At 48.4% G+C, this 69,580-nt stretch overlaps 3 protein-coding genes across 5 annotated transcripts; 1 reads left to right on the top strand and 2 right to left on the bottom strand.

Annotated features, from left to right (window-relative positions):
- Window positions 1-12,654: 12,654 nt before the first annotated feature.
- ETV7 (ETS variant transcription factor 7) lies at window positions 12,655-20,556 on the bottom strand. Its single transcript, XM_084220607.1, has 8 exons — window positions 20,451-20,556; window positions 17,215-17,332; window positions 16,801-16,965; window positions 16,002-16,109; window positions 14,998-15,168; window positions 13,650-13,792; window positions 13,208-13,308; window positions 12,655-12,779 (listed from the first exon to the last, which is right to left on the bottom strand). Exons 1-8 carry the CDS (start codon window positions 20,454-20,456, stop codon window positions 12,665-12,667), a joined length of 927 nt encoding a protein of 308 aa, XP_084076733.1. The 5' UTR covers window positions 20,457-20,556; the 3' UTR covers window positions 12,655-12,664.
- Window positions 20,557-22,581: 2,025 nt separating this feature from the next.
- KCTD20 (potassium channel tetramerization domain containing 20) lies at window positions 22,582-52,317 on the top strand. 3 transcript variants are annotated; one of them, XM_084220645.1, is made up of 8 exons: window positions 22,582-22,658; window positions 43,226-43,422; window positions 44,070-44,349; window positions 45,393-45,495; window positions 46,014-46,134; window positions 47,067-47,264; window positions 47,718-47,828; window positions 49,211-52,317. In XM_084220645.1, exons 2-8 carry the CDS (start codon window positions 43,275-43,277, stop codon window positions 49,501-49,503), a joined length of 1,254 nt encoding a protein of 417 aa, XP_084076771.1. In that variant the 5' UTR covers window positions 22,582-22,658; window positions 43,226-43,274; the 3' UTR covers window positions 49,504-52,317. The 3 variants fall into 3 exon arrangements, with proteins under 3 accessions (XP_084076771.1, XP_084076772.1, XP_084076770.1); XM_084220646.1 differs by lacking the exon at window positions 22,582-22,658 and adding an exon at window positions 26,995-27,152; XM_084220644.1 differs by lacking the exon at window positions 22,582-22,658 and adding an exon at window positions 33,855-33,900.
- An 863-nt stretch (window positions 52,318-53,180) lies between these two features.
- On the bottom strand, window positions 53,181-69,035 carry STK38 (serine/threonine kinase 38). Its single transcript, XM_084220643.1, has 14 exons — window positions 68,877-69,035; window positions 66,892-67,024; window positions 64,397-64,448; window positions 64,129-64,251; window positions 63,033-63,116; window positions 62,224-62,347; window positions 61,667-61,821; window positions 60,026-60,128; window positions 59,406-59,467; window positions 58,745-58,862; window positions 58,275-58,398; window positions 57,473-57,568; window positions 57,131-57,225; window positions 53,181-56,309 (listed from the first exon to the last, which is right to left on the bottom strand). Exons 2-14 carry the CDS (start codon window positions 67,020-67,022, stop codon window positions 56,179-56,181), a joined length of 1,398 nt encoding a protein of 465 aa, XP_084076769.1. The 5' UTR covers window positions 67,023-67,024; window positions 68,877-69,035; the 3' UTR covers window positions 53,181-56,178.
- Between the last annotated feature and the right edge of the window lie 545 nt (window positions 69,036-69,580).

Genomic DNA, 69,580 nt, shown 5'->3' with positions numbered 1-69,580 from the left:
TGTTCCTGGTGTTTGCCTCAGGCCCCCAGAGACTCCATCAGGCTCTGCATAAAGAGGTGTAGGATGCTCCTGCTTCACTCAGCCCTTGCATCTCCTCAGCTGTGCCCAGCCCTGACTACCAAGGTCTGGGAAAGGTATAAATGATCCCATGGGAGCTGTGAGAACACACTCCTCTGTCCACACTCAGCTCTGTCCTGCACTCAGTCACGGGGGCTTCTGCAGCAGGGCCAAGGTGCCAAATCTCCCCTGCACCCTCCCCAGCTGCCAGCACCCCAGCCCAGGACAGCATCCAGGAGGCATCATCCTGCCTGGCTCAGTTCCGTGCTCCCGTGAGATGAAACCTTGTCATCATCCTCTTAGTGACAGCAAATTTTGCATTAATTGGCTCATTAAGTGCCGGGCTGATTGTCTAAGCTGCCCTCCCCCCGCCCCAGCGCTCCAAAGCAGGATTAGTGGGCACTGACAGCTTTGGGGACACGGGATCTCCCAGCAGCCTGGGATGGGCTGGGGAGGAAGCTCCCAGCTCCCACGAGCCCAGGGCGGGCTGGGGGCTGTGCAGGGCTGCCTTTGGCCCGGGCAGGATCATCTGCTTGCCCAGATGGCCGCTGGCCCTGACGCGGGGATTTTCGTGCGAGGCGATTGTCTTCGCTGAGGGCAGCCACCACGGGGTGTTTAGGGCAGGATGAAGGTAATGCCAAGAGCTGGAAATGGCTCAAACCCCCAGGACTAACAACATGCCCTTCTTTAAAACCTTCTTAATATCTTCAGTGGTCACAGGCAACCAGGTCCCAATTTTATAACCAGGAGATTAATCCAAGGTGCTGGAATTGCTCACAGGGAGGGACCTGGGCTCCAAAAGCCACCAGCCCTGGGGTGCTGCACTAAGGTGGCTGCTCCCCACCTCATCCCACCATACCCAGCTGGAGCAGCATCCCTGCACACTGGGTTGGGTTTTTTGGGAGCAGGAGCCTCTTGTGCAAGGGGCTGGGCAGGTTTGGCTCCTTGTTCCCCCAGCACGGCTGCCTGGATGGGTGGGAAAAGGTGCAGTGAGCAGAGAAGGAGTGTTTGGTTCAGCTGTGGTTTTGGGAACAGCACAGGAGAGGGGAATGGGAGTTTCCCTCTCAGATGTTTCACCTGGCAGGTGCATCCCATATGCTGATGGAAGATGATAACCTCTGGGACAGAGGCTATTTGACTTTCCACTGGGAAGTCCATGAGGAGACAGAGCCCTTTTCTGCTCCATGCAAATCCCAACCCATCCCTGGCACAGCACGAGCTCAGATGCAAAACAAATTGGGGTATCCTGGGACCCTGTAACCACATCCCAGCAGCAGCTCACCCAGCCCTGCAGGGCCCCACGGGTCTGGCAGGGAATGGGAATGTGGGGACTGTCACAAATAGATGAGGGCGGTTTCAGTCTCTCCCAGAGTAAAATCTCCTGGGTTGGTTCCCAGCCAAAAGGAATCGCGGGGCTGACGCTGCACTCGTTGTTGGCAGGAGCCAGGAGTGGGATTTAATGTTTTCCACACTCTAATTATCCCAGGCTGAATTAGAGGGAGCCCTGCAAGGTGTCCCCCCTCCCTCAGGAGCCGGTGACTCAATCCTGTGGCTGTCAAGCACAGCCCGAAGGCTTTGGGGATGTGGATGTGTGTGGGGAAGTGCTGCTTCTGTCCTGCGAGGGCTCTGCTTCCCCTTTTTCATTTACTTTGGGTTTCACAAGAACCAAGAAGGTCAGATCCTCCAGGAGAGGAGGTGCTGGGCAGACCTGGGCTGTCACCAGTGGCCCATGAGGGCTTGTCACCCCAAATGTGGCAGTGACACACACCCACACCTTTGTTTGCCACCACCATCACCTAAAACCCACGAGAGCATCTCTCCTGCAAATGCAAATGCCAAAACTTCATCTCCTTCACCCCAGGCCAGCCCCACCCTTGCAGAGGAGATGCTCCTGCTGCTGCCCCCACACTGAGCCCTGGCAAGCCCCCCCACCCAGCCCAGAGCTGCCTTAATCCATGGCCCAGCTTAGGGGTTCTGGGCAAAGATTAGCTGGAAACATTCCCAGTGATTAGGGCTTAAATCGCTTTGGCATTTCACATCTTCTTAGAGCTCATAGGTGAGACCCCAGCAGCTGTAAATCCCCTCAGTCCCTGAGGATGTTACACCCCTTGGGAATGAGCTTTACCCAGTTCTTGGTGTCAGATCAAGCTGCTCTGGGTAGTAAATCTCCTTCTGCTGGAAAGGGAAGGCCTATAAATTGTAAAAATGGCAGGACAACACTGTGTATCTGCTCTCAGGGTCCCTTGTGCCGCTTGGAATTTGGCTGGAAAGGAGCAGCCCACAGCAGCTGGAGCAAAGCAAACATTATTCCATCTATAACACAACTCCCAGCAGACAAGCCTGGCTGGCATTTAGGCACCAATTTATTTGAGTTTTAGAATTTTTTTTCAAGCTGGATTCTTGGCTGGTAGCAGAAACTACAAAAATTATGTTGTACATTTACAAAAACATTTAGAAAAAGGTAAATAAATACATGTGCAGAAACAGCAACAACCCCTGAGGTTCAACACAAGCACTTGGCAGGAGCTATAATACAAATACAGGGTGAAATGTGGGCTCTGTTTGATTTACTGACTTTTCACCCCCAGCCAGATGAGGTTCAAGCATTTCACACTGCTGGTTCTCCTGAAAAGATTTTAAATCCACAGCTCAGAAGGTCACCCCACATCCAGGTCACCATCAGGGATTGTCCTCCCACCACAACTGTTCATCCTTGGCTTCCCAGGCACCACAGGCCCCGCTGTCAGTCTGGGCTGTCACAGTGGTCTGTCCTGAGCTTTTCTCTCTGCTGCTGAGACAAAAGGAAACATTCTTAGAATCATGGAATACTTTGGATTGGAAGGGACTGTCAGTTGAGACAGCCACAATACACAGAGTATCACCACACAACATCAGAAGGCTTCAAACATCTGCTCTTCTTGTTCTTTAGCCCCACCTTTTACACCCTCATGGTTCATGCAGTGCCCCTGTGTGCCCTCTGCTCCCTGGGTGGCTGCTCAGCACACCTGGGCACTCCTTGGCTCATTGCTGTCAGTGCTGCTCACCTGCTTTTCACAGCTGCACCCACTGGGGATGAGGCTGGGCCAGCCCCACTCCCCATCACCACAAACTCTGTGCCCACAAGGGACCTTTAAAGCTCATCCAGTCCCACCCCTGCCATGGGCAAGGGCACCTCCCACTACCCCAGGCTGTCCTGGAACACTTCCACAGGTGGGCAGCCACAGCTTCCCAGGGCACTTGCCCAAACTTGCTGCTGGGAGCTCAGCCCCGGGCTCACCCTCCTCCTCACCTGGAGAATTTTGCCGTAGGGTGCGAAGGAATCCTCCAGGTAGCGGGTGCCGAAGCCCATGATCCTGTTCACTGCCTGGCTGCAGATCCCCGCCACCGTGGCCGTCAGATGGACCGTGTAGGCAAACTGCATCTCCTGGGGGCTGACGTTGGCCCTGCTGGCTGTCAGCTCCCTCTGCACATAGGCATCAGCCAGGTTCTTGAAGGAGCTGTAGGACATGTCCCTGAAGAACAGCTGCAGCCGCGCGTCCTCCCGCACCTGCGTGGGACACAAGCGAGGGCACCCGGTGAGGGAAGGGCTCTGTGTGCCACTGACACCTTCACAGCAGGACTGCAGCTGGCAGAGGACAGACAGCCAGGCACAATCACACCCAGGCAAGGAATTAAAAGTTGGTGTTTCCTGATTTTCCTGAGTGTTTTCCTGCCCCGGGGAAATCAATGGTGTTGCTGTATTTATTTTACAGCCGTGCAGAGCTTGGCCCAGGTTCCCTCAGCCCCATCCAGCTGTGCACAGCTCTCACCTCCCTGTCCAGCTCATCTCCTGCACTCCGGAGCAGAGCAACGATTCTCTTGATGGCTTCATCTGTAAAGAGAGACACCAGGTTATCTCCAGCCCTTTCTCCAAGCCTCACACATCCAGACGCTCTGTTGAGTCCCCAGAAAAAATTCCTTGGGCAATGTTTATCCACCTCCATCCTTCCAAAACCCATTTCAGCCTATTGCCACGTGCCTTGTTACCCTTGTTACCCTCAGCCAGCAAAAATACTGTCTTACCACTGAATTTTGTCTTTTTTGTGGTCTAGTGGAAAATGTCTCTGCCCATGGCAGGGGGCTGGAATGAAGCATTCTTTAAAGTCCATTCTGGGATTCTGTGACTCTCCCTCCCCTCCAATCAAACCCTGATGCAGAAAATCTCCCACAAAGTCTCCATCCAGCTCTCAGGCTCACAAAAGCCCTGGGGCCAGGCCTGCAGCAGGGGTGGATCCCATGCAGGCTCTGCAGGGAACAACCTTCCCCACGTTTGTTTCCAAGGCCAACACTCACCGACCCCATCAGTGCTGGGGGGCTCTGGGGGCTCCCCACCCCCTCCTGCTGCGTCCCCCCGGCTCTCGCCGCCCTGCACGATCTCCTGGGACACCTGGGTGTAGCATCCATCGGGCTGCTCTGCCTCTGCTGGGACACAAACACACACCCAGGAGTGAGGACTGGTTCTGTCAGCGTTGACTGGCGGGGCAAAGCCACCGTGGCAGCTTTGATCTGTGCCCACCCCAGCCCACCGTGCCCATCCTTGCCCACCCCACCCCACATCAGCACATTCCAAAGGTGAGGGAAGCAGCTGTGACCTGCCCCAGATCCACCAGAGCTCCTCAGGAATCCCCTGGGCAGGGTTTTGGCACGCTGGGCTGGGGATGGTGTCCCGCGGGCTTTGCCTGCGCCCAGCCCCAAGGCAAACCTCAGGCGGCTTAACACTGCCCCCAGAGTGGCTTGGGATCTAATCTCAGGTCTCAAATGCAGGTTTTAACCAAGCCACCATGACTCTTGGTTGCCAGAGGAGGAAAGCTCGTGCTTGGGTGATAACTGCCCACAGCTTGGGGTGACTGTGCTCAAAGCACGGGCAGAACGACCCTTCCTGGGGCAGCAGCTTGGGGTTGGAGTCTCAAAACCTATCCCAGGCCCCACAAAACCCTGGGAGGGGGTTAAAAACCGGCACTAAACACCATGGCTTTCCTCAGAGAAACCCAGCAGGGTCCTGCTGGCAGCAGGGGGGGGTCAGGTCGGGGTGGGGTCCCACCTGGCTGGGCTGGGGCCAGGACGTGCCGCAGGGGAAGGCAGCTGGGGCGCTTGCTCCTCGGCGCGGATCCCACCTCTCCCCGCTCCTCCTCCCCGTGCTTCTTCAGGGAGAAAACCTTCTTGAGGCTGGGCTTCTTCTTCAGGGCTCTCCCCAACGCTGGGGACGTGCTGGAGTCCACTCTGTGCTTTTTGGCTCCTTCTGGTTTGGAGCCCTGAGGAGCTTTGACATCTTTCTCCTTTGCTTTTTGCCCTGTGTTTTCCTTCTGGTCCTCAGGGCTCTTCTTCAAGAAGAGATTTAGGAAACCTTTCAGCCAGGCTGGTTTTGAACCTGAATGCTGTGGTTTGCTCTGGGAAGAGTTTTTTGTGCTTTTCCTCTTGGCTTTCAGCCCCTCTTTAGGCACTTCCAGGGGAGCTTTGCTCTCATCAACCCCCTCCAGGTCTGGTGCTTTGAGTCTCTCCTCCTGGTCCTTCCTGGAGCTGGGTTTGGCACATGAGTACGTGCAGAAATCACTTTCTGACCGTTGTAACCTATCTGTTTTCCTCCCTCGCCCTCTGTTTTTCTCCTGAAGGGTTTTTTTGGCCACCAGTGAGTTTTCATGGCAGCTCAGTGAGCGCTTGACATAAATCTCCAGCACTTTCTTGGCCTCTCTCCTGTCCAGTGAGAGGATCTTGCCCAATGGCTGCTCCCCCACATCCCACTGGGGCATCTCCTCAGCTGGAGCCTGAGTGTTGCTGTGGAGAAAAACAACATTTTCAGTCTGGATTTTGCCTTCCCCAGTCGGGTTGGGCTGGATGGAAACCTCCCCCATGCTGGCACGAGGGGTGCTGTGGGTGTCTGGGGTCGTTAACGCTCCTGGTTAATGATCAGTCAGCTTTATGGTCCTTATCTGAGTGCTCCTGATGCAGATGGCCCACATGGGGTTTTATAAACACAGACTCATTGGTAAAGGAACCGAAACTGAGGAGAAGGGGGAAATGGGCTGGGCATATCCTAGAGGAGGAGCCTGGTCATCACCCGGGGGGTTTTATCCAGCAAGGACATCACCCAGACACCTCCCATTATCCCATGGCAACATGTTCCCACACTAGCATGAAAAACCACACCCAGGAGCACCCAGTGAGCCACAGAAACCAGAATTTAGAGTATTTCCCCTTTAAGTATTGGCTGATAAAAACCATTCCAGCCCCTGGAGAGGACAAGGGATGTGGGCTCCTGCAAGTGGCCTTGGTCACCTTGTGATGACACAGCCCTTCTGTGAGATCCCACCAGCACAGGGCTGGGAACAGAGCTCAGAGCACCAACCCCTGCCTTTCCCACCACCCTTTTTCTCTACATTTATAAGCAAAATTCAACCAAAGATGCTGCTATTGGAAAACCAGGGAGCCAGGATGGTGCCTTGTGCTGGTTTTACCTCCAAAACCAATTTCACCTTTCAAAGAACCAGACCCAAACCAGACTTGTCCACCCCTGAACAGCACACGGGGAACCAGCACCGAAACCCGGCATGCTTGGCTGTACAAAGCACCCTGGAGTTGGGAATCAGCCTCTGCTCAGACCCAAAGATCATCATCACAACACACAGCACACCCACCCACCCCACCTCAGCCTGCTTTTGGCATCAGAAAATCAGTTCCCTTCATCCAAGCCAACACCAAAGCCCTCAATAAAAAACATCCCACTAAATTTAATCACAGCAAAGCCACAACCCCCATCCTGCTTTGGTTGATCCCAGTACATTGACCACAACATTGGTTATTTGCTGGTTTGGTTTTTACCTTTCCATCGTTATTTCTGCTCCTTTGGACACAGCTCAAGAGGAGCTCCTGGGCGCTGAGGGATCCCAGGCTCTCCTGGGAGGTGCCTTTTTATACCCAAGTTGGTGGCTGAGTTCACTCCTATTTTTAGCAGCCATTCAGGTAGGAGAGCAGCCAAGGCTTCCGCCTGGGATCCCCGCTATCACCGCCCTCGTGGTGCAGATCAATGGGCGTGAGTTTCACTGGAGGAGAAAGCAATTTCCTTATGGCAAGTAGCAGCAAAACAACATCAAATCACCTGTCACCTGGTGTGAGCACTGCCCTTTGAGACCAGCTATCTCAGGCAGCTGTTTGCCTTTGGGTTTGGTTTGGTTTGGTTCGTTGTTTGGCACTGGGTGTGATGCCCCAAATGGGCTCTCCTGGGTTGTGTGTGTGAGGGGAAGTCACAGCTTTCTCGGATGAGCAGGGTTTCAGTGCAGGAAGCAGAGTGCTCTGCTCACATCCCTGGAGCTCCCAGGTGGCTCCTGGGGGGTCACAGACACTGGGACGTGGCATTGTCAGGCTCTTGTGCAACCCTGGGCACAGCTGGGCTGAAACATCCCTGAAACCCACCCTGGGGTCCTTCAGACAGCCCATGCTTCCACCCTAAAACATGAACCAGCTCTTGCCCAAATCCTTCCCACTCCCGTGGCTCCCACTCAGCCTCAGCCGGGGATGGAAAATCTCCCCCCAGGCAGGTCTGCCCAACCCAACACCTACAAACTGCGCCCGGGCCGAGCAAATCTGACACCAAGGCTCCGTTTGGCCACCCCAGTGCCCCCTCCCGTGGTTGTGGCATCCTCCGGCAGGTGCTTCCCGCTATTCCCCATCGCTGCTTTGCCATCTGATGGCAAAATTCCGCACTGCAGCTCGCAGGGATGGGGCGGCAGCCGCAGACACGCAGACTTGGAAAACCCCTTTTTGGAAAACCCCTCGGGAATGCTTCCACTGTTTTCAGCTGGAATTGATGTTCAGCCAAGGTGTCTCCTGGATAAAAATTTTCTTTTCCTGATACAGAGTTCAGCTTGCAATCAGGACTGGTTTATTTCTCTTTCTATAAACTCTCTGTGCTGTAATTTCCTGTGACTGGGAGAGATCCAGACCACGTCCCTTCATTTTTCCTGAGCCCACACGGCTGAAGCAGACTCTGGTATTGATCTGGTATTGATCAGTTTTTCAGCACCCCCATCTACTGATAAATGGTGAAGAGCTTCCAGGCTGCTTCCAAGCTGTTATCCACATCCTTCCACAAGCAAGTCAATTCCAGGGGGTGAGGAGGAGTTTCACAAGCTATTTTTTCCATTAAACAAAAAGCCACATCCACTCTGGCCATGGGGGTCAGTTTGGTCATCTCCAGTTTGGAGATTTTTCTTCTGGAGATTCCCCAAGGCTAAGTTCAAACATCACCCCTGCTCATGATTGTGCTGGGAATCAGAATTGATGTATGGCCTCTTCCAGACACAGCCAGAAGATGGGAGAGCCAAACTCCAGGAAAAATCTTCACCTGAAATGTGATTCAGGATTGAGACCTTTATCCAAGCTCAGATGTCTCCTGGGATTTGGGATATGTTCAAACCTAATGGGACAGAGGCACAAGAAAAAGATGCAGGAGACTGAGACAAACCAAAATCCCATTACCAGAGTGGGGGCAAGAGATCTGCACCCAAACTTTTCATCCACTTTTCTTATCAGTGCTGGGAGAGAAGGAGGAAGCTGGCAGGAAATGCAGTTCTGAGGGGGGAGCATCCAGTGCTGGGCTTGGCATCTGACCTTGGGGGGAAAGCAGAACTAAAGCCATGGGAACACAGCAGGGGAGAAGCAGCTTCTGTGCCAGGAATTGCTTCAGAAGACAGAAAAAAAACCAAGGGAGAGGCATTCTCCACATGGAGCTGCAAGGTGCAGAGGGCAGCAACAGGTTCAGAAAGCTCAAAGCACCCAAATTCCTTGGGAAGACACAGGCTGAGATTGGAAAACTCTGCTGTGCAGGAGGCTGGGACAATCTCAAATGGGTGTGTGGAGGGGCTGGGAATCAGCTCCCTTGGAGATCCTTTAGGCTTGGCCAGCCAAAGGCACAGCCAACCCAAGCTGGTGTAGGAGGCCACTGAGTTTTATGTGAACCACAACATCCCTTCAAACCAACAGCCAACCATCAACCAGGCACGAGGCACCAACCAGAGCCCTGGGCACAAAAACACAGCAGCTGCAGATGTGATCCATGGTGGGGTGTGGAGGGAAACACCTGGACCATGGCAGGGGTGCTGAGGGGAACACCTGGACCATGGTGGGTGTGCTGAGGGGAACACCTGGAGCATGGTGGGGTGTGGAGGGGAACACCTGGAGCATGGTGGGGGTGTGGAGGGGAACAGGGGAACACCTGGACCATGGCTGGGGTGTAGAGGGGAACACCTGGACCATGGTGGGGGTGTGGAGGGAAACACCTGGACCATGGTGGGGGTGTGGAGGGGAACACCTGGAGCATGGTGGGGTGTGGAGGGGAACACCTGGAGCGTGGTGGGGTGAGGAGGGAAACACCTGGAGCATGGTGGGGTGAGGAGGGGAACACCTGGAGCGTGGTGGGGTGAGGAGGGGAACACCTGGACCATGGTGGGGGTGTGGAGGGGAACACCTGGAGCGTGGTGGGGTGAGGAGGGGAACACCTGGACCATGGTGGGGTGTGGAGGGAAACACCTGGACCATGGTGGGGTGTGGAGGGGAACACCTGGACCATGGTGGGGTGTGGAGGGGAACACCTGGAGCATGGTGGGGGTGTGGAGGGGAACACCTGGAGCATGGTGGGGTGTGGAGGGGAACACCTGGAGCATGATGGGGTGAGGAGGGGAACACCTGGAGCATGGTGGGGGTGTGGAGGGGAACACCTGGAGCATGGTGGGGTGTGGAGGGGAACACCTGGAGCATGGTGGGGTGTGGAGGGGAACACCTGGAGCATAGTGGGGGTGTGGAGGGAAACACCTGGAGCGTGGTGGGGTGTGGAGGGGAACACCTGGACCATGGTGGGGTGTGGAGGGGAACACCTGGAGCATGGTGGGGTGTGGAGGGAAACACCTGGAGAATGGTGGGGTGAGGAGGGGAACACCTGGAGCGTGGTGGGGTGAGGAGGGGAACACCTGGACCATGGTGGGGTGTGGAGGGGAACATCTGGAGCGTGGTGGGGGTGTGGAGGGGAACACCTGGAGCATGGTGGGGTGAGGAGGGAAACACCTGGACCATGGTGGGGTGTGGAGGGGAACACCTGGAGTGTGGTGGGGTGCTGAGGGCAGCCACTGCTCCCTGCCCTGGCCAACACATGGCTCAGTGGAAACCTCTCAGCCCGGTTCTGCAGTTCCTCTGATCCAAGAGGGTGGTGGGCACCAGCCCCCAAAGCAAATCCTGTTTCCCTCCAGCCCTGGTGGTGGTTTTAGCTGCTCCCCCCAGCAGATGAGCAATGTGCAACGCCCTGCCCCAAACACCAGCAGATGTGGGGCTGCTGAAGGGTGGCTGATGTTCTCCAGGAAATGAAGCCCCTGGAAACCTCTGGGAAAGCCCACATGAGGCACCTGTGTGTGTTTCACAGCCCCTGAACCCCAGCCATGCCAAAAGTCACCAACAACCGTGTGCTGTCCCTCCCCATACCCCCACACCAATCTCCCTGGCACAAGCAGTGGTTATTTCATTGTTTACTGACAGGGATGGGTTCCTGTTCCAGGAAAGCTGCAGGTTTACAGCCCTCCTGCCTCTGCTTGGCACAGGGAAAGACAGCTATTTCTCCAGGAGGTAGATGAAAGCTTCCTAGGAGTGTGGACAAAGCTCATCATTCCAGCCCATCCTTGCAAAGGTGTCTTTGGATTGTCACCCCCCAAGACCCCTCTGGAGCTGCTCAGGGAGGCACAAGGAGGGTTGAGGGCTTTTGGCAGCTTCCCAGGCAGGAAAGGAAATCCCCAGCCTAGCCCAGAGTGATCTTTAGTCATCATGGGACAGGCAGGTGAAGAGAGGTCACCTCACACACTCCCTGCTAGCACAGCACAAGAGCCAGGGCCACCAACTGTCACCAGCTCCAACAGACCAAACTCACAGGGGGAAGAAGCAGTGGGATCCTCAGGAGCCACCAGGGCTGGTTCTGTTGCAAGAAAGTGGAGTGGAAAGAGGAGATCAGGAAAAAGGTGCCTAGCCCAGGAGTGGCACAGGGCCTGGATGTTACAGCTCCCAGGGAAGGAGATCTGCTCTCCCACCAAAGCTGAAGGATCTCACCCCAAGAAAGATTTGGTTTGACTCTTTCCTGGGACAAAGAGCATTCTTTGTGGAGGGAAGGACGAGGTTTGGGTGTTCCACTGCACCTTCCTGCTGTGGAGCATCCTAAGCTGCAGCTGCCTGGGTGCTGGTAACCTTCAGCCCCTCTCTTAGCAGGGACTGTGGCCTCCCTTCCCAGCCAGGTTCTCCCCCAGGCTGTGACCTCACACTCATTTGCCCCACTAGAGCTCCTCATTTCCTTCTCCACCACCCAAATTTTCAAGCACCTCTGTTCTGCCACGGGGCAGGTGATTTTTCCTGGAAGTGAATCTCCTCAGGCAGTTTTCCAGAGGTGTTGCGCTGCTGAAGCTTTGCCATCCAGCCACCACCCATCCCACCACTGTCTCTTACTGGTCTCTACTGTGCATCACAGTCTCTACTGCCCACCTAGCATCTCCAGGCTGCAGGACCAAGGCCAGTTACAGCCAAAGGGACTGCAGTTTCAGGTTGGCAGTAACCAGTTTTGGTGGAAACCTCCTGGTGGAACCTCATGTTTTGTGCTGTGCTCACCCATCAGCTGCTGAGCAGCTCAGACTGGTGGCCTCTGGCTTAGCAGCTGCCAAAAGATGTTGGCAAGGAGATCTGGGTGCCCACAGGAGCTGGTTTTAAATGAGGAAAGCTTGGATTTCCCAGTTTCAGACCTTCAAACAGCAAGAAGTGAGATTTTCAACCTTACAGTCACAGCATTTTATTTCCTCTGTGAAAAGCAAAGTGAAAATAGTTGTGGGTATTTTGTGTTTTCACACACATACACAGACATTCTGTTCACTTCAGGTATTCCTGCTGTAAACTCATAATCAAAACAAACAATCACAAATCTGACCATGGGTGGGGTCATATTTGTTACTGCCTTTGTTTCTTTTCACATTATTTAATCACAAAATTAATTACAAAAGTCACTACCTGGAGTGAAAGGATTTAAAGTGAATACCAGCTTTGGGCAACCATGGCCTGATCCAGGCAGGTATTTCAGCACACTCCTAACCTTAATCCCAGGAACAACCTCACAGGAGACAGAGATTGCAGCCTGGATTTGCAAGGTGCCCTTGCTCACAGCTGGGGACAGCTCTCACTGCCCAAGCAGAGCAGGGGCTCAGCCCAGAACTTGTGCTCTGCTCATCTCCCTGGAAGAACAGAGGGATTTTTTCCACATGTTTAGACCTTAAAGCATCAAAATTTCAGAGCAAAAATATCACATTCCCTCCCAAAGGGCAGGAGAGGAACCAGCAGAAGACGAGGCCACACATCCCCCTGTGCTTTGGGGCTGGGGAACAGCTTCTGGGTGTGTTTTGCTAATGAAGCCTCAGAGATGGCCCAGCTTTGGCTCACAGCAGGCTTTGAAATCCAGGCCAGCTCTGTGGCCTTCTGTCCAGGAGAGGCAAGAGACACCAGCACTGCCCAGCAAAGCACAAGTGTCCCTGTGATGCACTGAAGTGAAGCCTCCAAACATTTACTGTGATGAAACCTCCAGTGGGTCTTCCTTCAAATCTTCATGGTCCTCATTCTCCAGCTGCTCCAGTTTGCTGGATTTCTCATGGACAGCCTCCCCAGGAGTCTTCAAAAACCTGAAATACATTTTGTGGTGACTTTAAGGGCATGTCCAAACCCAGTCCCAAACCAGGCTGTAAATGCTGGAGCCTTTGCCCTCAAGGCCAGGCTGGATGGGGCTTGGAGCAATTTGGGAGAGTGGAAAGTGTCTCTGCCCATGGCAGGGGGTGGAATGAGATGAGCTTTAAGGTCCCTTCAAACCAAACCTTTCCATGAGTCTGTGATCAGCTGAGCTGTGGAGCTCAGAGGGGATTTGCCATCCTTGGGTTTTGCTGAGGATCCCAGGAAGCACTGAGGTCCCAGCTGGCACAGGACAGAGCCTGGACACAAATTCACTGGGGTATGTGCGGGGAGGAGGTTGCTGGATGAAGCAGCTGCCAACATCTGGAGCTCATCACCTTTCCATGCCCCATCCATGCCATTTCTCTGTTCTGCTTCACCTCACCTGAACAACAGCTTCTGCCCTGGCTCCTTTTTGATGATGTTGAGTTTGTAGTAGTGTCTGAGAGCTCGTGACATCTTCTCATAGGTCATGTTCATCCGGTTCTGGAAGGAGAAAAGGATTGTGGGGTCCTGAGCAAAAGTGAGCAACAACTCTTGGTCTGGGTCTGTGTGCAGCAGGGCCACACGTGGGACATTTCAGGAGGTTTGGGGCACTGTGGGTCTGTGGTGTGAGTCCCTAACCCAGACTGGCTTCATGGTTTGCTTTCCAAGGGCTGAGAAAATCCCACTTGAACCACCAAGCTGGCATCTCCCCCTAACCCTGCAATCCCACGTCCCCCTCCCCAGCCCTGGGCCACCAGCTCTAGGGAACAGCTCACGAAAGGGACATGCAGGGATGCCAAATTCCTTCTCAGAGATGCCAAACTCCCTCTGATTGCACTCACCTTGTGGTTGCCCCAGAGCCGGGCCAGCCCGTTGGGGTTGACCACGCGGAACACCTTGGCCTCCCTGTCCTCCCACCTGATGTAGGGCTCGTAGCGGCGGTCGGCCAGCAGCTGGTACACGTACTCCCAGAGCAGCCTGCAGTCTGAGCAGGGGACAGGGCTGGGCACAGGGCTGCCACCAGCAGCAGCACTGCACATTCAGCAGCGACAAGGTCACAACCTAGGGAATTCCTCTGGCTGCCCTGGGGGGCTCCAGCCCCTGCCCGGGGGGCTCAGAGACCTTGGCACAGAGCCCCAGACCCCTCTGCCTTTGATTTAGCCCTTGGAAAAAACAATTACCAACCTTTATATGAAGAATTACAAGCCAAGAGTGTTTAAGGAGAATAATAGTTAGTTGGTCACGGGGTGAAAAATAGATTTTTTGGGGTTATTAGAATGGGGGTTCAGGAGGAAAGACGGAGGAATTTGGGCGTGCCCTGTCCTTCTTCTTCTTCTTCTTCCTAGCCTCCATCTTCTGCTGTGATGTTGACACTTCTAGATTGGTTTAGAGTAGAAACTCAGTGTCTATCATAGGTGATAGGTATTGGGAAGTCATGGTAAATAATGTACATGTAGTTTTTAGTATAAAAAGACAACATCACCCTGAGGGTGGTCAGTGTGCCTCAACCCAACCTGCCAGACAGACCTCGGCAGGTCGGAGAAGGAATTTTATAGATAAGAAACAATAAACAACCTTGAGAATGAGAACAGAAGAATTCTGACTCCTCCTTCGACTGCTGGGCTGGGAAAAGAGACTTTCTAACACATCTAGGGGTCACTGTGACCAGCAGAGATTCTGAGATGACAATTGTCACTATAGTCACTGTCACTGTGACAATTGTCACAAAATAACACAACATGGACACGCAGCTCTTTCAAGGTGAAAAGAGAGTTTTTCATTTCTGACTCCAACATTTATAGATTTGTAAAAGTGACAGTGGATTGGAGGGTGACAGTGCCACCTCTCCAATGACACTGGACAAACTAACAGTTTATTAAATTTTTCTTCCTCCGTAAAAGAATGCAAAACAATCAGTTATTTAGGTAAAATGCATGAGAAAGTTTGTTACAAGAATGTAAGCATCAGAAGGCTTAGAAAAACTTAAAAAATCAGGGTGACAATAAATATGAGAAGAGCACAGAGCTCAGGCACAGCACTTCTACTGCAAGATCTCAGAGCAATTACATTTTTTCAGGTGGGGAAACTGAGGTGGAAAAGCACAGAATGAAGGGAAGGGAGACAGATGGGCAGACAGGACAAAGCCCCATCTCATTTCCCCAAGGAACCAGGCTATAAATTCATAATTACCTGCAATTTTCCCATCCACTGGGGCTGACAGGCTAGCAGGAAAAGAGCAGATGGCACCTGGCCTGCAGCTACTCCCTGAGTGGTGGGAGAGGTTCAGTGGCTGTGTGTGGAACAGGGGCTGCTCTAGCCACGAGGAAACAACTGGAGCAGCCTCAGCACTGCAGTCTGCACCTGCAAAAAAACCCTAATAAGCACCCTGTGGTTCATTAGGGTCCCAGAGCTTGCACAGCCCTGAAGCAGGAGGGGAGGGACAGCCCGGGGTGGTTATCAGCCTGGGACCAGCCCAGCAGAGGAGGAGGGGGCTGAGGAAAGCCTGGGATTTTCCTAAGGCTGGAGCAGCACAAAGTCCAGGGGGGTTAGAGGAGATGTCAGGTAGGGTAAGGGTCAGATGCAGAAGAAAAACGGGCAGAGGAAAATGCCCCAGAGCAGAGGAACCCCCTGGTAAATTTTTGTGGGGAATTATGTTAATTACCTTGCACAGGAACCAGTAGAAGAGCCCAGGAAAGTGCTCCCAGATCCACCTCCACACAGATCCAGTCTCTGACACCAATCCAACCCCACCCTAACTCCTACCTGGGCACCCCAAGGGCATGAAGAAGCTTCACTGGCCCCCACCAACCTCACCTGGGCCCTCTCCCCACCCCATCCACTGACCCAGAAGCTCTGTGTCAGCTCAGCCCCAGCTCCTCAGCCCTTTCCCAGCTATGCTGTAGGACCAGTCTCCATCAGGGCTGTGCCTCTGCCTGGCTTTGACTCTCTCCCTGACCCAAATCTCAATCTGCAGGCAGGTTTCTTAGGGAAGTCACAGCTTTGCCAGTTTGCCACAGAGCCCCACAGCCCTGGTTCTGAGCTGCTGCATCACTACAAACTTCCCAGAGTTTGCTGGGTCTGGTTGCCTCTCTCAGGGGGTGTGGGATGGTTTCAGCAGGCTGAGCTCCAAGCCCCAGGTGAGTGCAACCAGGCAGGTTGTGCTGTTCTGCCAGGATATTTTTCTCCCATCATACCTTCCTCTGTGCTCCTGGCTTTCCTGAAGGGTGAGTTCAGCAAGGGGCCACACACCAGAGCTCGTCTCTGAGTTTTAATGAACTGGAGTATTTCATAAAGCACATCCCCTGCAGGGAAGGAAACTCTGCTCAGATGCCTTTGGATGATGGTTTGAATAATGTTGCTGAGATTCTGAACTACAAGTGTGGGGTTATTCCTCTTCCCAAAGTACTTGCAGTTCACATGGACCAGAGAAAGGAAGAGGTGTCCTCATCTCCAACACAAAACCTGCTCTCCTGGGACCCACTGAGCCCTCTCAGCAGAGCACTCCTTGTGCTGGGATGGTGCTCACAAACCCCTGGGTCCAACCTGAGCTGGGAGCTCGGTGTCTGAAGTCCTCCTTGGTGAGGATGCACAAGGCTTTCCTGTTCATTTCAAACTTAATAGTCCATGGATATCCTTATTTCAAGGTATCAAGTAACAAAGACCCTTACAGAGTAAACAAGAGGATCAACCACCTGTAGTGCTAGCAACACATTAGAGAAAATTAAATAGAAAAATAAACTTCTATCTGCTTTTTAAGTTACCCATTAACTCGACCACTTTAAGATTTTTAAAGTTTCTGTGCCTTCCTGGAATGTACACCACATGAACTTTGCATGATGGAAAGACAACTGAACAAGCAGAGACCTGTGCTCCTGCTGCCCAGTGCAGCACTCCCTGGCCTTCCCTGGCTTTGATGTAGGTGCAGTCCCTCCACAACAGTGGCTGGATCCCCACCTGGTGCTGGGATGGTGCTCACAGGCCCCTGGGTCTAACCTGAGCTGGGAGCTCGGTGTCTGAAGTCGTCCTTGGTGAGGATGCACAAGGCTTTGCCGTTCATTTCAAACCGTCTCTGCTCGGTGGGCCGCAGGGAATATTCCCTCTCAGCCCATCGCAGCCAGTGGATCACATCATCCTTGCTCCACAGGGAGGGCTGGATTCCTGAAACCAGGAAAACACCTCTGCTCTCAAAACTGCTGAGTGGCAGGTGGGGTTTCTTCTCCATCATCAAACTTTCCATCTATATTAAACGCTCACAGGTCAAAAGAGAGAAAATGAGCCCTGAGGAAGCCTCGTCCCCCTTGCCAGCAGGGAACGGTCCCTGGGTGGGACACCATGGCTGTCCCCACCCTGTCCCACCCCATGGCAACTCCTTTTTGGGCAGCACTAACTTGCTTAAGCTCTACTCACTCAGCCTCCCTGGAAGCCTGAAGATCTGCCCAGTGCTGATGGGTGAGGGTCTGGCCTGGGATGGGGGTGGCAACGACACGGCCGCCACGGGGCTGGAAGAGCCGATGGCCACTTTGCCCTGGGGAAGAGATCAAATACATCAGTGGGGAGAAATTCTGGTCCTGCCTTTGCTTTGGAGGTGCCTCCATGTCCTGGATTGCCAAGCAAATTGTATTCTATTTGCCATCTGTATGGTGGGTGTCTTCTGTTCAGTGGGCAGTTTTCCTTATCTCTACTACACCCACTCCTCCCTCTGGGCAGACACCTGCTGATAAGAGGCCATTGAATGTCCCTGCATGGCTGATAAGAGCCACAGCATCCCACTGGGAGATGTGAGCCCAGAGGGAGGAGCCAAGCATTCCTACCCAGATATAATCTGGAGATTCTGGAACACCAGCACGGCTTCTCCACTGGATTCCCAGAGGAGCAGCAGCTGCCTCTGCCCCTGGATCTTCAGAGGCAGACTGCACCTTTCTCCAGGATCCCTGCTCCAGCAGAGCCACCCCTGGCACTGCAGGAGGGCTGCAGCCACAATTCCAATGGCCCTGCTGCAGCACCCTGACCCACAGGGTGTCAGGCTGTGTTCTGGCTCTGGTAGTGTTGGTTTGGTTCACTGCACTGTTTATTTTATATCTTTATTTTCTTCCCTATTAAAGAACTGTTATTCCTGCTCCCGTATTTTTGCCTGAGAGGCCCTTAATCTAAAATTCATAGCAATTCAGAGGGAGGGGGTTACATTTTCTATTTCAGGGGAGGCTCCTGCCTTCCTTAGCAGGCACCTGTCTTTCCAAACCAAGACATTCTACTGCTCCAGTATTTCCTAACTGGTTTCTCATAGCATTGTGATGTGACATGTTTTTGTATTAAGGATGGATGAAGTGACAAAAATTCTTAGGTTTTTAGAAGGTAAATGTAAATTTTATTAGATACTATATATTCTTTTATAGATAGTTATGATAAAGTTGGACTTGATTGGTCTTTAATTAATACTCTTCATACTATTGGTTAACTAGGAATAGCACCCTTTTTGTAAAGTTTTTATAAGTAAATAATATGTTTTAAGCACTAGTTGTAAAGATTAAGGATTGTTTAAATTCTATCCCTGAGCTTTCTCAAACTTCCCAGAGTAATGCTTGGGAAAGTTCATCTGACTCTTTCTCTGACCAGACTTTTCAGCAACCACAGATGTGATGTGATGTCTACAGCTCTTCCTCACACTTTTCCAGTTCCTGGTTGCCAAGAGATCCCTTTCTCCAGTTCTTTAGCACAGGAACCTGCCCTCATTCCTGCTGTGGATGGGGGCTATCCACCCCCACTCCCCATGGCTGCAGGGAAGTAGGAGATGGAGCTAAGGCTGGCAGAGCCTGCAGTGCCTGTGCTCCTGCAGGACCCTCTGATGGATGCCCAAAGTTTTAGAAGAGCACTTCAGTTCTTTAGAGCTGGGGAAAATAAACCTGGCAACAGTGCTTTGATTTTGTCTTGAAAACACCATATGAAGAGAGGTCTCTCACTCTGTCCCCAGGGATCATTGGGGCATAAGTGGAAATGGCCATCCCATGGTTTAGGGAGGTGTGAGCTCCTCTTGCTCACTCTCCATGGAGTGCTGGCCCCCTCAAGAATTACTTTTCCCTCTCAGCCAGGGCATGTGAGTCAGAAGGGAGCTCAGATCCTGCTTCCAGCCATCTAGATCTTGAAATATTACTGGCAGCCAAGCAGATAATGTTTCCCCTTAAAAACCTATTAATGTGAATCCCAGCAATTTCTCAGCTTCACTCACTGGAAAATTAACAATTTCGCTGTCAAATGGTATTTTCTGAAGCAGTTACCAAATCTGAGCACTTCAGGCTCAGGCAGGCTTTTGCAGGTGATTTAGAGCAGCCACCCCTCGACTGTGTGTGCAGGCAGAGGAGTTGAGCCCTCTGAAAATGAGGGGTGAGGAGATGGGAGCTGGACACATCTTAAATGCAAAGCTGAAGCTCCCAAAATCAGGAGAAGAGGAATCAGGAGGAATACAGTGCATCAGTCCAGGGGGAAATGCTTCCCTGGCAGCAGGCTGGTGGGATGATTTCTGAATCCTGAAAATTTCAGAATTTTCCTTCTAAAAAAGAAGGACAATGTGGTGGTCAGTGGATTGGATTTAAAAAGCAGGCAGCTACATGACACTGCATGAGGAGAACAGTGAGACTCCAGGATAAACTCTGAGCAGGCTTGGCAGCAATGCAAAGTGTCTTTCAGATTCACTCTAAGTAATAAGCTATGGGGAAAATAAAAGTGAAAGAAATCAGGAGTGTATTTGGTCTAGAACTCTCTAAAAGTTATTTTAATTTTCTCCCATCAATGTGAGTCTTACAAATGAGATTTACAGTAAAACTAGAACAAATCTGGTATTTTTCTTGCTCATAAAGATTTCTAGGCCTTGAGATACATTCTGAATTTTTATTATGTTACACTAATTTTATGTTCTTGTTTTTATCCCAGCTTAGCTGCTTTCAGACTTTTCTGAGATGGTTTTTTTTGTGCTTCAGGAGGAAATACTGTCCTTGTTTGAGTGGGAAAGTGAGAAAAAGCAGGGTGAAAAGGAACTCCCAGATGTGTGAGAGCAGCTTTTTGCTGAGAACCCAATGTGGGAACAGAGGCTCCCGGCTGCTCTGGGCTTTGTGAGCCTGTTTGGAGGTGGGGTAGGGGGTCACCCCCCAGGGCATGAACTTCCAGCAAATTTTGTCCTGGTTTAGGGCAAATTTGTGAGAAATGAGCACCATGAGATACAGGAAGAGCCTCAGCCAACAGATACAGCAGCCTTACTGCCACTTCTACTTCCATAAATCGTGTAGAGTGCCAGTTCTGAAGCGTCACGTTAAAAACTCTGTGGACAGATGCCGACAGTAATTCTGGTGAAACCTGAACAAGTCTGTCCAGCAACAGTTTCAACTGTTTTCTGTACTCCACAAACATTGCTTCATCTTCACCCTCATTTTCAAAATTATATTCTTCATCATATGGCAACTTCTTCGTAACAGCCAACACGATTCCCTCTACATTAGCTTTTTGTTGGTCTGCCAGTCTTGAAGGCACAGAACATAATATCCAGCATAAACACACGCGTGGGGATACACGCATCACAACAAGCCCGAAGCGAGGAGGAGAAATCCCGAGAGGGGCCGGGGAGGAGAGGGCGAGGGCCGGGGCCGGGCTCCTACCTGCATGGCCGGCGAGCGGAGCCCGGCGCTGCCGCGGTGTCCGCAGCGCTCCGCTCCCGTCCCCGCGCCGCGATCCCGGCGAAAAACGAAATCGAAACGAGCGGGAGCCCCGGGAGGCCGGAGAGCGCCGGGGGCAGCGCCCGGGGCCGGGGCCTGCTCCCCCCGCCCCCGCCCCCGCCGGGGCCCCGCGGCTCGCCCCGCTCCGCCGGGTACCGGGAAACCTCCGGCTGCCGTGAGCCCGCGGCTCGCCCCGCTCCGCCCGGTACCGGGAAACCTCCGGCTGCCGTGAGCCCGCGGCTCAACCCGCTCCGCCCGGTACCGGGAAACCTTCTGCTCCCGGGGCCCCACGGCTCGCCCCGCTCCGCCCGGTACCGGGAAACCTCCGGCTGCCGTGAGCCCGCGGCTCAACCCGCTCCGCCCGGTACCGGGAAACCTCCGGCTGCCGTGAGCCCGCGGCTCAACCCGCTCCGCCCGGTACCGGGAAACCTTCTGCTCCCGGGGCCCCACGGCTCGCCCCGCTCCGCCCGGTACCGGCACAGCACGGGGGAACCTCCTGCTCCCGTGAGCCCGCGGCTCGCTCCGCTCCGCCCGGTACCGGTACCGGCACAGCACGGGAGAACTTCCTGCTCCCGTGAGCCCGCGGATCGCTCCGCTCCGCCCGGTACCGGTACCGGTACCGGCACAGCACGGGGGAACCTCCTGCTCCCGTGAGCCCGCGGCTCGCTCCGCTCCGCCAGGTACCGGTACCGGCACAGCACGGGGGAACCTCCTGCTCCCGGGGCCCTGCGGCTCGCCCCGCTCCGCCCGGTACCGGTACCGGCACAGCACGGGGGAACCTCCTGCTCCCGTGAGCCCGCGGCTCGCCCCGCTCCGCCCGGTACCGGCACAGCACGGGGGAACCTCCTGCTCCCGGGGCCCTGCGGCTCGCTCCGCTCCGCCCGGTACCGGCACCGGGAAACCTCCTGCTCCCAGAGCCTCGCGGCTCGCTCCGCTACGCCCGGTACCGGTACCGGGACAGCACCGGGAAACCTCCTGCTCCCGGGGCCCCGCGGATCGCTCCGCCCGGTGCCAGTACTGGGAAACCTCCTGCTCCCAGAGCCTCGCGGCTCGCTCCGCTACGCCCGGTACCGGCACAGCACGGGGAAACCTCCTGCTCCCGGGGTCCCACGGACCGGCACACTCCTCCTCCAACCTCCGGGAGGACGGAGCGAACCCGGACCACGCCGGGAGCAGCTCCCGGAGCGGGGTTCATCCTTTCTCTCCCTCAGGGGGAAAGCGGCGCGGCGGTCCCGGAGCAACGGGAGGCGGGAGCACACCGGGACGGTGCCCACCTGCCCCGAGCGCGCCCGGGGATGTGTGGGCACACACGATGTGGGTTCTGCGGGTGACTGGGATGGGCTTTGAAGGGACTGGGAGGGACAAAAAATACACTTTTAGGAACAATATGGGCACTGGGAGGCGACTGGGGGAGGTAATGGGACAGACTGGGATGAACTGGGAGTGACTGGAATAGATTTGGAGGGCACTGGAATAGAGTGGGATGAGCTAGGAGTGACTGGGATTGATTTGGAGGGGATTGAATGGGATTTGGGAGGGGTTGGACAGGACTGGGAAGGACTGTGAGGGACTTTTAGGGACAAAAAGGGCACTGGGAGTGGACTGTTAAGGCGCTGGGATAGACTGGGAGGCGCTAGGACAGGATTGGATGGGACAGGGAGGGACAAGAAGAATACTTTTGGGAACAAAAGGGGCACTAGAAGGGCACTGGAACCACGGGGGGCCACCGGCATAGACTGGGATATACGGGGATGGACTGGAAGAGGACCGGGATAGACTTGGAGGGGTTGGATAGGACTGGGAGGCGCTTTTAGGGACAGAAAGGGGCTGTGGGAGGGGACTGGGATAGACTTGGAGAGGAGTGGATGGGACTGGGAGGCGCTTTTAGGGACAGAAAGGGGCTGTGGGAGGGGACTGGGAGGGGACTGGGAGGGGACTGGGCTGGACTGGGCTGGACTGGGCGGGCTCCGCTCCCCGCGGGCACCGACCTCTCTCGCCACGCCCCCTCGCGCTTCCTTCGTTCCCATTGGCCAATTGGGGAAGCCAATCACGTAGCTGGTCCAATCAGCTGGCGGCGTGGGCGGCGGGCGGGGCTCAGAGGCGGGGCCCCGCCCACCGCCCGCCGGAGGGAGCGGCCGCGGCGGGGACGCGGTGAGTGAGGCCTCGAGGGGCGGGGGGGTGGCCGCGGACCCCGCGGGGTTCTGGGGGCCCCTTCCCGCTCTCTTCTGAGCTTCTGGGGGTCTTCTCCGTGCTCTCGGTGCTTTCAGGGCGGTTACGGGCCTGGGGGCGCCCGCAGCGCGCTCTGTGTCCGGAAAAGGGGGTTGGGGGAGGCACAGAGGAGAGAGTGGGGCCGAGAGGGGCCTGGGGGTCACAGGAAACATGGGCGAGAGGGCTGAGGGGCTCGCTGGGGGTCACAGGGGGCTCCGTTGTTGTGAATGGGCTTTGGAGGGGGTTCGGGGCCATCTGGGGATCACAGGGGACATGGAAGAGGGGGCTGGGGGGTGTCTGGCTGTCGCAGGGGATGTGGGGCTGAGGGGGTCACAGCGGACTCTGTTGTTGTGAATGGGCTTTGGGGGCTGCTCTGAGGGTGTTTGGGGACAGTGCCTTGTGTGCACTGACGGGGGCCATCTGTGAGGATGGGGGTGCTGCCACCTTGGTAGTGTTTACATAAAAGGGGGTCTTTGGAGTGTTTCCTACACTCTGTGTTTGGTGCGGGGCTGGGTCTGTTATCCCTAGGTTAGCGCTGCATCCTCGTGTTCCTGAGGTGTTCGTGTTTTCCTGGGCTGTGTGCGAGGCCGACGCTGTGCCCAGTGCCCCGTGCTGTGCCCACCACCCCCAGAATGGAACCAGCCTCCCCTTGGGGTGCTGGTTGGTCACACGCCACCCTCCTACGCGTGTTCTGGGGCTGTAGGCTGGTGCAGTGTTATTCTTAAATGTGCTTTTAGGGTTGAGTGAACCTTCCTTTTCGTCTCTCCTCTCTGGCCCCACTGTGATTTGAAAGGAGCAGGAATTTCTAAGAGGTTTTCCCCTGAATGGGTGAGTGGGTGAGATCTCAGCCCACCTCTGCTCATAGGCACATTTTTGTGTCAGCTGTGATCCTGCTGTCTCTGTTCTGCCATCTCAGTGACCCGAGGCCCTTCAGGGAAGGGATGATAATAATGCAGTCTTGGGTATGAGGTTTAATAAGATCAAGGTCCAGGTGCTCCTTCAGGGTCAGGTCAACCTCCAGTATCAATCCAGGCTGGGATGAAGGGCTGGAGAACAGCCCTGGGAGAAGGACTTGGGCATGAGTTGCTTGGACATGCCCTGGTCAGGTGTATTGGACCCAGAACCCCCAGAGCCCTGGGCTGCTCCCCCAGTGTGGGCAGCAGGGGTGAGGGGGTTCTCCCCCTCTGCCCTGCTCAGGTGAGATTCCACCTGCAGAGCTGCTTCCAGCCCTGGGGTCCAGCACAGGAAGGACGTGAAGCTGTTGGAGGAGACCACCAAGGTGATCAGAGGGATGGAGCAGCTCTGCTGTGAGGAAAGGCTGAGATTTGGAGTTGTTCAAGATGGAAAAGAGAAGGTTTGGGGTGGCTGTATTGTGGCCTTTCAGGAGCTGTAGGGAGCCTTTAGAAAGATGGAAAGAAACTGTTTACAAGGGCCTGGAGTGGCAGGGCAAGGGGAAAGGGCTTCTGCCTGACAACAGATTTAGATGGGATATTGGGAAAAAATTCTTCCCTGTGAGAGTCGTGGGGCCCTGGCACAGGTTGCCCAGAGCAGCTGTGGCTGCCCCATCCCTGGAAGGGTCCAAGGCCAGGCTGGATGGGGCTTGGAACAACCTGGGCTAGTGGAAGGTGTCCCTGTCCATGGCAGGGGGTGGAACAGGATGAGCTTTAAGGTCTTTTCCCACCCAAACCATTCTGAGATTCTGTAAACTTGGGAGATTGAGAACCTCTGTAGGGAGAGTGTTCTGAATTGTTTTGCCAGGGTTGCTGCACCCCACATCGTGTTGTAGCTGTAGATTATGACTTTAAGGCAGAAAGTTCACCTGTGGTCCCTCTGAGAGCCTTATCCTCACCTCAGTCCCAGTCCTTCCTGCTGGCATTAGCAGCAGCCACAAACAGCTCATTGGAAGGAAGTTGTGTCTGGGATCAACGGGAACCCTGAGCTTTCCCTGTTCAGGTGTGTCCTTGTTTACCCTGTGCAGGGGCTGGGAGGCTGCACTGCTCACAGTCACCTGGCTTTGAGGGTTATAAATACCTCAGTGCTCAGTTCTCAGAAGTGTTCTCAGTGATCTGAGCATCAAGACATTGAATTATTTGGGCCAGGAACTGTGGGTTAGTGTGTAGGCAAAGCTGCTTGTGAGAGTTATTATTCTCCAGACTGGATTTCCATGTGCCTTTATTATTATTCTGTTTAGGGAAGCAGCCACCTTTTGCTAAAATAAATACACTGTTTATAGCATAACTCTGTATTTACATCACTAACAAATGCTCTTCTGCAAAGCAGCCTGTACAACAGTTGTCTTTATTTTCCATAATAACATCCCTGTTCTGATCTTACGGCTGAAATGCAGCAGCTTATGTAAACCAGGGGAAGCCTGTGCAGAAGACTGAGTCTAGACTTACTTCACCTTAATTTAACTGGTCCTTAATTGCTTTAAGACAAGTTCTGCTGTCATGGAAATAGGCATGTGCTGATTTGTTGGTATTTGTTTCAAGACAGACTCATTTGCAGCATGTGAAGCTTTTTGATATCTTTTGATGCTGCCTTGTGCTGCCAGATTTAAAGAGAATGAGTTTTGTGTTTGATTTGGGCTTGAAAATAATGATCTTTCTGGTAGGAGTTCATGACATCATTTTATTTTGGGGGAGTGTCTGTTTTGTAGTTGCTCTCTATATATGAGTGGAGTTCAGTGAGCTCAGTCAAGCTGCAGGGGCAGCTGGAAGATGTTGTAGGTGAAAGAACCAAACTGGTTATTTCTATCCTTCTTAACAGTGGTGAGAACCTAGTAGCAAAGTCATTTGAGCTGTTGGATGTAAAGTGCATGTACCTGCAGACAGAGAAAGTGAATATGGGGTTTTCTTGGGGTTGTTTATTTTCTGGAAAGGTTTTGAGACAGTTCTTGGATAGTAATTCCAGAAACTTCATCACTGGTTGTGCTAACAGAAATGTATAATCTAAGATCCATCTAGAGTTGTTGGATGTGTCTGGTATAAAATCACTCAAAGTTACATTTGTTTTCCTGTGCTCCAGAGGTGTCCTTACCTGAGCTCTGCACACCAGTCATCAATATTTGCATCCCAAAAATATTTTTAACCATCAAGCTTGAGAAACTCTCTTACTTCAGCTGATTTGATCATGGATCTGATCTTACCTCAGTCTCTTTGAAGTACCTTCATGTTTTGGCATGCTCAGTCCTGCCTTCTCAGAATCCAAGAGGTTTCATAACCTCTTGCTTGGAGTTTTCCGTTCAGGATATTGTAACATTTTTTGTGTGGTGACTCAGTCTGTCTTTACAGGTCACGAGAAGTAAGAATCATCATCTCATTTTATCAGTTGATACTTTCAGCCCCGAGTTTGGGCCATGCCAGGATGTGTTTGTGTTTGTCACTCGACCTCATCTTGAACTCATTCCACGTGCCCACAACAGGCAGCCAAGTGTTCAGTTCGCTGTGTAGCAGTACATTCAGGAGAATCAAAGTATAATATTGCTTAAAAGTCTTGCTGTTCATTCTACTTAAACACCTGAAAACCCATAAGCAGAAAATTTGGGTGTAGAGATAAGTAAACAACATTTCTCTCTGTGTAATGAATTTCCTGTAAGGCTCCAGTGCTGTAGTTAACACCACCTTTGTCCCCCTTTGCCAAAAGCTGTGATCACCAAGAGACATTGGCCAGGCAGTGGGACTGGATTAATAATTGCATCACAGAGCTGCAGAGTCTGTTTGGAAAGTCACTGCACAATGAAAGGCTAACTCAGCAGCCAGATCTGGGGGAAGGAGCCTTGCAGCACTCCTGAAATAGCACCTGTGAGCTCTCTCTTTGGTGCCTGTGCTTGCCAAAGCCGCTGTCAAGAATTCTTCCTCCTCCTAGAAAGTCAAATCCTGCCTAATTAATGCAAGTGAGCCTCCTGAAAGCTTCAGCTTGGGATGGACTCGGGAACTTCTGAGTTCTGCTTGGGGATCCCAGAGGAGTGTGTGGATAATGAGCTCTTTCTTTACAAGAAAAGTGCTGAGTTGGTGCCTGCTGATAAAGGTCACTTGAGCTGTCTAAAGGATCTCCTGGTTTTTAAGTGAGTTTCTTAATAAAAAGTGAATTTAGCCAGAGGATCAGTACATTACTGGCTAATTTAACCCACATCTAGACAAGCAGCACAATAAACACCTTTTCTGTGGGGGAAAACATAAAAGGATGGGGAGACATCAGCATTTTTTTCTTCACTTTATTGATAAATAGCATAACTAGAGCTAAGTAAATTTTAGAAATTACCAATTTAGTGTCATTAACATTTTTGTAGAAGCAGTGTTATTGCAATATCTGGTTTTTTGGGAGACCTGGCAAGGCTGCTGATGAAAGCCACTCTGATTTCAGGTTTCTCATCCCAATGTCCCCTCTAATTCCAACATGACAGTCGGGTAGCACTGCTGGACCATCTTTGCCAAGGTTGGTGCAATTTTGGGTCTCTGGCTTTTGGATGGCCTTGCCATGTGAATTGTTCACTGAACAGCCTCCCTGTTCTGAGCCATGACAGTGCAGAGAAGTAATCCAGGTAGTGGGGAGGAGATGTGTGTTGGGAGTGTTACAGGGCAATAATTACAGGTGCTGAAGGAGCTGAAGTCCTGGGACCTGCCTTCCTTTCCTGTGTTATTCCATCACTTTTCACAACCATTTCTCCTCCTGTGTCTCGCTCCAGTTCTAATTTGCAGTCACAATGTGTCCTCCAGCCTCTGCACAGACTTCACTGGCCCCTCTGGGCTTTGGATCCACTTTTTGGAGCACAAAAGAGCACTAAGGTCTTTTGAAGGGCAGCTGGTCCATAAGCACAGGCCTGAAATCAAGAAGGAAAATCAATGTCTGTTAGTCTTGGAAGCAGCATTGAACATGGGCTGTAGTTGCTGAAGCTCAACATTCAGTAATTTCTTCTGCAATTTATGATTGTTTTTTTCTTGTTGCCCTCAGAACAACCTCAAATGTGTTGTGTGCAGCTGTTAAAAATTGTGTTAATCCATGGATTGCTCCTGGGAGCAGGAATGTTAAGCCATTGCTTTGGGTTTGCTACTCAACACACAAATACAGAAATACCCTTGTGAACTATAAAATGTAGCATTCATATGTATCCCACTGTCAGAGTGACTGAGAATTACTCAGCTTTTTACTGTGAGAATAAAAAGCTGCCTGAAATTCAATACAGAAGTAGCCAAAAGAAGCAATAAAAAAGAGGTGATGGAAATGGACTAAAGATAGAGAAATGAGAGTACAGCTCTGTGTCAGGTCTGCCTCTGCAATTTGTGGACAAATAGTCTAGGTTAGAGTGTATTAGTCAGTCCTGGTTTCAGTGGCAGCAGCATTTCCAAGAACTGGGAAATGAATGCATTTCCCAACCAGCTCCCATAAAACAGTGCTATGTCCCTGACCTGTGGTGGGTGTCAGAGTTTAGTCCATTGAATCAGGGAGTTTTTAGAAGGAGGCAGAGCTTGGCAGCCATAAAAACAGGAGAACTGACCCTTGTGACAGCAGTGAGAAGTGGTGTGTAACCGTTAATGATTGCTGCTGCCACGTGGTTTGTATGCAAAGTTTTGGCTATGTAGCTTTGCAAAGCAGATGAGGAAGATGTAAATAACAAGGCCATGTTTAATAAAAGAGGGGTTTTCAATAAATGTAATTCCTGGACTAGAAGGCATAGCTGAGTCCCTTGGAGCCCAGCCCTGTGGCTCGCTGTGCTGGGACAGCAGCTGGTCACGTTTCCTGAAATGAATCTGTGAGTCCACGTGATGCCACTGGATGTCCTGTAAACTGCCAGGATTAAGCATCTGCCCCACTTTGAGCGATAGGCTCAGTTTAATAACCATTCACATTGATTTTTTCTAAGTGGTGCCTGTTTTATAACTGAACAACTGCAATTCTCAGGTTATTCTGGTAACTGATAAACCGGAGTGAGAGGTCCACAAAAGGTGTGAGTATGGAAAAGGCAGGAAGAGAGAAAGTGATGGCACCAGCAGCAGCAGAGTTTCTGGATGGACTGGAGATGACCACAGTGGATTTTCTGAGTCCCTCAGTTCATGTACTCAGTATCACCTGCTAGTTCAACATGACTGGAACAAATAATGGAGAAAAATAGAATAAGAAAGCTTTAACCTCCGTGAAAGTGAGCTCATTTCTTCTTCCTCTGGGCAAGTGGATTAAAAATCATGGCGTTACATAATCTCTACCCACAGAAAAGCTTCTGTCTGCCTGGAATGTTATCTGCTGTGGCAGTTGGTGTTTATGAATGAGTTCCCTAATCCATTGACAGAAATGTTCCAGCAGGCACTTGCAGACTTCCCTGTAGTCTAATGCTTGCTGAGAAGCCCTTAGTCAGGTGTCAGGGGCTGATACAGCCTCAGGAGATGAATGTGTCCATAACAAAGGCCTTTAAACTGATAGGGGTTTTGGAAAAAAAGACTTTACTGCCTGTCCTGGGAAAGGAACCCAACTAAGGAATAGAAAAAGAATAGAGATTATTAAAATCTCAGGTTTTGATTGCAGTTAAAAATTGATTTCTTAAATCCATGGAATTTCATATATATGAGCATAACCTGGCCTTTTTCTATAGGATCTAATTTTTCTTTTTCCTTTCAGACTGACCAAGTTACAAATATGAAAAATCATAAGATTATTCAGTAATGTGCAAATCAGATGATTCAGGTATATTTGAGAAGTGGTTCAGCTTTAATATAAAGCACCCAAACACCATAAAGTTTTGCCCACACCCAGGCTTTGCTGAGATGCATCCTAAGCATGTGTAGATTAGCTAATGTTTGAGTCTCTAGGGACAGGCAGGTTTTAGCTTTTATTCTAAATGCTGCTGATCTCTGGACTCAGCTGTGCTGATTTCAAAGCTCCCTTTGAGTGCAGTCGAATCCATCGATCGGGATGCTGCACTAATGGAGAGCAATATTGATCATGAGCATTTCTTGGGCACGTGGGAGAGGAGATTTCTCATTCCCAGCATTCTCTCCTGTTTCACATCCAGTAATGGGGCTGGAGCATCTCTGCTCCTATCTACCCCAGCTCAGGCTTGGGGTGAGGCTGTGCTGAGATGTGCTGGGTGGGGTGGGAAGGGCACTGGGACAGCTCTGTCACTGCTCCTGCTGTTCTGGGGGTGGAAGTCCCCTCCCAGGACTGAACAAGGTGGCTCTCAGAAAGACCAGAATGAGTGTATTTGATGCAAGGAGCTGTGTTGACGTGCAGGTTTGCTGTCAGGCCCAAGGAGTGATAAACAGCTGGGTTAGAGGAGGTCAGCTGGGGATGCTCTGCACAAGATACTGAAGTGAAGCCAGTCTAATGATTTCTGTTACCTTGTGCTGGCTGAGCAAAGGGGGAACTGGGTTTGTTTATTGATAATTACAAAGCTGTGGAGAGCTTTGTGCATTAGCACTGTGCTATATTTAAATGGTATCCTGTCTGTCAAATGTCCCTGTTACAAAATGTTCTTTGCCAAGAAAATGGACCTCTGTTTTTTAAAGTTGGTTTTGAAAATCAGTTCTTTTCAGAAAATTGGTTAATATGCCATGGCTGTGGCACCTTTGTGTGGCTTGACTTTGTGCTGTTAGGTCATTCCAAGAGCATTTTAAAGGTGTTATAAGCAGCTATGGGAAATGCCACTTCACCACTTGGAGAGTAGAATGATTGCATTTCTGAGAGATTGAATAATTCTTAGTGCAGAAAATAGAGTGTTCTCCAGCCTCTCACCCTGTGTGCTGCAGACGCTTAGTGCTATCTTTAATTAGAAGGCTGTCACAGCTGAAGTAAAAATAACAACTCAAAACAAAACCTCCTGTGAACCACACTGAGAGCCATGAGCCTTAAAGGCTTTACTTCTGGAACAGCTGGAGCCCTGACAAGGAGCATTCCAGCCCCTCATGCTGCCCAGGCCGTGTCTGGCACATGGGGCTGGAGGAAATGTTCCCCTGCTGGGACTTCTGCTTAGGGGAGAGGTGCTCCAGGTTCAGCAGTAAGAGGAGATTGATGTCTTATGTCTTCAGCCAGACTGACAAAAACCACCTCATTTCATGCAGGCCATGTTAAGAGCTCTAAAATGTCACAGTGTGGTCACCTCTGGTCAGGACTGAGCTGAAATCCTCAGGTTGGAGGGAGCTGCTTTTGGGACATTAATAGACCTTTTAATTAGCAGGCTCTGCAGGAAAACCTATCTTCTTGTTAAGGATTTATTAAAATCACACATAAGCTCTGCTGCTGAAAGATGCTAATTAATTCAAGATTCTCTTGGATTATTCAGCAGAAGAGTGAATATTCCTCACAAGGACAGGCTTTGAAGACCATTTCCTTGAATTAAGTAACTTTTTTAAATTCCTGGAATTTCTTTTGCATGTTATCTTTGAGATAGACATGAAACCAGCTGGCCAGAATATTGCTGGGTTCTCTCTTGTCAAGGTAAAAACAAGCCAGAGAGGCCTGTTCTGGAATACACTTCAATTTTAGAACTTTCCCCTTTCAAGAGTGACCTTATCCAGTACCCAAATGGACAGCACGAACACTTCATTATGTGTGTTGAAATAGGCATCCTCTCTGCTTTTTCAATTTTGTATATTTTTTTGTGGTAATTCCTTTTTTTCCCTCACTCAAAATATGGCTCCAGTTCCTGGGTAATTTTGCTGTAATGCTGCACTAGCCAAATATTTTTGTGGAAGAATTATTAGTCATAGAAGAAAGAATGTAATGGAATATTCTTAGAAAGTGTTATAACTATGCTTGACATGTAAAATATTTATCCAGGCATGTAAACAAAGCAAGAGATGTCTTGCCAATGTCCCCTTGTAAACCTTGGCTGGTTTGAAATCATGAACTGTTTTTCAGTTCTTGAAAATAAGGTATCAGGTTCTCTGCTGACATGAATTGGCAGAGTGCTAATGGTTGGCCTCACCTAGATGAAATTGTAGCCCCTGCTCTTGCCTTCCTCAAAATAAATCAGGAGGTGTTTTCCAAAGAGCTGTAATTGTGCTAAATAAAACTCCTGTGTTTATTTTGGTTTCGGATTACTCAGTGTTACTTGCAGTTACTAATGCAGCTGCACCGTGAAAGGAGCCTTATGTTTGTTTTGCTTTCTCTTATTGTCTGTATCTTAATGAGAATTAAACCATGTGTCTGATTCGGAGAACTCTGTTCTTTCTAAAGACAGCAGTGATAATGTTCCCTTTGTGCCTCAGCTCAAAGGAGCATCTCTGCCCTGCCACAGGAGAATTCAGCTGTGGCTTTATCTGAACTGGCTTCCAGCACCTGTGGTGCTGAGATAGGGCAGTGCCCCTGGGGATGGCAGATAAATGTGCCCCTGGCAGGGACCCTGTGCCAGCCTGAACCATCCCAGACTTGGGGCAAGATTCCCAGTGCTGGGGGACACCTGACTTTGCCAGGCCTGCTTCTGCCCTTCACACTGGGCACAAACTGCACCTCCTTCTCAACGTGCCAATATTTCCTTGCAAATTGAATTGCCTGCCATTGCAGCCTCCCTGGGTTTGTTTCTTGGGATTTCCTTGGAGTTTTTTCATTGTTATTATTTTGAAAGCTCCTGTGACTGCATCCAAGTTTCAAAAATGTGCCACCTATTGTTATTTTTCTGAGTGCTGCTATGTAATTGGTCAGAAATGAATGGCAGTTGGAGTTGTAGGGCAGAGTTGTAGCAGATGAGCTGGGAATGAGTGAGCAGTTACTTGTTGGGATCCCTTCCAGAGAAGGAAGGTGGAGTTTTGAGCTGCTCACAGCCTTTCTAAAATAAGAGTCCAAACAAGTAGGTGCTTTTTGCCGTGGGTGAAATGTCAGATAACTTTTTGTAGCAAGCAAAAATGTAAATGATGAGAGGAATGTTGGTTTAGGGTATTGTCTCTGCTGAATTTTAAATTTTTACTTAAATTAATTAATGCTTGTGTAATTCATGCTGATAATACAGCAGTGCTCATCTGGAGAGATCCACAGTGGACAGTTGCTGTTCTAAAAACAGATAGGGTAATTATAAAAGCTAACTTATAAATTATACATACACAAATTATGTAAATTATATATAAAAATATATAAATCTATTCTTTCTCTTGATGTTGGCCCCCAGCCTCACCTGGTGTGGGACAACACCTCTTGGTGATTAGAGATTCTTGCTGTTTACATTCCCCCAGCCTATTGCACCTGTATCTGGACAGATGAGAGAATTGGGCATTAAAGAAATAAAATCTTGACCCCAAACCAAAAATAATAACAAGTTTATGCATACAAAAGTTATTAAATTAGTGACTTGGATTTTTTTTCCTATGTTGTATTGCTTGGTTTGTTTTTAATTAAGAGCTCTCTGAAGGCATCTTTTATCCAGACTTGCCAGGACACATGTGCTTTATCATTGGCATGAGTCAGGAGGGAGATAGTTTCCTGCCTGTTTAGACTCCCTCTGCATTAAAAATGATATATTATTGATGATATGTGATATATTTAATTCTGTTGTTTTGTGAAATTGTGTTTGGAGCAGTCTCTGAGCAATCCAGCTGTATCTTAGGGGCAAGCAATAAGAGACAGAATCGATCTATTTCATATTTGAGCTGGCAGAGGGGAACGTTTCCAGGTGACATTTCCATGTATTGCCTTGGCCATGGCACCTGAGCACTGAGGGAGAGTGGTAGTGCTTATTGAGGCTCTTCAGCAATGCATTGATGTGTCAAAATAACTCATTTTATCCTCAGTTACTATGAATTTGTTTGGTCCCACGTCCTGGGGCTCCTGGGCTTGGGAATCCATGTTCACATACTTATGTACATAACCAAAAATTCTGGTGGCTAATGCCTCTCTTCCTGTCTAAGGGATGTGTGGCAGGAGGATGGCATCAAGGGTTAATAAAATTGAGCCTTCTCTACCCCACAATTCCTGCAAAAACTGTCTGAATTAAGAAATTGGAGAGATATTGGGGAGGCATTCACTGAAAAGAGGAGACTTTAAGCTGTTGCTACACAGATTATATTCAAACTTTCCACGAATCAGCTGGAGGGACTTTTAACCTGAAATATTTACATGAATCAGCCGCCCAGGCTTTGGGGGAGTGACCAGTGCTGCTCGAGGAGTTTAAACTCGGAAGCTTTGCAGTGCCTGGTGCTTCTCTCTGCTCCAGGAGGATTTCGGGGTCGTGGTGCAGGGAGCACCCAGCACGGATGAGCCGGCAGTAAGTGAGGGGTGCTGGGCACAGGGTTTGCTCCAGAGTTACACCAGGAAATGTGGGTGATCAGAACTTCTGGTGCTTGCAGGTGGATCAGATTCTCTGTTAGTACTCCCTCCTTTATGCTGTTTATAATTGAAAAATTGGACTTCTCGTAATATAAATGCAAGAATTGAAGTTGTGGGAATTTGGAACCAAATTGGCTTTAATTGCCTAAGAACAAAAGCTGAGAAATAAAAGGTTTTTTAAATCCAAAGGGATAAGGCAGCTTTTTTATGCTTTGCTGAAGTGTGTGGGATTTCCTGAAATCTTTGTAAATGCTCTTGCAGCAAATGGTAGAACAGAGAACACAGCCATACTCTGTTGTCTGCAGCACTTATTCCTGTTGCTGGCTTTCACCTAAGTATTTGTAGCTTAATTTAACACAGGTGAAGAGAAAGTGTAACTCACAGGTGTCACCTGCCTTAAAACTTTATTTAGCTCAGTATTGTTTATTTTAGCAAATTTGTTTTTCCTGTCTCTAGGTAAAAATATCCTGCTTATATTTGCAACAGATCATCTTTTGCCACAGTTTTTTTTTTGCTTTTCCCTGATCATATCTGCACAATCCAACCTTCTGCCAAGGAAGGAGGTGTGTATTCTATATGGGCATGGCCAGCTTTATTAAAAGTGCTGAATTTAATCAGATAGCAGTCATTACCATAGTGGTAAGAAGCTTTTTATGAGGATCAAATATCATTTTTCAGGTGACTGTTTTTATTCCAGTATTGTGAGGAAATACCCCTTACAGTTCACTTGGGTTTGCTCTCTAACATGAATACCTTGGGCCTCAGAGGGAGGGAAATAAAAAAGCAGTAAGTTGTTGTTGTGGTGAGGAATTTTGCTCCCGTGGTTGGACATTGCTGGATGCATTTCATCTCTTCTGTTGGTGAGGATGCCACAGTGTCACCTTCCTATTTTGGGAAAGTCTGTAATAGGTTACATCCAGTTAATAAATATCCATTATTTTTCTGCATGTTTCAGTCTTAGTGACTGTAAATTGGCAAAAGAAAAGCTGAGTGTGAGGCTGAGTGATGAGGGGTCAGTTCAGTGCATAAACTAAGCACTGGTGGCGACAGAAAGACCTGGTGACCCCCAGTCTTAAATCAAGGTGTGCAAATGCAGTGTTAAACCCTTAAACCCATATTGCCAACTGTAGTTTTGAATTGCATTTGTAGAAACAGTAGATTTTTGTTGAGCCTCAATTAAAGGAGTAAGTCAGTAAACTTTGCTAACAGTGTAGCACTATGCACAGAATGGGAGAAACAATCCAGCATTTCATCAGCCTCCTTGCTGTCTCTTGCCAACATTTTCAGGCTGTCCTGCATTGCATCAGGCCTGCTGGACATTATTTTCCATCTATCATTTGAAGGCAGATGGAAAATGAATCCACTGTATATTGATAGGGTTATTTTATAACAAGGGAAAAGCTTTTTGTCATGTGCCTGTGCTGGTTCAACCTATAAATCAGCTTTTATTATCTGCTTGTGTTTGTGCTGGGAAAATGAAATGAGGATCAGTAGGAGGTTTGTGAAGAGCATGTGAAGGCTGCAGTTGGATGTTTTTCTCTCTGGTACAGTCCAGGTGAATGGCTGGACCATGTTGTTCTCCAGTGCTCCAGGTGTATCTACAGCTGTGCCAGGGAGTGGCAACCCCAGCCCTGCCAAGTCTCACCTTGCCCTGAGCATCTCCACTGGTTCAGGTGCACAGGGCAGTGCTTGGGGCTCAGCCTGGAAGTGCTGCTTTCCCTGGTTGGGAGAGACCTGAGGAGCCAGGCTGGCAGAGCTGGGGATGTCCAGCCTGGACGGGAGAAAGCTCCAGGGAGACCTTAGAGCCCCTTCCAGTGCCTAAAGGGACTAAGAGAGCTGGAGAGGGGCTTGGGACAAGAGCCTAGAGTGCCAGGACAAAGGGGAATGGCTCCCACTGCCAGAGGGCAGGGTTTGGTGGGATACTGGGAAGGAATTGTTCCCTGGGAGGGTGGGCAGGGCCTGGCACAGGGTGCCCAGAGCAGCTGTGGCTGCCCCTGGATCCCTGGCAGTGCCCAAGGCCAGGCTGGACAGGGCTGGGAACAGCCTGGGATAGTGGAAGATGTCCCTGCCATGGCAGAGGGTGGCACTGAGGGGGGTTTAAGATCCTTCTTAGCTACAGAATGAGCCATCAGGTCTGGCCTAATTTTTAAATACAGGATAACATTTCACTTTTTGCCTTTCTTTCTACTGGGTGAGTTCCTGTCACTCTGCAGAGCCCTCTGAATGACTCCCTGCCACTGGGAAATTTTTATTGCAGGTGAACTGAGCTGACAGGCAGAATTGTTTGGTTTTTTCTCTTTCTCTGGGAAGGTCTTCATGTGATGATCAGAAGCAAATAGTTATTATGAAAATTAGAAGTTGGATTGCTGCCTACTTGCCAATATTAGAATTTTTCAGATCAAGTTTGATGGCTGCTTTTTTACTTTAACCAATGTTACCCAGCCCAGGGGAGATCCATTATCTCCATGCTGCATTCCCTGCTGTGGTTTATACCTTACAGTGATTCCCCTAATCCTTATGTACAGGAAACACTTCTTATTTATCTTAAACCCATGAGACAAAGTAGAAAGCCAATCATTGCTATTTTGTTTCTCTGCTTTTATGTTTAGAGAAACTTTTGGAATATTCTAAGGAGACCTTTTAAGAATTTATGCTGGTTTCATCTGATATAAAGTTAGTTTTCTTCCTAGTAGCTTCTAGGGGGCTGTGGTTTGGATTTTTGCTGGAAAAAAGAGGTTGATAACACAGGGGTGTTTTAGTTATTGCTGAGCAGGGCTCACACAGAACCAAGGCCTTTTTTGCTGCCCAGTGTGCTGGGGGTGCTCAGGAGTTGGGGGTCACAGCCTGGCCAGCAGACCCAGGGATGGATATTCCACTCCTTATGGCATTGTGCTCAGCATACAGAGCTGGGGGAAGAAGGAACAGGGGAAGATGTTAGGAGTGATGGTGTTTTTCTTCCCTTGATGGAGCCCTGCTCTCCTTCCTGCCCATGGAAAGTGAGGAAATAATTCCTTTTTTGCTTTATTTGCATGCACAGCTTTTATAGAGTCATGGAATGCCAGAGTGCCTTGGGTTAGAAGGAACCTTAAAATTCATCGTATTCAACCCCCTGCCATGGCAGGGACACCTTCCACTGTCCCAGGCTGCTCCCAGCCCTGTCCAGCCTGGCCTTGGACACTTCCAGGGATGCAGGGGCAGCCACAGCTGCTCTGGGCACCCTGTGCCAGGCCCTGCCCACCCTCCCAGGGAACAATTCCTTCCCAATATCTCATCTATCCCTGCTCTCTGACAGTGGGAAGCATTCCCCTTTATCCTGTCACTCCAGTTCATTATGAGCAGTCCATCTCTGGCTTCCTTGGAGCCCCTTCAGATCCTGGAAGATGCTCTGAGGTCTCCACACAACCTTCTATTTTCCTTTACCTATTAAAATGTCTGGGTCTCAACCCACAAGTTACTCTTCCAGTTCTCTCCCCATCCCACCAGGGAGCAGTGAGCACTGAGCACGTGGCTGTTTGGGGCTCACTTGCCATTTGGGGTTAAACCAGGACACAGATGAAAGCCAGGCTTTAGCCAGGGTGGAAAGACGTGCAGTTCCATCAGAAATCCATCTTGTTCTCAGAGCAGGGCTGTGGAATTAGGTCAGGCACACCCTGCGTGCGCGTGTTTCCTGCTTGCTCATATTTCTGAGAATAATTGTACATGGGAATGTTTTTGTAGACTTAAAGAAGTGTTGTCACCTTAAAAATGAGTTGTTTGGAGTTTTATTTCTGTCGTGATGGTTAGGCTGTGGTTTAGGAAGAGGGGAGGATTGTTCACCAGCTGATTCACTCACTGCTGGTGCTTCCTCACCGTTTGCAAGCCAAATGGTGAAGTAAAGCCACTCATTTCTACTATTCATACTCTCTTACACCTTCTCTCTTGCCATGCTAGATGACAGTGAGACCCTGTATAAGCTGTCAGGGCTTTAATCCTCAATGGATTTTGGCAGCTAGGCTTTTCATGATTTTTCTTTGAAGTTTCTGTGAAGTTCTTCATGCCTAAAATGCTCTATAATGGCTCTTAAAAAAAAAAATCCAATGAGTATATATTTATAAATATAATAAAATATTGTATTTATGTAATACAATAAATAAAAAGTAGAAACCAGCACGCTTGCACTGATGCTTTTGTTTTCTTTTGCTTAATAAATGTGCTGTATCTAAATGGGTTTTCTCTGCTGGCCACGTGTCAGTATTTGAGTTTCTTTTCATGGCACACATCACCTTGTTCATGGTGCTCTGTGCAAGTGAAGCCATTCAGCTCCTCCAGTAATGGGGTGAGAGCTGCATGCATTGGGAAGTGGCTTTGGATGTGCTTTAGATCCCTTAGGGTGGGGAAGGATAATGTACTGGAGATGTCACAGCCTCTTTACATTCCGGAACACTTCCTTAAGGATTGCAAAGAGCAGGGATCAGCCTCTTTATCTCTGCAAAACATTTGCAGCATGAATTGTTTGTACCAATGGCGCATTGCAAAATTCAAGTGTTTCCACTTTGTGATTAAAAACAACTTAAATATGACTTCCATGTTTTTCCCTCAACAAAAGACAAGGCTCTAGACAAGTTTAAATAGAGATGATTTCAGTGGGACCACCAGCACAGGGTCTGGAGAGCAGAGATGTTTGTGCAGTTGCACAGCTCATTCTTGACATTGTTGTGTTCAGAGGAAGGAGTGTCCCACGTGCTCCATATATGGCCAGAGCCAGATGGGAATTTTGTTTTTTGATTCTGATACTGATTCCTTTTAAAAAAAATTTAAAACCCAGACTTTCTCTGGTTGGTGGAGTTCTTTCTCTGATCTTTAGTGCTGAATATGACATGGGGCTTTTGCTGCTCCTGAGTGCCCAGCTGCCACAATCCAGCTGTGAGGCTTCAGCTCCTCTGTGGACTGGTCCTTACCTGCTCCTTCAGGATCTGAGCATGCAAACAAGTCACAGAAAAGTGAGGAAAGCCATCAGGGTGCCTGTCCACTGTTCCTGAGCCATCCTGTGGTACCAGCCAATTTACACTTCCCAGAGGGTGGAAACATGCATGGAAAGAGCCCTCTAAGGAGGGTGGTAACCTGGCAGTGTTTGTCCAGTTTGAACTGCTGGTGCAGGGCCAGGAGCTGAGTAGTGAACGTGCTCCAAGTCAGTAACACCTGAGCAGGCAGTGGGCCTGCTGCTCTGAGCCTGAGGATTAGGTCTCTGCCTCTGTGTCCCTGTTTTCTCTCATAAAACACTTCCCTGCAGTGCTTCCCAGGGCTCTTAGGAGCAATGAGCAGTTAATATTTGTAAAAAGCTTTGAAGCTGAATGGTGCTAATTATTATTTATAGGCATTCATTCTCACCACGGGTAGTTCTCCTTGATCCTGGGCATGAAAGGAAACCAGGACATTTGTAAGCTGGTCAGGCAGGAGTTTGGCCTTGAAGTCTTTATGTACTTGTTTCCCCACTGGGTTCTGGGTGTGTTTGTAATATATTTGTCACATTAAATGACCAGTTTGGGGATTTATTGTACCAGCCAGATGTGCCAAAAGATCTTTACTCATTTCCCTCAATTCTGCTGACACACGACCTGCAGGATTTTGGCATACCAAGAGGGGCCAGGAGACGGGGAAATGCCATCAGCCTGATCTGGGTAGGATGATCAGCAGGACTGGATGTTCCACTTCCAGGAAAGAGGAAAGTCAGATCTTATGCTTGGGAGATCTACTACATTGCAAAGAGCAGCTGTTTTCAGCAGGTTTTGCTGGTGCTCAACTTTGTTGAAGAAAACAGAAAAGAAAGAGGAGAAAGATGTCGAACAGCAGGGCCATTTTTTCCCCTGTCAGTCCTTCTTAGCAGATTAAGCAGCAGAAGGGGGGGAATGACAAAGGAAAATTGGTGTATTGTAGTTCCTGAGTAACTGGTGATGGTTCTGGAAATAATTTCTGAGCTGCTGTAGTTAAGGACTCTGCTGAAGGGTGTGCAGGGTCTCTGCATTTAGTTCAGTGCTTGAGGTGATGAACAAAGGTTTCAACATTGACCCAGCCCAGTTTGGTTGTGAAATTCAGTTGGTGTTTCGTGCTATTTGACATCACTTAAATGGGGCTTGTAAGGCAGAGCTCTGGGGAAGTTATGGAGTCTGAGTGCCCCTGAATAACTCTCCTCTTTGCCTTCATATACTCTACTTATTGATCTGATTTCCTGCCTAATTTCTCCTCTCTGCTGAGTAATGCATTAAATAATCAAGAGATTGTTCAGGCACCACAAGGAGAGGTTGTTGGCAGAGCTGCAACAATTCAGCTCTCCTGGAAGAAAGAGGCCCAAGAAGTAAATTTTATGCTTATCTTGTTTTCTTAATGGAGTTCTTGTCAGCTCACTGAACAAATCCTGTTCCCTAGTGAGTGTGGTAGCATCAGCTTTGTCAGGGATATTGTTTCAGTGTAGGAAAGTTAATGCTGGGGGGAAAAGAGTTCCTGAGCACAACCCAGTATGGTGTCTGTTCCTCTGAGCAACCTGGGCTAGTGACAGGTGTCCCTTGAGATGCTTTAAGGTCCCTCCAGCCCAGAGCATTCTGGATTTCCTCCTCACAGCCATCAAGTCTCAAGAATAACTCTCTTAAAGGGCTTTCTCTTAGGGTTAGGGTTATGATTATATAGCTGCTCAACAAGAATATTCTTTTCCCCATATCAAAATACTTTTCCCTGAGTAAATCAAACTGCATTTTAAAAACCAGGTTTTGGTTTTCAGTGCAGTTATCAAATTTTAAAGCATGTTGGTTCAGATTACAGATTGCAGAATGTTCTGAGTTGAAAGGGACCCACAAGAATCATTAAGTCCAAATCTTCAGTGAATGGCCCATGCAGGGATTGAATGTACAACCTTGGTGTTATCAGCATCATGCTCCAGCCAACTGAGCTAATCTCAGGGTCAAAACATACAATATAATAATTCAGTGAATGTGTTTAAAATCACATTATTCGTTGTATAAATACTTTAACATTTGCAGTCTTCAAAAATTCCATTTCCTCACAATAATTACAGTGCTGTGAAACAGGGGAATAGTTGACTTTTTGTTCCACTGGACATTGTCAATTCTGGAATTGATTTAAAGGCTTTTGGGGGGGAAGGGGTATGGGTGGGGTTTTTTTTCCCTCCAGGGTGTTTTAGAGTATCTGGGTTTTCATATTTAGATTTCCCTCCACACCCCTCTGTCCCACTACCTGGCACTGCTGGACATTCTACCCCCCCTTTGCTGCTCTGGCACACAAGAGAAGAGGGCAGAGGGTTGCTCAGGTTGTTCACATGGAGCTTGTGTTACTTTTGATCAGGTAAAAAATTTGTTCATGTGTGACCACATCCATCCCACTTAAGGTGTTAGGAAGGGTTTTTCCCCCTGAGGGTGTTGGGCACTCACCAGGCTCCCCAGGGAATGGGCACAGCCCCAAAGCTGCCAGAGCTGCAGGGACAGGGTGGGATTGTTGGGCAGTCTGTGCTGGGCCAGGAGCTGGACTCGGTGATCCCTGTGGGTCCCTTCCAGCCCAGGATATTCCATCATTCTCCCTGGAGGATGCTTGCTCACACCATTCAGCTGTGGGTGATCCTGCAAGCAGCAGGGAGGTAGATTCTCATACTGATGTTCTCCTCCAACTCAAGATATTCCATGAGTCTGTTCCCAGGTACAAGGCAGCATTCACAGGGGTTCCTGGGACTCTGAGGGGTTTCTTCAGAGGCCAGGCAGCCAGGACAGGAAAGCAGCCTGGAAGCTATGGGGAGAGGGAGTTGAAATGCAACTTGAGCCCCACTGAGTATTTTGGTGAGAGCAGAGGGCAAGGCAGTGCTCTGGGTGCTGTTCAGGTTGCTGGGACTGAGATGACCCTTGGGGGCTCCTTGTGTCACTGTGCTGCCAGCCAGAGCCTTTAAAAAAAAGAAATGGTTTTGTTGTTGCCAAAAATCGTCCTTTGGACGACCATCACATGATGTGTAAGCAGCAGATTTTCTAAAAATATACAGATATAATAATGCTGGCAACTTAGAATTGGGTTTACAGAACAAAAGGAATGAATTGTTACTCCCTTTTAAAATTCTCATTAAGAATAAAATGCTTAATTCAGACTGCCAGTAACGATGGGCTTGAAACCCACCACTGAACTGCTCATTAAAGCCTTCACCCTCAGCAGGTGCTAGCCAGAAAACTCAGCAACTGATTTGGCATTTTGTTGTTTTATTAGTGCTGTGTTTTAGCTGCTTTGTCTCTGCCAGGCATCAGAGACAGCACCCACAGGCCCTGCAGTCATCATTCAGCCAAGGGAAAGACACAGGACAGTTGTTCTGCAGGGGGGAAATTGGAAAAATTCATTAATGAGGAAATTGGTATTTTATGTTTGAGAGAGTGAAAGGAAAACACTTGAAGCCAAGAAAGGAGAGCTGGTTCTTGTCCAGAGCAAAGCAAATGCCAGAGAGAATGAGGGAAAGAGACAGCAAAGAGATCTGATCTGTTAGGAGATACAAAGGAGTGAAGTGGGTCTTAAAGATAGAAGGAAAAAGGAATTTTACTTGGAAAAAAAAAAGGAAGCTGTGTCTCTGCATGTGCTGGAAGAGCATTCCAGATGTGAGAGGCAGTGGTTAAAGCATCGTGTGTGGGGCTCCTCCAGCCATGGCTGCTCTGCACTGTCCAAGGGTTTGTCATGGGAATGTAGTGGGTTAAATACTGGGGGGAGCACTGTGTGACAGCACAGCATAAATCAGGAAAAAAGAACCAAAAACAAGCAATGATTGGGAGTAGGGAACCTCTTGGTGAAACCTCACAGTGGATAAGAGGCAATGCTTGAGCTGTTAACTGGGAAAATGTTATATTTCAGGCTGTAACCATGTTATAGAGCTCATTTGGCCAGGACTGAGAGTCAAGAATATAAACATTTTTAAAGGGCTGTAGAGGTCTGGAGGAGTTGCCAGGAAGGTATTTGCAGGAACACACATGTGATCTAAATACATCAGTGGCTTTAGACTTAGCTTTGAAAAAGTGAAGGACTATAGATTAAGTAGATTTAATAGACCCCTGATTACTTTAAAATCTTTTTTTCCTTCTTTCCATGTGAGGGTAGAGGCATAACTAGCACCATAAGCCTCTGAAACAGAGTTAAATACCTGAATAAATGCCTTTTGAGCCTGAGGGACCTTGTTTGTGGTACTAGATGCAGAGATTTGAACTTTGTTGCTTGGGAGTTTCTTCCAAAACTAACAACCTGGATTCTCTCTCCAGCTCTTCTCTTAGGAAACGCCACCAACTCCTCACAGCACGGAGGCCCAGCATGAATGGGAACTGTGCTGGGAGCACAGAGTGGTTGAGAAATCTGGAGTCCAGTTGTCCTGTGGAAAACAGAACTGTAGCAGCCCATGAGTCAGAAGAAAGTTCTGTGGTGTTAGGAGGTCACAGCCCTGCAGTTCCCAGGACTGAGGGTAAGGATAATGCCCTCAACATTGTAATCTTTGAGGGAGATGATTTTTTGGGCTTTAAGGGGTGTAATGTTTTGGAAAATGTTCCAGTATAACAGGGCAGTTTGCACTGGGCAGTATGTGCCCTGCCTGTGCCAGGCTGCTCCAAAGGTCAGAAGTTCACAGCAGAGTTCAGCATCTTGGCACGACCATCCCACAGGAGTGCCCTGGCCAGCCTGGAGCTGGCCCTGCACAGATTCACTGCAGGCATCTGGGCAGTCCTGGGTGCCCACCACGGGCTGGCACTGGCCACTGCTGCCTTACACCACTCTGGTGAGGTGTGTGCTGCTGCTCAGCTTCCTGTGGGAGTCCTGCCAGCAGGCTGGCTCTGTATTTCTGGCCTTGTTTAATTCCTGTGCTCCTGCCCTTTTCAGCTGAATCCATCTTGCTTTAACAGGGAGCATTAAACACCATGGCTCACCAAAACATCCAGCTGCTGGTTCAGTTCAATAACAGCCTAGTTTTATGTCATATAACATCACCCTGACAGTTATGGCATCCTTAATTATTGCATGACTCAGTTTTCTCATTTCAGTAGGAAGTGTTACTATGAAATGATGTTTTTCAATAAATTTTCTCCTCCCCTTGCAATGTTTGTTTGTGTCCCTCAGGTTTGGATTCTGAATGCCGACACAACACTTGCCCAGTCAATCCCCAGATCTGTAGCATGCTGTCTGCTCCTGAAGAACCTCACAACTGCCATATCCCAGATGGAAATAAGAGACAGCTGGAATATTTTAATACCCAGGAACGCCATGGATGCTGTGCATTGTCGTCAAGCAGCAGTTCCCAGACAGTAGCTCCAGAGAAAGTGACCCTGGTGGTGGATGGCACCCGCTTTGCAGTGAATCCCCAGATCTTCACTGCTCACCCTGACACAATGCTGGGAAGGTGGGTCACTTCTGTTACCTTCAAGGTACATTGGGACAGTCTAAAATTTTTTTTTAATGGAATAAACATGTAATGTTTATTTTGTGATCTCATCTGTTACACATGGTGACCTCAGTCAGAATTTGGCTGTGAGTGAGGCCCAGAAGACCTGACCAGATGGGGAGTTAGTGATTCTCTAGATAAGTCTCCATGTCCATCAAAACATGCACACTTAGCCAAAGGTGATCGCCTTTTCCTTCTCCCCACGTGTTTGCCTGGTCTGTCAGCGGTACATCTGTCCCCAGCTGATAACCTTCCTCCTGAATGTGGAATATGATAATGCTCCATCCTTCCTGCTGCCACCTCTTGATACTCTCCCAAAAGAGAAGTTACTCAGCTCCTACTGAGAGGTTGGAGCCCTGTTGCTGCACCAAGAAATCCTCGTGTGCTGTATTGCCAGGGGGGCTGTATTGCCAGCACTTGCACCTCTCTGGCCAAAGGGATCTGGTGGGTCACTGACCCTTGCATGGGTTATTGTGTAAAACAAGGCATCTAAAGTCATGTGGAGTTATCTGGTGTAGGTCAGTGCAAGGGCTTTATTGCCAGGGGATTTTCTGCCCCAGGACTGAATGATCTGTTCCTTTGGCTTGTTCCTTAGAGTGCAGTAGCCGTAGCAACAGAGGCCTCCCTGAGCCAAGTCTTGTCCTTATTTACTAAGGAAGAAATTGGAACTGAGGTTTAAGTTACTGTATCTCTGTGTCACTGCTGGGCTTCATCACAGAATCATGGAATGGCCTCAGCTGCAAGGGACCTCGAAGCTCAGTTCATTTCACCCCTGCCATGGGCAGGGACACCTTCCACTAGCCCAGGTTACTCCAAGCCCCATCCAGCCTGGCCTTGGACACTTCCAGGGCTGGGGCAACCACAGCTTCTCTGGGCAGCCTCTGCCAGGCCCTCCTCTCCCTCACAGGAAAGAATTTTTTAACCCCAGTGCACCTGTTTGTCTCTGGAATGAATGCATTTCGATGTCCTTGTGCACTTACACAGTTCTTTGCCTCTTGCAGAATGTTTGGGCCAGGCAGAGAATACAATTTCACCCGGCCAAACGAGAAGGGCGAGTACGAGATCGCAGAAGGGATCAGCTCAGCCGTGTTCCGCACCGTGCTGGTAAGGGCAGCTCTGCAGGTGGGGAGAAAAGAAACATAAAGCAATCTGTTTGTCACCTGTGCACAGCTGAGCCATCTCCAGGCAGCTGCACTCCCTGGGACATTCTGGTTTTACATTTTGCATTGTGATTTCTAAAGAAAAAAATAGAGCTTTGGTATAAGTCCACATTTCAGATATTTGCTTGTATTGCCTTTTAGCTTTTCTCTGTTCTGCTGTTGCAATTCCTGGGCTTTATCCTGACCTTGTGGTTGCATATAAATACATATTGCATATTATGTTATTATAAAACCATGTACCATAGAAAAGTTTTAACTGGAGCTCATCATTTATCAGACCCTACAGGATCTGCAGAAAGATGTAGATTCTCAGACTAGCAGGGCTGTTTTACTGTACACAGAGCTATAAATAGTTTCAGTATCTCTCCAATATTAGTAAACAAAATAAAGAACTAATTAGGAATTATCATAGTCCAAGATGTTCATATTTTTTCTCTCCAAAAACTGTCCTTTTATTCACAGGATTATTACAAAACCGGAATCATTAACTGCCCTGATGGGATTTCCATCCCAGACCTTCGAGACACATGTGATTACCTCTGCATAAACTTTGATTTCAACACAATCAAATGTCAAGATTTAAGTAAGTATGAAGAGAAATCAGCTCTTAGGAGATCATCTGCAGGGCGTTGAGCACTCTGATCCTGATTCAGTGCAGTTCTTAATCTTGAGCTTTAATTTAAGCATGAACACATGGATTTCACTGGGGCTCAAGTTGCATTTCAACAGCTTCCTTTTGGCTGCTTCAATCCCAAGTGAAGTGACCAAATCCTTCAGAACACAGGCACTTTGCTCCAAAAGCAAATTATAAACATTTTAGTCTCTTTTTCTAACAGAGGCTGAGCAGAGCTTGCTGTTACTGCCAACAAAATGAATGCTAAAAGCGGGATTATAACCCCTATCCAGAGAATCATGAATAATTTAAGCTAAAGGCTGATGGGCAGAGCAGGAACCAAGGATACCAAATCTGGAGAGCAGTAGAATTCCTGGTCATGAAGGGATTTGATTTGGAGCAGCTTTTTGGTGGGCATGCTGGCAGAAAGAAGTACTTTTAGCACAGGCAGGTGTGTGAAAGGCACTTTACTGAAGTGGGGTGTGTGGTATCATAACACAGGAGGCTGTGGGTGGAATTTCCTGCCCTGTTCTCTGGTGAGTGATGACAGAGAAGACAGCAAAATGTATTTTCAAGGGCAGAGGTTGTTGCTGGAAATTCAAGTTAAGTATCATAATGAATTAATTATTCAGTCTATTACTGTTTCACTGTATTGATTGGAGCTTGGTGGGTTTTTAATGGGAATGGAATGGTTCTGCAGTGCAATTTGCATCCCATTTGAAATGCAGTCTGCACTTCTGACTTTGCCAGTTCTGGATCTGGAGGCTGTTGATGTGTCTGAACATATGTTGAGCATTTTGTCTGAAGAAGAACTCTGGCTGTGCTCTTGGATGGATCTGGGAAGTGCAGAGCTGAGATATTTTCATGCTGCAGCAAAGCTGCTGTGATTTGTGTCTCCTCAGGTGCTCTGTTACACGAGCTGTCCAATGATGGGGCTCACAAGCAGTTTGACAGCTACCTGGAGGAGCTGATCCTGCCCATCATGGTGGACAGCGCGCGGAAGGGCGAGCGCGAGTGTCACATCGTCGTGCTGACCGATGAGGACACCGTGGACTGGGATGAGGATCATCCACCTCCCATGGGAGAGGAGTATTCTCAAAGTAAGGGCTCTGCACTCTGTTCCACACACACCCAGCCATAAGGAAGGAACACATTCCCAAGCTCCTTCCTTCAGGAGGAGATGCTGGCACGTGGAGCCCTGATTTGTGTGCTCTGTATGAGCTGGTGCTGCTAGAGGCAGGATGCCTGGCTAGTTAGAACTGATCCCAGCACTCACTGTACTTTTCCTCCTGTTTCTGCCTCCCCTTAGCTTTTTTCAGGCTCCTTAATGAGGGAATATTCTTTGCTTTACACTCCCATCACCACCCAGTCTATCGAGACTGAGATTTGCATCTCTGCCCTCCCAAAAGGAAGTGCAATTAATCCCAGTGAGGAAAACAGACACTTGAAATAATGCTTGGAATCCACATCTGGCTTTTGGCACAGCAGGGCATGCCAGAAGCAGGGAGAAGGTTCCTCTTTGTTGATTCTAATCACCCCTTTTATTTCTCAAGTCCTTTACAGTTCCAAGCTGTACAGATTCTTCAAGTACATTGAGAACCGGGACGTGGCAAAAGCTGTGTTGAAGGAACGGGGCCTGAAGAACATTCGCATTGGCATCGAAGGTAACGTGCTGCTTCAGCAGGGGAAATGCATCACCAGGTGACTCCAGAGTCAGCAAAGCCTGATTTCTTCTGGACTCCAGGCATTTCCTTGTTTACTCTGTGTTTTACATTTATCTTTATGAAGCCAGTTAAAACTCAGCATGTTTTTCCTTTACCTCTACCCTGTTCCACTGAAATTGGCCAGGGGGCTTTAAAGTTAAAGGAAAGGTACATAACATGTAGGAGAAGGACTTGTCTCCTTAATAATGAGTAAACAGGAAACAGGAGTCAAATGCTTCCACCTGCTGATCCAACTTTCCCTTAGGGAGCTTACAGAATGCTGGGCTCTGTCCTGGGAGACTTATTTTTATAGTAGCTATGTTTGCTCACAGAATGGCTGGTGCTGTGCAGCACCTGCAGGCTGACTACACATAGTGCTGCACCCTCTTGTCAGAGAATCATGGAATAGTTTAGGTTGGAAAAACCCTCTAAGATTATTGAGTCCAACCATTAACTCAGCACTGCTAAGCCTGCCACATCCACAAGTGCCACATCCGCATTTCTTTTAAATCCCCTCACAAATGGTGACTTCACCACTGCCCTGGACAGCCTGTGCCAGGGCTGGACAATCCTGGTGAAGAAATTTTCCCTAATATCCAATCTAAACCCCTCCAGCACAGCTTGAGGCCATTCCCTCTCCTCCTGTCCCTGTTCCCTGGGAGCAGAGCTGACCCCCCCCAGCTGCCCCTTCCTGCCAGGAAGTTGTGCAGAGCTACAAGGTTCCCCCTGAGCCTTCCTTTTCTCCAGGCTGAGCCCCTTTCCCAGCTCCCTCAGCCACTCCTGGTGCTCCAGACCCTTCCCCAGCTCCATTTCCTTATCTGGACACGCTTCAGCCCCTCAATGTCTGTCTTGTGAGAGGCCCAAAATTGGATGCAGTACTCAAGGTGCCTCAGCAGTGCCCAGCACAGGGGGACAGTCACTGCCCTGGGCCTGCTGGATGGACCGTGGCTGGTACAGCCCAGGTTGCCCACCTGGGCTCATGTTCAGCCTTGACTCCTTATTTTCTCCCCAAATAAACTCACATCATCCTTATAGTTCTCCTGATTTATCTGGCCCTTTTTCCTTCTCATCCCCACTGGCTCATCTTTTGGCACAAGGGGATGACCTGCTCCTGGAGCTTTAAGTTTCCTTCTTGAACAATGCCCAGCCTTTCAGGACTCCTTATCAGGGGAAAAGAGAACAGTTTTGCAAGCTAATAATGCTAAATGTGGAATCTCAGCATTTGTCTGCTCATTTGTGTGCGTGTCCCACCCTGACCCCACAGTCACTCCTACCTGGTTGTTCTAGGATCCTTTGTGAGTCAGAGAGGTGCAGTGGAACTGAGTGGCTGTCTGTGTTTCCAGGGTATCCCACGTGCAAGGAGAAGGTGAAGAGGAGGCCTGGTGGCCGCTCTGAAGTCATCTACAACTACGTGCAGCGGCCCTTCATCCAGATGTCCTGGGAGAAGGAGGAGGGCAAGAGCCGCCACGTGGATTTCCAGTGTGTTCGCAGCAAATCCCTGACAAACCTGGTCACGGTGGGGGATGATGTCTCAGAGGACCACGAGGTTATCATGCATCACCCCCCACAAGTGGATGAACTGGACAGGCTGAACGCCCCCTTCTCCCAAATGGTTGTTAACGATCTACCGGATTAGTGTGGCTCAGGGTGGAGGATCCTGCTGGATGTGGGAGACTCTCACCACAGTTTCATCCCAGGTGATGGGACACAGACTCCTGCAAGGTGCTTTATCCTCCTTCATGCTCTTACTACGTTGTCATATTTCAAGCATGTTAATAAAGAGCCACACTCCATAGTCTTAATTGTGCAATCAAAAGCAACGTCTGCTCAGACAAAAAGAGATGACCTATTGTTTCTACTACAGAGGCTTCTGGATTGTGGGTGCTGAATATTTTATCTAAACTTCTGAAAGAAGAGCACAAGTGTGGAAATGTCTTGTGGGACATGAGAGGAAATTCTGGGCCTGTCAAGACAAAGGTTTCCTTTACCATTAGGCACAGCTTTGTTTTTGTGAGTTACAGAGGAGTGAACATCAAAGCAGGACAGATGATATTCTATATCAACCAGCAGAAATGTAGCACAGTGTGACAGCAAACCCTGAGCACGGAGGAATCTGTTTGCACTGCCACCTGGCTTTGGATCCAGCGTGGTGTACTGCTGCCCTAGGAAGGAGGAACCAGTTCCATAGGAAGCAAATTCACAGGAATTCCCCATCTGTACTGCTCCATGAGATGGAATCATTGTTTTTAGGGATGTTTTCTGTTATGTTCAGTAAAATGAGTAGATCATGCTGAAGGAAAACCCAAAAAAGACTGTAGCTGATATTTTAACAATAAAATAAATCTGTTAATAGCCAAAAAGATGTAAGAAGTTTTCTGGAGGTGACTGTGCATACTGAAGACTTTTAGTTCTCTTCTTCATCCCCCTGCTAAGACAAACAAAGCCAGTGGAGGAGCTCCCAGTTTACTACCTGAGTAAAATCCTTGGTCTCATCAACATTAGTCAGAATTGCTGTAGACTCCCCAAGGAGGTGCTGCAGCAGCTTTAAAAAGCCAGCTACATTCTTCCCAATTTGGAACTGACTGGGCCATTTTTCTGTCAGGCAGGTAAGAAATACCAATAGCAAACCAGCCCTGCAAGAAGAGAAAAATGCACATACCTGGGAACAACTCCTTTGTTGCTCTGAGTGTGTTATCCTGATCTATGTAAGGTGCTGGGAATTTGGGTTCAAGGCCAGCAAAACTGTGACTGTAAGAACAGGCACACTCCAGGCTGGATTAGCTCAGGTGGATTGGAGCTTCACTGGTCCTGCTCCTGCAGTGCTGAGTTCCCTGTGGGAACTGGTTTAACCCCTGATGAGCACACAGTGAGTTCTGCACTGCCCCAGCTCAGCTGAGGGCACCCAGAACTGAGCTGCCTCATAAAACCATCCCTTCTGATGGCTCTGTAAAGGCTCTGTGTACCCAAAGCAGAGTTTTAAAACGTGCTGGTGCAAAGAAAAGCTGAAACCATTCAAGAAGGAGAGGGACAGAGCTCCTCACAAAGCTGGGCAGGTCAGTGCTGCTCTGGCAAAGCTGTTGAACCTGAGTTGTGTGAGTGTTACCTGGTCAGCCTTGGCAAAACTGAGGTGTAGGTATCAGTCTGGCCCTAAAAAGTTTAATTCTTTTTTGCCAGGCTGTAACATCAAGCAAATTTGTATTGTTCTCCTTCTGACTGCCAAGTGCATGGTGAATTGAGCAGTGAAATTTGCTGCTGGTTGCTGCCAAGGTGTTTGTGGTTTTCAGTGCAAGTAACATAACAAGATCAAGCAGAAGTTTTTAGTTTTAAGTAACAAATCTCTGCCAAGGTACATTTTAGTTTCCATTAGTATGGATACAAGTTCCATTCTCTCAGTGTTTCCATTCTTAGCTTCTTTCCCAAGTGCAGCAAATAGATTTCTTTTAAAAAGAAGTGCCTATGGGAAGATTTCAGGACCTCCTAAGACTCCCAGGTGTTCAGATGCCTAAATTTCTCTTGACTATTTTTGAAAACTCCTCCCTGTGTGTCATTGGGTCAGTACAGAGAAGTGTCCTTTGGTGCCTGCACAGAGCTGGGTGATATGCAGACACTCCTTTATTGCTCCAGATGAATTTTTGTTTATGTGGTAGAGAAAGGAAGCCACATGGACCATGAAATTCCACCAGGGGCCAGACCACCCCCAGTCCTTGCCTTGCTATGAGCTGTTCCCCAGGATAACAGAAGCCCTGGTGAGCCCAGCAGTGGTGGAACTTGTCCCTAGGCCCTGAGTGCCCAGAGTGATGGCCCCCAGGCTCTGGGATTATGTTTTCCAGTGTGTATTTATTTCCCCAGCAGTGTCAGGTTTAAGTAAATGAGTGTTGGTATTGCCCAGCTGAGCTGGAATTGGAGGTTCCACAAGTTCTGCTCTAAGGACTGAAGTGTGGGTGCTGTTTCAGGACTGTGTCAAGGCACCAGGTGATGAGAATTGCACCTCAACAGCACCTTGTGGGATCTGACAGCTAAAGGACCATATCCAGCCAAACCAATTCCCACCCAGTGTGTTCCTGAGCCCAGGGGCAGCTCGGCCTCTGGAAGGATTCAGGCAATTCCTTAAACTGCACCAGACCCTCTTGGGAGTTACAGATTGTCAGTGCCTGTAGGAGTTTGTGGTTCCCTGTGCAATCAACTGGATGGACCTTCAGCATGGGATGCACATTATCCAGCTCCCATGATTTCCATGCAGATTTACCACTTACCCACTGTAGTTTATTGGCTTTCCCAAGTAATTATTCATTCTGGATTTTAAATTTTGTTAGTAGAGTGAGTTCCATTGGAACATGGAATCAAATTTTAAAAGTGTTGGCATTTCTTCTTCTCACAGTCACCTACTTCAAGTACAAGGTCAACTTTTGTCTTCCTCTGGATGTACTGAAGTGCTCCTGTGCTGTGTATGGACCCCAGATGTATGGTTTCTTTTCTGTATTAAAGTATAAATTATATGTGACCTGTTTGGCTCCTTTAAAAATTGTTTTAAATGTGGAGTAGAACAGGCAGGGCATAGAGAGCTACAAGGTTTTGTGTCTTTGCTTCATTAAGTAAGTGTGGGTTGTGATTCCAAAGTCTTAGGAGTAGTTTGGCATCAGAGCCTGGTTTGCAGGGAGGTGTTCCTACCATTTGTGCTGAGAGGACCCCAAAGTTTCATTGCAGTGATGTTCTAAAGGCAGCACAGACAACACTCCTTGATCCACAAACTGCAGCATCTCTAACAAGCCCCAGTGTTTTTAGTCAGTGCTGTGAAAAGTGTTCTTCGCTTTTACCTAGTTGTCTTCAGAAAAAAACAGCTTTGGAGCAGGTCTGGCTTTGATTTCCATCTTCAGCCTTGGATGTACTTCCAGGCTTCTCTTGATGAAGGTTGGCAAGGCACTGACAGTTTGAGCAAGGTGAAAACCTCACAGCACCTTCCACTATCTAGAGGGACTACAAGAAAAGTGGAGGACTCTTCTTCAGGACCTGGACAAGGGCAATGGCTTCCCACTGCCAGAGGGGAGGGGTAGATGGGATATTGGGAAGAAATTGTTCCCTGGGAGGGAGGGCAGGCCCTGGCACAGGGTGCCCAGAGAAGCTGGGGCTGCCCCTGGATCCCTGGAAGAGTCCAAGGCCAGGCTGGGCAGGGCTTGGAGCAGTCTGGGACAGTGGAAGGTGTCCCTGCCATGGCAGGGGGTGGAATGGATGAGCTTTAAACCCTTCCAACCCAAACCATTCCAGGATTTCCTGATTCCTGTTTGTAAAACACAACATACCAACAAGAGTGTGTTTACTAAGAGGATTTTATTTACACAACACAATGAGATCGCTCCATAAAAAGTTGACTACACCTGCCAAATTGTACAGTGCAACTTTGTAACACCTTTTAAATATTTACAGAACACTTTTTCAACTTGGAGGTTAAGGCAGAGTCAGGGCACAGTGATAAGAAACACTTAGTGCAGCTTTGTGCTAGGCATGATACAGAGATGAACTGGCAGCATAAGGTGTTCAGATCCATTGGAAATTCAGATTGGAATTACTTCTACAAATCCAGCAACTGCAGCTTAAAAAAAAAATAAGAGGTAAAAGATACTAAGAACCTCAAAATACAAAAAAATGTAAAAATGTTTGGCTACCATGAGAGATGTAACAGGCATACAAAATCCTTACTGTTAGCAGTGAAGTATGGATCCTGGGAAGGAGATACTGTAGGAGACACTTTTTTCCCCAATGTTGGTAAAAAAACTGGAACAGGATGCAGGCTTACAGTGTACCTGGGATACAGAACCTCCCACTGCAAAGGTGTGTCCAGTAGGACTGGATTCAGACATCCAACTTTTGTTGGAAGACAACAGGAATGAGGTACCCAACTGCTCCTTGTGCCTTTGAAAACTTCACCTTGGACTCCAGTGACACACCTGAGGGGTCCCACTTCAAACACAGCACTAAAAATGCACAATACACAGTACTAGAGAGTTGGTTTTTCACAGCAACTTATCACAACTTAAAATTGTTTAGCTTCTTCATCTTTGGTATTTATAAATAAAAATGCTGGTCCCTTTCAGTAAAGGGCTAAGAATGAAGCTATTATCTCAAAATCATTTGTTCCTAATCCACAGCAGCTTCAAAGGATTTTGATTTTTGTTTTTATTTTAAGGCAGTAACTAAGCTGTTAGGAATTGGAAAAAAAAAAATGGTCTTACATTAATTCCAATGGTTTATAAGGCAACATTTTCAAATGGCTAGAAGAAACTGCAGGATAAGGATGGGACAGTTTGAGAAGCTGGTATCAGTCCTTCGTGCAAAGTCAAGAGGGAGCAGAATGTGATGCAGGGACGAGTTGATGAAAGCCTGATCCTGTAAATCATCCCTTCCATTAGCCCTTATCCATCTGAGTGAGCCCTTCTGAGTACAGAGATCCTGGGAATTCTAATTAAGGCTGGTTTTTCATTTCAGCTTGGTAGGATCCAACTGCTGTCTGAACTGCTTATGGCAAGTCATAAACTCGTAGGACATGTACAAAAAGCACAGGGGTGGTGAGGGGAGGACCCTGATGAGTTCTGTACAGTACTGGCAGTCCCCCACCAGTCCTTCGGGATGGCACTCGAGTCAAGAGACATCTAGGTAAACATTCCCTAAAAGCACCTATATATAAAAAAAATGTTCCACTACAAATCCATTTTGTTTCATTTTCTAATCAAGAAAATCAGGACTAAACAGACCTGGAAGCCTTTTTTTTTTTTTTTCCTGTGAGACATCACTGGAGCTTTGTCTTGTCTGTACTCCACAGTTAGTGTTCAGCACCAAGAGAAGTTTGCAGGAATCCAAGACAATTTGAATTGAGACATGCTTTTAGAAAACTCACTGAATTGTATTTTTAATATCTGATTGTAAATTCCAAACTGGAACCATGCAGGCCCAAGGGTTAATGCCACCTGCCCCTGCTAGTGCAGAGTTAACTACAAATGGGCACAACGTGGAGTTTGTGGTTAGAAAAACACTATGGGAAAAGCTCAGCTGAGGCAGAATCCTCCCTCCCAAAATGCTGTCATGTTCTGAGAGAGGCTTAGGCAAGGAAAGGCACTTTGGGGCTCTCCTGGAGAGACCCTGATCAGAACTGAATGTACTTTTATAAACAGAGCAGGGAACAATCAAGGAGTGGACACGGTGGGTTGCAGTGCCCCAAAAGTGACCCCGTAAGCACCATCCCTGGAACACTCCAGTACAGATGGTACAGCCAGGGCAGCAAGAGCAGCTCTGTGAGGGAACACCAGGCAGGCTCCATCAGCAACACTCTGATCCTGTTCTGCTCAAAACCAACAGCAAAAAGGCCACAGAAGATGGGTTTTGGCCTTTAAACCACTGAAGATGCAGCAGAAACAGCAGCAGCCGGCCTGGGGAGCCTCAGAGCTGGCCCAGCTGTGCACAACTTGCCCACCAAAAATCAAGTTCCTGGAATTTCCCTCCCTCTGCTCTAATTCCAGACCCACTTATGTGACCAGCTGTAGTTTATCTGCATTGTTTATGGTTCCATCCTGACATACAGTAACCAAAAACTCGGCGCTCAGTGGAGGAAATGGCCCATTTCTCCTCTATTTAGGAAAGAAAAAGTGTTGCAAAAATTTTTAATTTAGAAAAAATATTAAATGGCTTGAGGGTCACTTAGTACCAAAAGTAAAGTGCACCAGAACTGGGGGCCACAGTGACAGAGCTGAGAAATGCTATTGAAGAGGCTTCCAAGGAGCATTATAAAAACAGCACTACAAAGTAAGGTTAAGGCAATCCGAGTTTTGTCCTACTAGACAGTTTCCTGGAGAGTTGTCTGTCTCAAGCTTCAATTATTGCTTTGTTTCCTCTGTCCTGGAGTCCTCAACTGCTGGGCAAACAGTGCTGGCAGAATTGGCAGAGTGAGTTTGTCACTTCATGCAGGACTGGATGCAGTCCTATAGAATCCCATGCTTTGCAATGCCAAAGGGAAAGCTTGTTCTCATCTCCCAATGGATTGGACAGTCTGGCAAAGAATATTAAAAAAACTCTTGCTCCTGAAACAGCAAAAGGTGCTGGCAGCAGAGATGATGCAAACACATGGAATTTTTCAATGGCGCAGGGAAAAAAAATCCTTAATAACAACCAGGTGTGTAACAAAACAGAGTCCTGAAGTCTTCTCCAAGAGTTGATAGCCCTCAAGTTTTCTTTAAAAAAAAAAAATGAACAAGTTCTTTTATGGGTATAAACCCAAAATACAGCAACAGAATTCCACGGCTCAGCAGTCCCAGGTAAAGCTGTGTTACTTCCCTCCTTTCATGTAGGATGGAATTGCTCCTCGGGCTGTCAGGCCCTCAAAACGCTTGTAGGTGTAATTGATGAAAACCCAGTCTTTGTTCTTGTAGTCTGTCTCTGGGTGGTTGCTTGTTGCCACTAGGAAGACATAGAAAAAAAATAGAATTAATTATCCTTTGGAGCTGCAGAGTTTATTTTCATACAAAACACTGGATGAATGTTTCTAAAGGAAAAAAAATATCCTAAACACAGGATGAAGCTTCGTGCTTCAACCCCAGGAAAGAACTTCTGGGACACAGGACATGGCACAAGCATTGTAAGCTAGAAGAGGGCAGATTCAGACCACACAGAAAGAAGAAATTTTTTACAATGTGAGCTGTGAAACACTGGCACAGGTTGCCCAGAGAGGTGGTGGATGCCCCAATCCCTGGAAGTGTCCAAGGCCAGGTTGGACAGGCTTGGAGCAACCTGGGATAGTGAAGGTGTCCCTGCCCATGGGGTGGAGTGGGATGAACCTTGAGGTCCCTTCCAACCCAAACCAGTCTGGGATTCTGTTTTTAAACTCACTGAGCAAATGTGTGGCTATGCTGTGATGCTTCAGAGATTCACAGCAAAACATCCCCTTGAGTTCCACTCTTCCCCACCCCAACTCCCAGTGCCAGCAGGAATCAGCACCGAGGGGAACTTGCAGCACATTGGGCTCTCAGGCCCTGCTGAGATTTGAACTTTCTGGAAGCTCTGCTGCCTCTGAGAGCTGCCCTTTCTCAGGCAACTCCCACATCATTTACAAGCCTGCATCTCCTGGAACCCAAATTCCAGCTGGCACCCCCTGCACCACAAGGCTTCCAAGCTATTTGGTCATGATAAAAAACAAAATCAGCATCTAGTAAGATCTGACTAACAGGAAGGATTATTCTACAGGAGAAGAAGGCAGCTTACACAGAGAAACAATCATTTACCTGTTGGTTTAAGGATATCAGATTCTGGAAATTCATCAAAGTTTGAGGTATCATCAATGCTTTTAATTTCTATTGAAATCGCAGCAGGTCTCTCTCTGCCAAGAAGAGCAGATGAAGCATTGAGATTTCAAAGGCAGACAAAGCAGAGTTCAGCCACCTCTCATTTCTTAACAGAATCACAACTGAAGGTACCTAAACTTTAGCAAGCTTCAGGTAGAGAACAAAATGCTCTCAGCCACAGCTGGATATGATAAATGCCAGTCAGCTGCTCCCTGCTGCAGACCAGGGCTGGCCTGAGCAGTCCCTAGAGAAGAGCAGTTGCTTTTCTGCAAATCATCTTACCTGATGTGCTCCCAATCAACCCCTTCAAAGAATGGGTTACTCTTTATTTCCTCCACACCAGATGCACCAATTCTGTGCTCCCATTCACAGCAAAATCTGGGATGGAAGGAAGAATGAAAATGAAGGGAGAATGAAAACGAAAGCATTCCATCCAGAAATGGAACAGCTTTCTGAACTGATACTGCTGCAGTTTCTTAACATATAAATGGAGCAGACTAAGAACTTCCACAGCAAAATCAACACACAGAGTTATGTATAGGAATGTCATGTCCAATGCCACAGTTAAGATGTGCTATTCCTTCACAACAGGATAACATGACCCTTCTATTTCAGGACCAGAGTATAGCAGGAGAACATACAGAGCCTAAAAAAACAGACATTTATATTTCTGTCCTGAGAATAGATACTGAAGTACAAATGAGTCAGCAAGCACTGGGATACATTTGTATGCTCCAGTGCATACAAAGGCAAAATCACTGCTGCTGCAAGAAATCAGTTCTGTCAAAAGGATTGAACTTGTGTCCTTCCATGAGAAGCCTGCAGGCAAAATAAGGAGCAGAAACATTTTGCCAGAGTAGCAGCACTTCCATGGGAACTCCTTTTTAGCACTGTTTAGTCAGGGAACCACTAAATGGCCTGAGAGACAAAAGTATTTGACAAGGGAGTTCAGCATTTGATGCATGTGTGTAAGAGCTCATAGCATCAGGGTTTTCCATGTGAAACAAGCCATGAAAGGCACAGAATACAGAGACAAGACAAGAAAATTAGTGCTGTATTAACTGGCAAACCATGGGGCTGGCACCTTAAAATAAGATCCTTTGCTTTATCAGAGATTGGAACCTCTGGAGGAAATGTCAGGGTCTCCTTCCAGTTCATCACTTTCTTATATGTTTCTTGAGGAGTCTCAGAACAGAATGGTGGATAACCTGAAAAGAAAGAAAAATATCATCCTGGATCAAGCAAAATTCATTGCTGAAGCCAAAACACAGCACAGAGACCAGACAAGGAGCGGATGCTCTGAAAACTTGACCCCAAGCACAGATATAGGCTGCCCAGAGAAGCTGTGGCTGCCCCAGCCCTGGAAGTGTCCAAGGCCAGGCTGGATGGGGCTTGGAGCCACCTGGGATAGTGAAGGTGTCCCTGCTCATGGCAGGGGGTGGCACTGGATGAGCTCTAAGGCCCCTTCCAACCAAACCAGTCTGGGATTCTATGAATACAGCTGCTGTCCTGCTCCACCATCCCCACCTACAGCCTGCCCTGCCTGGTCCTTACCAATCAACATCTCGTACATGATGACCCCCAGGGACCACCAGTCACACAGCTTGTTGTATCCAGTCTGCATGAAAACCTCAGGAGCAATGTAATCTGGAGTTCCCACCGTGGAAAAAGCCTGGAACAAACAACATCAGTTATGCATCTGTAGGGAAAACTGCCTGACATGGACATGGGAACTTATACAACAGTGGTTATTTTGAGAAGACACCAGATTGTCTCTGAGATCCTTTAGCAAAGGTGTTTAAAGCCTTTCTTCCAAGATATGTAGAGGCAAAAATAGCATCTTCACATGGAAGAGTCTTAAAATAGCACCAGGAAAACAGGAAAGGTATCACTGTCCTGGAATGGGTCACCTTGGAATGGGTCAGCAGCCCTTTGTGAGGTTGGAAGTGGCAAGAACTGATAGTTTTGGCTGGGAGACTTCAGATATCCATGTAAATAATTTTGGCAGTGCTATCTCCAGCACATATGTCACCAGCTGTTCAGCAGATGGATGAAGGACAAGCTAGAGTCATTCCTTTTCTTTTAAAAAAAAAGCCTGAATCTTTTCCTTTCAGGATTGTGCAGAACCCAGATGCATTAAAAACTTCCATGTAAATCCATGTTCCACATGGCTGCAACACCTCAGCAGGAACATCTCCAAGCAGCATCTACTCACCAACTGCCGGCGATTCCTCTTCCAAGTCTCTGCTTTCCTCTTGGAATTCATGTTCTGGAAAGCTGAAGGAGATTCAAATAGCTGTGACTGAATCCTACTGGACACCCAATATATTTTTACCCCCAAAATATCTTTACCACTACACTAAAGATCTCATTTAAGATGTGTGTCAATACCTCAAACCTAAACCTCTCAGCAACTTCCAAACCTCTGAAATATGGGCATCTAACTGAGCCTTTCATTAGCAAACCATGCTCTCAGGGTTGATGTAACTCCATGATCCAAGTTCTTCCCCTCCAGAATAATCCTGGATACTCAGAGACTCTGCTGGTTTATTCATTTCAGTAACACTTGAGATCCAGCCAGCAGCTACCAACTCACTGAGTTCTCATTTTATTACACATGCAAAAGGCTACAGCAGAGTCTGTTGCAGAGACAAACTTCTGGAAATGAAAATGGGTTTAAAGTAACTGAAATGATTTTACAGAAAATGAAAATCCACCTCAAGATGTAAAGTTGATTATTAAGACTCCCCACTGCAGCCATGGCCTCACACTGAAATGAGTTTTGTCAGGATCCAAGAACACCCACCAGACACCCTTTGGAGCCAAAGAACTTACTGAAGTCACTGGGAAGACTGTGATTCAAGTTCCTGTAAAATTCTGTCCTGTGGGCTTTCTTCAGTCCAGTACACAGACCAAAATCTGAGAGTTTCACATGGCCCTAGAAATAAACAAAACAAAAAAAAAAAACAATATAAGGCATTATCATAGTAAATCACAGCATCAGCAAGGTTGGAAGAGAACCCAACACCACCCTCAACACTTCTACATGATGTCCCCAAGTGCCACATCCAGATGCCTCTTGAACACTTCCAGAGACTGTGACTCCATCACCTCCCTGGGCAATTTATTTCAATGTCTGACCACTCCTGCAGTGAAAAAAACAAAAATCTAATATCTACTCTGAACCTCCCCAGCACCACTTAAGGCCAGTTCCTCTCGTTCTTTCACTTGAGACATGGCAGAAGAGCCTGACCCCCACCTGGCTGCACCTTCCTGTCAGGGAGAGCAAGAAAGTCCCCCCTCAGCCTCCTTTTCTCCAGGATGAGCCCCCTCAGGTCTCTCAGCCCCTCCTGGTGCTCCAGACTCTTCCCCAGCTCCATTCCCTTCTCTGGACAGCTCCAGCCCCTCAATGTCCTTTGCCTTCCTCCTTTAAACCCAACACTGGATGGGTCCAGGGAATGAAGCCATCAACACTTCCATTGCTACTCCACAGAGTGACAATTTCCTTCAGGAAACCTCTGCTCTGCAAGTTCCCAACCACTTCAGGGCAAAAGGAAACTTCTCCAGAGGGAGCTGCAGTCCCTGGGTTGTGTCTTGGCCCCAGGACATAAAAATCATCCTCAATTCAGTGATTGAATCTGTCCTGGTGCATAACATGACCACACTGACTACAAGCAATTTTTTAGAGGTGTATCTATAAAATTTACCTCCTTTTCAAAGTCTTAAATGTAGTCATGAACATTCTGAATTGGACACACTGCTTGGAGAAGCTGTGGCTGCCCCAGCCCTGAAGTGTCCAAAGCCAGGCTGGATGGGGCTTGGAGCAACCTGGGACAGCAGGAAGTGTCCCTGCTCATGGCAGGGAGTGGAACAGGATGAGTTTCCAGGCCCCTTCCAACCCAAACCATTCTAGAAGTAATAATTCCAACAGTGCATTACACAGTAATGGGAAAATCATTATTTACTGCTGGCAAACTCTTTCCAAGAAATCCTGATTTCAGGCAAACAGGAGGACACTGAAACAAGTGGGATTTCTGCAAAGTGCCTGCAATAACCTGGGCAGCCCTCAGGGGTAACACCTGATCCTGAGGAAGGTTCTCCACTCTCAGCCTGGCCACTGGAACAGCCACATCCTTCACATTTGGTACGACCAGAGCTGGCAAGTGGGGGTGTAACAGATGTGAGAGGAAAGGGAAACAGCTTTGCCTAAGAGGGAACTGAAACCACGTGCTTTAAACTGCATCTGAAATAGCCAAAAATAGTTTAAACAGCTGTCAGAAGAGCTCAAGGTCTGAGTGGAGCTGGGGTCTCTCCTGGCTTTTGGGGATTTTCCCTGGCAATTTGGCAGATATGCCCCTCAAAAGCTGGAAGGAACAGGGCTAAATAAAGAAGCACCATCTTCTTCCACAACTGTCAACAACCCTTCAGGTCAATATGAGCAATCCCAAGGCCTCTTTGCTCGTGGCCAGCCCATACCTTGCTGTCCAGGAGGAGGTTGTCTGGTTTTATGTCACGATGGATGAATCCCAGCTGGTGGATGGAGTCAATGGCCAGCACGGTCTCAGCGATGTAGAACTGTGTCTCTTCCTCTGTCAGAGTGTCCTTCTTCATCAACAGTGTCATCATGTCACCTGGAAACCCCCCAGAGGTGAACACACAGGCTCCACTCTCACTGAGTTTGAAGACATTTATAGAAAAAAAGCTATTTCTGCTTCATTCAGCTAAAAACAGCAAGTTGGAGGTTGCCAAACCTGGATGTGCTCTGGCTCTACAGACAAGCAGGGCATAGCTAGGGTAGGAACTAGAAGAATATTAAAGCCAAGTTTAAATAGAAGAATATTTAAGCCAAGTTTAAATACCTGCAGCTTGAAGACCCAAACAGGAAACCTCAAGCCTGCCCAAACACCTCGCTACCCTAAAAAGCAGAAATGTTGTTCCCTTCCAGATGTACACTACAAACACCACGTGCACTCTAGTGAAGAAACTAGCAATCCCCAAACTAAAGGAGAGCAGCCCTTGCATTCCAGAGTTACCTCCAGGCAGGAACTCCATGATCAGGTAGAGGTTTAGCTTGTCCTGGAAACTATAGAACATCTTCACAACCCACAAGCTGTCTGCCTCCACCAGGATGTCCCGTTCTGCACGGATGTGGCCAACCTGGACACACACAGTGCATTGGAGAAGTTTTATTAAATTCATATATTTCAGAGGCAATTCAATTATTATTCTGAACAGCATCAAATATTGAGAAGACAAAATTTTGTCAAATTTCTGCACAAGGGCAGAAACACTATCAGAATATTCAACATATGGTTGATTATATACATATATTTTACACCTATATATAATATATATAGTAAACCTGTACATTATATAAATCCTATAAACAAAAATCTCAATTCTTTACAAATTTACCTAATCATTAGATCTCTTTTTAAAAACACAAGTTTCATCCCAGTGCTGAACATGTGACTGTCCCAGATCATAATATATCCAGAAGTACTAGCAAAGGAAAGCCTTAAATATGTTAAATGCTGCTGCTTTATGTCTCTGAGTTTGAATTCCAAGAGTTATATCTCTGATATTTATATCTGATCCCAAGTCAGAAATGCAGCAAAACACCAGCCTTGAAGTCTGCACTGAATCATTTGCACAGGACTTTGTGTTGGAAGAGCACTCTAGAAAAGAAGTGCTTGTGAATTCAGAGATTTTTCTTATTTCCTCTATAAGAAAAGACAAAAAACCCCAGAATTTTTAGCTCCTGAAGCACAGAAGCCCATTCCTCCTCTGCACACACCACAGAGTGATCCATGGTACAGTTCCTGCTCAGGCTGTTCCTCACCTGCTCCTTCTCAAGCATATCAGCTTTGCGCAGGATCTTCATGGCGTAAACGTGCCCCGTGTCCTTCTTCTGCACCAGGCGCACCTGGGGGCACACAAAGATTGATCAAACCCAGCACTGCTCTTGAAAAGCTGGGTATCAAGCCCTTGGCTTCCATTTCATGAAATCATCTCAGATTGTAAAACACAAGAAGCATCACACAGTGCACAGGAATGGCAGAAAGTCCTGTTAATGCTATGAGCTGCATTTTATTTTTATGAGCTGCATATTATTTTAACAGAGGACCAGGAGTGATTCACACCTGTAGGAAATAAAGATTTGTAGAGAATTCTTAAAAGTTTAATAGAAAGTTCACATAGTATACATTTGTATGAAAACTTCAGGGTAAGAAATATTAACTTAGAAATATTATGGAATGGAATAAACATTGTTGAGAGAAAAACAGAATTAGAAACAAGTTTTAAAATAAATACATGGTAATTCTTTATATATATACATATACACACACACACATATATATATATAAAATACCCACCAAGAGTAATTTTCAATAACTAGCTTTAAAGTATTTACAACATAAGGTAGCAAAAACTGATGGACCAAGAAACACTTATAATATATTGTAATTAAGAAATAGTTAACTTCTGATTGTGATGGTGTAAATTATAACATCTGTATTGTTTCACCCTTCACATGAGACTAAAAATATGATAAAAGTTTTTAGAACATCTCTCAATTACCCCATCTCTAAATCAGAAAAAAGCAGGTGGTCCAAAGCCCCTTCTTTCAAGGTCACCAGAAGAGACTTTGCAAGGGCTCTCCACCTCTCCCTAAGCCCAGCCCAAGAAGTTCACCTTTAAAACCCGCTGCAAACCTGTATTTAGCTGTCCATCAGATCATTTTCAACATCATTCTGTTTCCTTGAAAGCACAGGATGCCTTGAACCAGCATTTATTAGATAAAAAACCAGCTGCACCTGACTGTTCAGCTAAAGTCAATCTGTGGTTGTTCCTTTTGCTTATATAAACTGAGCAAGTCTTTAACAAACACCAGAGCCATTCAGAAAACACATGTAGCCATTTTTTTCTGGACTCACCTCTCCAAATGCTCCTCTGCCTATTACTTTGAGAGACTCAAAGTCCTCCAGTCCAAGCCTGGTTCTCTTCAGGCGAAGGAATTCCGTCTCCTTCTGTGCATGTGCCGACCTCCTGATTCTTTTCTAGAGTTTAAGAGACCCCAGTGAGAGCTCTGCAGGTGGCTTCCACAGGGACCACAGCAATTCCAAGGGAAGATCCCAGATCTCCATTTAGAAAAAGAAAATTTCTTGTATTTAACCATTAAGATAGTTTCTCCATATTCATTACCTCTTCGTCTTTTAGGCCTTCTTCTTCCATCATTTGTTCTAGTTTCTTTTGTCTAGAGCAGAGAAAAATTAGAAAAATAAAGGCTGAATCATTAACCTTGCTTTTTAAATTAAATTATAAAAAAAACCCAGGTTGAATCATTAACTTTGTTTCTTAACAAGATGCACATATCCACAGCCTCTGGTCTGTGCCAGCAAGTTATGAGGGTAAAGATGTACAAGAGACTCAGACAGGAAATTAATTTTGAAGAATCTACTATGCAGTTTAATAATTCCAACCTTGTCCTCTCTGGTTTTAATAAACTAAACCTGCCTTGAGTTCCACAAGTTATTCAAGGGTACAATTTTGCTGTACACAAATACAAATTGAGACATCTGGGTTCTGTTCTTATCTCTCTCTGACAGCTGGGCAAGTCATTTCAGGCCAGAGCCATCAGAAGCATTTAAACAACAAAATTTCACTTATTCCAGGGAGAATTGGTATTCAAACACGTTTAAAATTTCTCTGCATCTCAAATTATTCACATGCAAGATGAGAAAAGTTATTTTAGATTTCTTAATCCCTGAAATACTCAAAATATTTGGGAAGAGGAAACTTGTCTGTACATGTTCTCCCCCTTGAAGAATCAGAAATATTTACAGTCTTAGTACAAAGGGATTATTTGGGAGAAAAGAAAGGAGGAAGGAAGACTTTAGAAGGGGAATGACTTTAGGGGACATTTGTAAAGATTATCCCCTGGAACTTTTTCCCAGTGCCAGTTGTTATTAACAGCTGGCTGAACAGGGCCTGGTGGTTTGGGACATTACAAATGTACTAAAAAATTCCTTCTCTTTCTGCAAGTCATTCTTTGCAAGATCCTCTTCCTGTCTCCTGGGGCTCTCTGCAGCTGCTGAGATGTGATAATATTTGGGGTTATCACTTCAGGATCAGACACAATGAAAATGCCCCTGCTCAAGTACCAGTGAGCCCTGCCCAGTGACCCCAACCCACGCTCAAACCAGCAACTCCAGTAGCAAAGTCTGAATTACACAGAATTAAACAGCTCAGCAGGACTGAGTGATGACAAAGCCATGCTGAAATTCCCCCAAATATCCCTAACAGGGTCAATCTGTACTTCAGGGTACAGTGTCAACACCATTTAAACTCCAAATTACACACCCACAGACATGTGTTGTTACAAAAAACATGTAACTCATAAAGTCCAGTCTGTTTGTTCAGACAAGGTCTTGATCCTAAACAGAAAAAAAAATTGAGATTTTGGGAATACACAACAGTGCTCATAATAAGTAAATAAATTTAAAAGGCAAGAGCTTGTGAGGAGAAAGAAACTAATTAAATCAGTAATATTTTCAGCCTGAATTGGACCTCAGTCTCTCTTTACTCATCACAAACTTTGAAGCAAATATCTTTGCACATTATATTTATTTCTAAATTGCCTCCTCGTTTCTGCAGCTCTTGCAGTGAGCAGGCATCGGGGAGCTCGTTAAGCAGCAAAGCCAAACCAACACTAAACCATTTCCCAAATTCTAGTTATGGACTCCATGGCAAGCTGGGAGAACAGCAGAAGTGCTGCTGGAATTGAGGATGTTCAGCAAATTAGAGGGTTCCAGCCCAAGTTACGTCACACAGCTCAGTGCAGTGCATTGCTGGATTGGAATTCAGGTCCAGGTTGAGGTCAGTCCCAGCACTGACTCCTGACAGCAGCCCCTCCTTGCTCCCTGCATTGTCCTCCTGCACATCCTGCACGTGGCTCGGGACAATCCCAGCACAAACCCAGAGAATGGACTGGGAGCAGCCCTGGCATGAGGATTTGGGGGTGCTGGTGAGGCAGAGCTGGACATGCCCCACTGCAGACCCCACTGAGCCCTGAGCTGATCCCCCAGGGTGGGCAGCAGGGAAGGGGGGGATTCTGCCCTGCTCAGGTGAGACCCCACCTGCAGAGCTGCCCCAGCACACGAAGGAGGTGGAGCTGCTGAGAGAGTCCAGAGGAGGCCACAGAGATGCTCCAAGGGTTTTAGCCAGGCTGGGAGAGCTGGGAATGCCCAGCCTGGAGAGGAGAAGGCTCCAGGGAGACCTCAGAGCACCTTCCAGGGCCTAAAGGGGATCCAGGAGAGCTGGAGAGGGGCTTGGGACAAGGCCCTGGAAGGACAGAACAAGAGGGAATGGCTTCCCATTGCCAGAGGGCAGAGTTAGGTGGGATAGTGGGAAGGAATTGTTCCCTGTGAGAGTGCTGAGGCCCTGGCACAGGGTGCCCAGAGAAGCTGTGGCTGCCTCTGGATCCCTGGAAGTGTCCAAGGCCAGGCTGGATGGGGCTTGGAGCAACCTGGGCTAGTGGAAGGTGTCCCTGCCATGGCAGGGGGTGAAATGAGATGAGCTTTAAGGTCCCTTCCAACACAAACCAGAAGATTTTATTATTTTTGCTTTGAAAACAAATTTCATTCACTATAACTTTTGGCTGTGATCCAGCATGGAAGGGAAACAAGAAGGATTTTTACCTCATCTCTCGCTCCTCGTGCTGAGCTATGAGGTTGCTGTAGAAGTTTTCCAGCGTCACCTTTGTCATTGTGACTCTCTCCTTGGTGTGGTTACTCATGGATGAGCATGGTGTAGGGCCTGTCATGGCCATGGCTGGAAAGGAGAAGGGGGGAACATCAAACATTATAAATGACAAATAATCTTCAAACAAGGATACATACCCATTAAGTGATGCTTAATCACAGAGTTCAGATTTTAACAACAAATATCACCAGTCTAAGCTAAGCAGGGAAAAGTCTTACAAAATAAAAGGTGCAAGTCAAACTTCCTGTTTTGAACATTTTTTGATCTGAAATTAGAGGGAAGGAAACTTAAGAAACTTTGTGCCTCAAAAACCACAACTTCAGCCAGCACTGCAAATGTTTATTGCTGCCACCACATTCTATCTTTAATGAATACTCAAAATTCAGGAATATCACACTGAAACATCTAATCCAGAAGTTACTCTTCCCATAACCCTTGCAGAAATAATTCCACCAGTTGCTTACTGGCTCTTCAGCTGTGAAAGTTATCTAAATCCTGAAAGTTATCCCAATAAGAGAGCAACTAAGGAATGAGCAAAAAGGGCATTTAGTTGCCCTTAAGCACTTTTACTAGATGTTTTCTCACAGAAATTTGGCCAAATCCAGAGGATCACTGCCTTTGAGCAAGTTGTAGTCTAAAAAATAGCCAAAAACCCAAACCTAGTGTAAGCATCTGACAGTTATTTCTAAGAAAGATGTATGTATTTTAATATCCTTTCTGTTTCTGAGAATACAGCATATAAACACTGGAGTGTGGCACCCCCAACCAGTAGCAGCTTCAGTGTATTTGACATCCCAGCTCTATTTCCTGATATGCATTAAAAATCCCCAAAGAATTCAAATGTACAACTACACCTTACCCTGCTTCTCCTGCACACCATGTATCCTGCAGTAAGGTAACAGAGTTTCGCAACTATTACTAGAAATTGCAGACAAAATAGGTGAGACACTTCCCATTTTTATAACCCTGGGTGCTGCCAACACGCTCAAATGACTCTTTCTGTTCACTTTTTGCAGATCTTTACAAGGCAGGGCCCTGCAAAACACCTCCTTCTTAGACAGCAGTTACAGGTGTGCTGTCTTCACATGTTCCCCATGGGACAGGAGCTAGCGACCATCTCCAACTGGGTGACTTTTGAGATGGAATTGTGTCTTTATGTGAGGTGGAATCATGGCTTCATGCAAGAGCAGCTCAGAGGGGCAGACAAAAGTGGAAGGGGTCACACTCTGCGAGTACCCCTGGATATGGGGTTACATCCCCAGAGGTGAGTGCTCACACACCCAGAAATGGGGGCTGCACCCCCGAGATGGTGGGGCTGCACCCCCGGAGATGAGGTTTGACACTCTGTGGTTGTAAGTGGGAGGTGTAAAAGCCATGGGCGGTTTTCATTTCCTAGAGAACAAACCAGGAAAATTATCTGACAGAAAGGGGTGCAGGGAAATAAAAAGGGAAGGGGAAGAAAAGAGAAAGTATCGCTGCCAAACCACCTGTTGGTGCTCGGGGCCCCTTCCAGGGGATGGGCGCTCAGAGCCCACCGACCACGCCGGGGGCGGCGGGACGGAGCGGGGCTGGACACCCCCGCACCGGGGCTCAGCCGGGGAGGTGACACCGGCGTGGCACTGCGGTGGCGGCCCCGGGAGCGGACAAAGGGGGCCCGAGCCACCAACACAGCAGGAGCAGGGGACCCCCGCCGGCCCCGGGCCCGCAGCGCGGCCGCCCCGCCGGAGGAGCGCCCGCCGCCGGACCGACCCCGGCCCGCAGCGCGGCCGCCCCCAGCCCCACTGAGCGCTCCGGGGGCTCCCGGCCCGCTCCGCTGCCCCGGAGCGGCAAAGGGCCCGCAGGGAGGGAGGGAGGGAGAGGGAAAGAGGAGGGCGGGGAGAGGATGCGGAGCGCCCGTAGGAACAAGGCGGGAGCGGCTTACCCGGAGCCCCCGGGAGGGGCGGCAGCAGCTGCAGGCGAGGCGGGGTCCCGGCGAGGCGGCTGCGGAGCGGCGGGTGGGGGGCTCGGGACCGGGGCCGCCGGAGCCCCCGCGCCGCTACCGCCGCCCCCCGCACCGACAGCGACCCGGCCGGGACGGGCGGCCCAGGGACCGCTACGGCAGCGCAGGCGCCCCGCGACCGGCCCGCCCCGCCCGGGCGGAGCCCCGCGCCCGCCCGCCCCCGCCGGCAGCGCCTGCGCCCGGCCCGCGCCCGCCCCGCGCCCGGGGTTCGAGCGGAACGGGGCTGCTGCAGGGAGGGCTGGTGCGGACCCCGATCAGCCCCTGCTCTCCCCTGGTCCGGGTAGAGGCGCCGGCCTGCCTGCGGTGTCGCAGCATATGTCGCATTGAGATGGCCACGGTACACAAAGTATCGCCGTACAATTTCAGAAGTCTTCAAGCATTCACCCGTGCAGAGTCACACCATACTACACCACAGCAGAATGGCTCAAGCGTCTGCCCGTACAGAGTGACATCAGGTCACTTCAGGAGGCTGCAAGAGTCTGCCCTTTCTTGTTCTTCAGGACAACCTTTTACACCCTTATCGTACATGCACTGCACCTGGGTGCCCCATAGATCCTGAAATCCTGCCTCATGGATCCCATGTGCCCCTAGATCCCTTGTGCCCCATAGATCCTGTCTGCCCCATA

Source organism: Fringilla coelebs, assembly GCF_963513975.1.
Source record: "Fringilla coelebs genome assembly, chromosome: 23".
In the NCBI taxonomy this organism is placed as follows: Eukaryota; Metazoa; Chordata; class Aves; order Passeriformes; family Fringillidae; genus Fringilla; species Fringilla coelebs.
Note: the sequence above shows the minus strand (reverse complement) of the source record. Positions and strands in the feature narration are given on the sequence as shown.

What these genes read in the sequence shown, in the direction of transcription:
- ETV7 (XM_084220607.1), bottom strand. An exon ending in AGCCAGGAGCACAGAGGAAG is followed by an intron (nt 15,169 to 16,001) that starts GTATGATGGGAG and finishes GTTTTTTTGCAG; the next exon opens with GTGCAGACTGCAGTGCTGAG. An exon ending in AGTGGATGGGAAAATTGCAG is followed by an intron (nt 13,793 to 14,997) that starts GTAATTATGAAT and finishes TCCCCTGCTCAG; the next exon opens with ACTGCAGGCTGCTCTGGGAG.
- KCTD20 (XM_084220644.1), top strand. An exon ending in CCTGACACAATGCTGGGAAG is followed by an intron (nt 44,350 to 45,392) that starts GTGGGTCACTTC and finishes TGCCTCTTGCAG; the next exon opens with AATGTTTGGGCCAGGCAGAG. An exon ending in CCGTGTTCCGCACCGTGCTG is followed by an intron (nt 45,496 to 46,013) that starts GTAAGGGCAGCT and finishes TTTTATTCACAG; the next exon opens with GATTATTACAAAACCGGAAT.
- STK38 (XM_084220643.1), bottom strand. Translation starts at nt 67,022, where the DNA reads ATGGCCATGACAGGCCCTACACCATGCTCATCCATGAGTAACCACACC. An exon ending in AAGGCCTAAAAGACGAAGAG is followed by an intron (nt 64,252 to 64,396) that starts GTAATGAATATG and finishes CTTAAACTCTAG; the next exon opens with AAAAGAATCAGGAGGTCGGC. An exon ending in GCAAAGGATCTTATTTTAAG is followed by an intron (nt 57,569 to 58,274) that starts GTGCCAGCCCCA and finishes CTTCCATCCCAG; the next exon opens with ATTTTGCTGTGAATGGGAGC.